Here is a 60948-nt window from a genome sequence, read left to right on the forward strand (position 1 = left end):
TTTGTATAACTAAAAAAGTGTGAACTAAATAATTTTTAAAAAATCGAATAAAAAATTAGTTTGAGAAAAAAAAAACGTTGTCGTATGTTCAAATTAAAATGTTACAAACTTTTTATTAGTTATTATGCTGTGATACTACAATTTAAAAGCTTTGTTTTCGTATTAACAAAATAGTAACTATTTCTTTTACCTGTTTTGAACTTGAAATTCAGTTATTTTCTTTATATTAACAAAAACTACTTAATGTCTTTGCTTCTTTAATAAAAGAAGTAAACACCTAATGATTTTAGTTGATATGACATGAGAAAGTTTAACTTGACAGATGTTTCAAGCTTATTTTGAGTGAACAGATGTTTTTGTAAACAACTTGAAGGAAACAGATGCTTCATGTAAAGAGCATGTAGCTAAGATTTTTTTAAGCTTCGCAGTAAAAAAAAAAATTTAAATAGCTGTTCCTTCTATTAATAAAATATTTTTTGATGTTACTAATATTATAACAAGCAATTAAAATATTGCTATAAATTAGGTCTCAGTCTACCGAAACTTGTGGTCTGATGATCGAATTGGCATGATCAACCCTTTTGTTAAATTTGAGCTTGTCTCACGGCAAACGGAAGTCCGGACTTGTTCTGCAGACTTTCGCCGATTTTGTTGATTGTACTAAAACGAGCGTACCAGATGTCTTGCCTAGTGGACAATGTTTTAAACGTTGCACGGCAAAGACAATGCTGACGTCACTAATCATTGCCAGCAAATGGTTGCTTTATGCGAAAGCATGATAAACCGTTTGTAGATTGACGACTACAAGTTTTTCGGTTGTGACTGACTGATGAGTCCTAATAAGGACGAAACCGGTCTCAGTCTACCGAAACTTGTGGTCTGATGATCGAATTGGCATGATCAACCCTTTTGTTAAATTTGAGCTTGTCTCACGGCAAACGGGAGTCCGGACCAGAGTTGGTAAAATGCTAATAGTTACTATGGTAATTCAGCAATGAAGCGTATAAACTTTGGTTTGTTTTAAGTTAGTAATTTCACGCTCGAGTAAACAAAGCAGAGCTTTTTAACATGTCTGGTCCGGACTTGTTCTGCAAACTTTCGCCGATTTCGTTGATTGCTATAAATTAGGTTTAACCCTAGAACATTACAAAAAACATTTGTAATACTGTAAGTAAATAATTTTTAATATTGTTTTAAATTTTAAACATTTTTAAACTGTATATAAAGTTTACCAACTCACTTTTGTGATTAAGTAAAACATTTGTTTAATTTTATTTATTTTTTTTTTTTTCTAAAATTCATATAACTTAATGAATACAAAATTTAAAACATTTTTAACTCCAATGAAAGACACTGTTTTGGTAAACAAAACGTTAGAGCAGAAAAAAAAGACACAATCAATTATTTAAAATCCCTAAATAATTTATATATTCTTATACTTCCTAGCGTTTAATTATTGCTGGTTTAAAAATTTTAAATATTATTCTTTGTAGAACTTAACTTCATATAACTAAATTAATATTTTTTTGTATATTAAACTTTTCTTTCTTAATTATTTACCTGGTAATTGTTATTGTGTAAAAGATTTTGTAATCTAAATGAACGATTTTAGTTTTACAACGATTAAATTGTTAAAAAGTGTGTGTATTTAATTATAAAAACTCTAACGAATTAGAGTTAATTTTGTGGTTATTATAAACATATATCGAAAAAACATATTATATTTTGTTTTTATATAAAAATAACTTTAGTTTTATTTTAACTATCACGTAGTTTTGTAAAGCTTTTTTAAGCTTAAAAATATTGGATAGGATATGACAAAAATGGTTTCTACATCAAAGCTTAAACTTCTTCATCTATTTCTAATTTTGTTTTTATAATAATTTTTGTTTTTCGATCACAATTACACCGCAAATGAGGTTTTATTAAACTAAAATTTTTTAATATACTTATTGAAATTAGAATATAGCTTACATAATAAAATCTTTATATTTAAACTATTTAGCTAGTCAACTGATAATAGTTTTAACATAAAGATAATAAAGTTTATAGATTACACGTTATTAAATAATCTAGTTTATCAGAATCTGCAGTGGACTAAACAGATACATAATTTACTCATTTAACAGAAATTTCAAACTAACTACAAGTTTACAAGATGTTTCTAAATATAACAAAAAAATAACTTTTAACTAATGTAGCTAAAATAACTAAAACTTTAAACTAACATAACCAAAGCTATACATTTATGTAATTAACACAAGTATGTTTACAATGATAAAATTAGAATTTCAAAGAGTTGTGTTGATAGCAATACTGAAAACTGTTATAAGTGAAATTTAAAACAAATTACACACAAGTTAACGGATTCAAAAGGTGTAAATAAATAAAGTTTAAAATAGTTTTAATGGCATGAAATTTTTAGTTTCTCGATTTTTAAAACCAATTGTAGGTTTTCAAAGCAATCATTTAAAGAGAAGAAATAAAAGTTCATCGAAACATATATGTATATCATATTACCTAAGTGTAACCTATTTAGTTATATTTAATTAAAATAAAAGGTTGGTTAAAAAATTTTAAGTACAATAGTTATTTGATGTCATTTTATTTGCAACAAAGTTAACGTAATAAAAAGATTAAGCTTTTTTGTGAATATTTTATTTATTAATATATTTGTTAAAATAGGATTTTATTCAAATTCTCAAAGAGTTTAGAAAGAATTAAAGTTATATAAAGAAGAATATAACTTAGTTTTAGTATTCGTAGACGTGATTTGAAAAAAGAAACAACATACAAACAAGAATTTTTAATAGTTTGAAATATTTTACATTTAATTAAACCAAGTTAAAGTATTTCATAGGTCTTAATTTTATAAAACTGAGGAAATGTGTTTAACTTAAAGTTTCTCATACTTTTTATATAATCTTTAAATACTTTTAGTTTTCAAAACAAATCATTACAATTATGTTAGTTTTTCAGTATTTTTTCTTAACTAAATAAGCTAAAATTAAAACTTAATATCTTTTAAAGGAATGCAAATTTAAATATGGGTGTTAGAAAGCTTGTATAAATTATTCATAAGTCTGCTTTACACTTTTTTTCTTTTGTAGTATTTTTATCAAATCCCTTTAAACAACTTTTCTTAATACAAACCTTTGTTTTCGAATTTTAAGACTTTTAAAGTTATCTAAATTCTTTAATTAAACATTAGACACAAAAGCTATTAAATTATATCAAATACTTACTATTTATACATTTAGTTAGAATGAAAAAAAGTGTCAAATTTTTGTATGTGCTCTTAAGATTATTAGTTATATCAAGTAATAAATTTTGTTGTTAGTTTTTAATTATATGCAAACAAAACAAGTGCTTAAATTTATATTGTTTGACGTTTTTAAATTTTAAATATTATATGTACAGAAATGTTTTTAAATGTTGATATGTTTCGAAAACTTTAACTAGGATTTTTTAAACTGATATTATTCGACTGTGTGAAATTCGAAGGATGATATTTATAGTGATGTTTATAGTTGTTGATACTTTTCGAAAACATTAAGTGAAAAAACATTTTTTAATACAAAAAATATTTACATTATACAAAAAAATCTTCTCTTTAAATAACGTTTTATGTTGTGAATAAAAAAAAACAGCAGAATGACTTAAGTTGTACAAAAGTTCAAAATAAATAAGTATCTAGCAATAAAATTTTACAAATGTAATTGAAAATGAGAAACTTAGAAAATATTATTTCAAATATTTATTAATACAAAACCACATCGTGCGGAAGTTTATATAATTGGTTTAGAAAATTTATTAAAACAAAAACTTAAAACAAAATCGTTATATTTGTTTATGTAAACGTCGACTCTTTCAATATTTTTCTTATTTTTTAGCCTAATTTTAAGCTTTTTTTATACTAAATTTTACAAATAAGTTAAAACTAGTCTTAGTTTATAAAACAAATTTTTTAGTACATGATCTTTTTCATATTTTATTTTAACATTAAGTCATAACCTATAGTGTAAATTAAGTAAAATAATTCTAAAAGTCTTGTATGTATTTTTAAGGCAAATAGATGTATTTTGTTATGCTACTTAGTTTAAAACATATCTTTTCCATTACAAAAAGTACCACTATATGGTTTTTAACAAAAATAGATAGATTTATAAAATTAATATCATAAGTTTTATTGCTAAAATAGGTTGTACTTTTTTCATAAGTTATATTTTAAAATGAAATTTAATTTATAACTTGGTTATATAAATGTACTAAAAAATAAAGCTATAAAATATAGCTAAAGCAAAACTATATTGTTCATACTTACTAAAAATTAAAGTATGGCGGTTATTGTTATAGAAAAAAAAGGTTGCAAAACAGACCATTGATTATTTAAATAAGTTTAGCTAAGTTATAAATTTTTAATTCGCTTTTTTTAATCGCTTAGAACGTGGTGGTTTGTTTTTAGAAACACTAAAGTTTATACTTTAAACTTAATATCTCTAAGCTATGAAGCATTATTATTTTAACACTTAGTTTTTATTTTTTACTTGTTTAAAGTGTAATTTTTTAGAAGAGAGTATTTGTATATGTTATAACTACATTGTTTAAATAATATTTTTTTGAAATTTTTAAAATTCCAAATCTTTCTCAACAATTATGAATTAGTTTTATACATATGTAATAACATATTAGAATATCATAGTACAATAATACTTTTATCATTAGTTGTATATTTAATCTTTGAAAGTAATGCTTAAAAAAATTATTTTCTTATTTATAGAATTTTATTTATATGTTTTAACCGTGTTGAAACAATGTTTTCTCGTTAAATACAGTTTTAATAAAGCTTATTAAAGCTTTTAAAAATATTTCTTTAAGTTGACAAGAGAAATTCTCAATTAGTTTAAACAATAGTTTGTATAAATAATGTTTTATCAGAGAAAACTATTGCTTATACGATTCTTATTTACTACAAGAAGGGTTTTAGAATATTTTTATATTTTGAAAACAAAATTCTTTAAAAGTTTTACTAAAGTAAACAAACTTCATAAAAAGTTTAACATGAATACCTTTAAATATTTTAATTAATATTAGGAATACTTCGTATCTGCATGTTGTTTTTTAGTTTTAGTTGTTCTAACCCCATTTACAATAACCCACCATGTTAATTTAAAATATTCAAATTAATAAATTGTAGCTAAACCTGTAAAAAAAGATAGTTTTGGCTAAATTTTTATTCAGTAAGGTTTTACTAATAAAGTAAAAAAAATTGATTTAAAGAAAGTTTTTCCTCAGAGAGATAAAATTAATTATTGATTAATTTAGTTATTATTGTGTCTTAAAATTCTTACTAAGCATTATTTATACATAAATGCCATTTAATTTCATTTGTATTTTACATAAGTTCTGAACGTAGTTCTGAATTATGTTTTCAAGTTTTACTTCTTCATATAAAAAAAAGATTAGCATAAAAGTTTTTGAAGATATTTTGTATTTAAACATGAGAAAGTTCAACTTGACTGATGTTTTAAATTGATTTTTTCGAAAACAGATGCTTTATATCATCAAAATTTTCGCATAGTCAAGTGTGTCGCCTAGGCTGCAAGAAAAATTAACTTTAAGATTTAAAAATATTTTACAGATAAAGTATTTCATTTTATTTTAGTTTTATAGTATGCAGGTCTTAATTTCATTACAAATTATTGCAACTAATTAGTTTATGTTTTATATAGCTAAAAAAATACGTATAGATACTTTAAGTAAACATTTTTAGGCAGCTAATCAAAATTTGTTCAATGTATAGAAAATGTTTGTTTTATTAAATTTGTAATTTAAGTAAAAGTACTTCTTCACTCGAATTTACTCGAATTTTATAGAATTTTAACTTAAAAATTTTAACACTTTAATATTGTTGTCTTTTATTTTCTACTTTTGAAAAAAACTATTGTTTCAATTGACAACAATTAATTGTTAAAAAGAAAAATATTGAAAGAGTCGACGTTTTCATGAACAAATATGACGATTTTGTTTTAAGTTTTTATTTGAACTAAATTTTAAACCAATTGAATATAAACGTCCGCACGATAACTTTTTTTATTAATAAATATTTGAAATGATATTTTATGAGTTTTTATTTTTCAATTACTTTTATAAAATTTCATTGCTAGATACTTATTTATTTTGAACTTTTGTACAACTTAAGTCATTCTGCTGTTTTTTATTCAAAATATAAAACGTTACTTAAAGAGAAGATTTTTTTGTTTTAGTGCAGATATATTTTGTATAAAAACATGTTTTTTTTCACTTAAAGTTTTCGAAAAGTATCAACAACTATAAACATCACTATAAATATCATCTTTCAAATTTCACACAGTCGAATTTTATCAATTCATAAAAATCCTAATTAATGTTTTCGAAACATATCAACATTTGAAAAAATTCTGAACATATAATCTTTTAAATTTAAAACCGTTGAACGATATTAATTTAAGCATTTGTTTTGTTTGGATATAACTAAAAACTAACAGCAAAACTTATTACATAATATAACCAATAATCACTTCTTAAGAGCACATTTAAAGATTTTTTTTTTTTTGTCATTCTATTTAAATGTATAAACAGTAAGTATTTAACATAATTTAATAGCTTTTGTGTCTAATGTCAAGTTAAAGAATTTAGATAACTTTAAAAGTCTTAAAATTCGGAAAAAAAAAGTTTGTATTAAGAAAAGTTGTTTAAAAGGATTTGATAAAAATGCTACCAAAGAAAAGAGTGTAGAGCAGACTTATGAATAATTTATACAAGCTTTCAAACACCCATATTTAAATTTGCATTCCTTTAAAAGATATTAAGTTTTAATTTTAGTTTATTTAGTTAAGAAAAAATACTAAGAAACTAACATAATTGTAATGATTTGTTTCGAAAACTTAAAGTATTTAAAGTTTATATATAAAGTATGAGAAATTTTAAGCGAAAAAAATTTACTCAATTTTATTAAAATTAATACTTATGAAATACTTTAACTTGGTTTAATTTAAAATATTTCAAACCGTTAAAAATTCTTGTTTGTAAGTTGTTTCTACTTTTAGTTCACGTCTACAAATAACTAACTTATATTCTTCTTTTTATAACTTTAATTCTTTTTAAACTCTCTAAGACTTTGAATAAAATCTTACTTTAACAAATATATTAACAATTAAAATATTTACAAGAAAGCTCAAAATTTTTATTACGTTAACTTTGTTTGTTGCAAATAAAATGACATCAAAGAACTATTGTACTTTAAAATTTTTAACCAACCTTTTATTCTCATTAAATATAATAAAATAGGTTACTCTCAGGTAATATGATATATTTATATATGTTTCGATGAACTTTTATTTATTCTCTTTAAATGATTGCTTTAAAAACCAACAAATGGTTTTAAAAATCGAGGAACCCTTAATTTCATGCCGTTAAAGCAATTTTAAACTTTATTTATTTACACCTATTGAGTCTGTTAATTTGTGTGTAACTTGTTTTGAATTCACTTCTAACAGTTTTTAGTATTACTAGCAATTCAACTTTTTGAAAGTCTTACTTTATCATTGTAACCATACTTGTGTTAATTACATTAATATATAGCTTTGGCTATATTACTTAAAAGTTATTTATTTCAGTTATAGTTAGACCATCTTGTAAACTTTGGTTAGTTTAAAATTTCTGTTAAATGACTAAATTATGTATCTGTTTAGTCCACTGCAGATTCTAATAAACTAGATTATTTAATAACGTGTAATCTATAAACTTTAATATCTTTATGTTAAAACTACTATCATTTAGCTAGCTAAAGCCCCTTTAAGTACAAAGTTTCTTTTCTGTAAGCTTTATTTGAATTTCAACAAGTCAAATTTCATTAAGTACTATAAAAAATATTTTGTTTTATAAAACTTGGCTTGTGGTGTAAGTGAGATTGAAAAACAAAAACTATAATTTAAAAAAAATACAAATAGATGAAGAAGTTTAACCTTTGATGTAGAAACCATTTTTTTAATATCCTATCCAATATTTTGCAGCTTAAAAAAGCTTTACAAAACTACGTGATAGTTAAAATAAAACTAAAGTTATTTTTATTAAAAAAACAAAATATATCATATTTTTTGATATTTGTTTATAATAACCATAAAAATTAACTTTAATTCGTTACACTTTTTATAATTAATACACACACTTTATAACAATTTAATCGTTGTAAAAGTTAAATCTTTAGTTATAATATAAATCTATGAGACAAAAATAATTACCAAGTAAAAAGTTAAGAAAGATAAGTATTAATTTAGTTATATGAAGTTAAGTTCTATAAAGAATAATATTTGAAATTTTCAAACCAGCAATAATTAAACGCTAGGAAATATAAGGAGGTATAAATTACTTAAGGATTTTAAATAATTGATTTTGTCCTTTTTTCTGCTGTAATGTTTTGTATACCAAAACAGTGTCTTTCATTGGGTTAAAATTGTTCTAAATGTTTCTATTCATTAAGTTATAAAAATTTTAGAAAAATAATTTAAATAATTGAAATTAGAAAAATGTTTTACTTTATCACAAAAGTGAGTTGTTAAACTTTATATATAGTTTAAAAATAAGATGTAACGTTATAAGGCGTTAAATCCTGGAGATCCTGATAAGCTAAGCTTATCGGAATGTATACCACAGATGTTCTTGTGCTAAAACTTTATTTCAACTAACGGCGTTTCACTGCTCTCAAATAAATTTAAGAACAGATCTACGGAGTCTATAAAATGTTAACACACATTAGAAAAAAAGCAGAAAAAAGCATGTATAATTATGTATAGTGTTTATCTAGGTAGTAACTATAAATGGACTTTATGGTTTAAAAACAAAGTTTGGGATAAAAGCATAAAATTATAAAATTGTCTACAAAAAAAACAAGTTTAATAAAAGTAGGCACTAACCTCAAAAAGCTCTAAGAATAGGCAAGTGTATAAACTGTTTTTAAGCTGTATAAATTATTGAACAATTTGTTAAAATTATTATGACGTAACATTTCTGCACAACTAAATTTAATTTTCATTTTTAAAACTTGCCTATTCTTAGAGCTTTTTGAGGTTAGTGCCTACTTTTATTAAACTTGGTTTTTTTTTGTAGACAATTTTATAATTTTATGCTTTTATCCCAAACTTTGTTTTTAAACCATAAAGTCCATTTATAGTTACTACTTAGATAAACACTATACATTATTATACATGCTTTTTTCTGCTTTTTTTCTAATGTGTGTTAACATTTTATAGACTCCGTAGATCTGTTCTTAAATTTATTTGAGAGCAGTGAAACGCCGTTAGTTGAAATAAAGTTTTAACACAAGAACATCTGTAGTTTAAAAATATGTTTAGTTTTTAAACAATATTAAAAACTATTTACATACAGTATTAAAAATGTTTTTTTTTTTTTGTTTTAGGGTTAAACCAAATTTATAGCAGTATTTTAATTGCTTGTTATAATATTAATAACATCAAAAATTATTTTTTGTTAGTAGAAGGACCAGCATTTCAAATTATTTATTTTACTGTGAAGCGTAAAATAATCTTTGCTCAACTTCTTTTCACATAAAGCATCTGTTTCTTTTAAATTTTTTACAAAAAACATCTGTTCACTCAAAATAAACTTAAAACATCTGTCAAGTTAAACTTTCTCATGTCAATTCACCTAAAATCATTAGGTGTTATTTCTTTTATTAAAGATGCAAAAACATTAAGTATTTTTTAATGATATAAATAAAATAACTAAATGTCAAATTTAAACAGGTATAAATATAAATAATTATTATTTTGTTAATACTAAAACAAAGGTTTGAAGTTCAAGTATAACAACATAATAAATACTAAAAAATTTGAAATAGTTATATCTATACTTGCGACAATATTTAATGTTTTTCTCAAACTAATGTTTTACTTGATTCTACAAAATCATTAAGTTCAATTTTTTTAAACTACAAAAACTAAACTAAATTGAAAATTTGTTTTTGGGTTTTTTGAGTAAAATGTAACTAAGGTTGTTTCTTAAAACTAATATATGCTTAATTTAACTATCATTTTGTGTTATTAACGTTGTTTACATAGTTTAAAATTAATTATAAATAGCAAATGCCTTATTTACATTTTATTTAAGATAAAAAAAAAACAATAACATACCGCTAGTGTATTTTTTACTAAAACTATATGTCATATAAGTTTATTACGATAAGTTATTTTTCTTAAAGGTAGTTCACTTTTTTTAACTTTAGTAGTAATTGTTGTTGAGACTTGACACCTTTTTCTATTTGCAATTAATTTTAAGTTAATAAAAAAAAATTTAATTTTATTTGTATTTAAAGTTTTGATTAAATAAGTATATGTTATGTCTTCCTTATCAGATATATGAAAAGTTAAGTCATTATATAATAACAAACTGAACAAATTTAGTTTAGTAAGAAAAAGTTTTTTTATAACTTATAATAAGAAAGATTTTTTTTTAATTTTTATTAAAGAATGTTTTGCTTATTTACATGTTTAGCAGTTATATTGAAATATACTTTTAAACAAAAACCATGTAAACTCTTCTTGTGGTGAAAAAAAGATAAACTAAAAAGTTTCTTTGAGTTATTACTATACGAATCACTTTTTATAGTTGTCATAGAATCGTTCTAAGATCATGTCAAACTACAATTTTAAAGCTTTATAAGCTTTTTGCAAACTATAATTGATAAGAAAAAATTATATTTAAATTAGTTTACACTGTTAAGTAAAACTTGATAAATACTTCAAAAATATAATTAACTATTTTTCTCTCTAAAAATCAGATGTCTTCAAATATTATTGTGTTGAAGTGTGAGACAAAAACTAAACTTTAATATTGTTTTACACAAAAAATAAGTTCATATATTTTTATTTCAGTTCTTAAAACAATATTATCATGATTTTCAAACAAAAATTCACTGTTCAAAAAATATAATTGTAAAGTTTACTAATAAAAAGTTTTATATGATCTGATTTTTAGAAAACAAATAAGGACACCTCTCTTTAGAGAGAATAAATATAAAATAAATAAATAGAAAGAAATAAAGATCTTCTCAACTACTAGAGGAGAAATAGTGAATTCATTCTCTCAAGGCTTTATTTTACAAACTAAGTTTCGGTCGAAAAACTTAATATAAATTTTAATAAATAAAAATTTTTGTTAGTAAAACAGAAATCATTGCAATCGAGAAAGTGAAAAGTACACGAACAATACATTATGTCGCTTAATTTGTTTTTAAAATTACTGAAGTTTTTTTTTTAATTTTTTTTTGCATTACTTACAGTCTTATCTGCTGTTTTTTTTTAGGTATTTTTCGTTTCTACAATAAATTTGTATAAATAGATAGAGTTTTATATGATAATAGTTGACTAAAACTAGTAGCATGTAATGTGAGTTGTAGAAACACATTACCATTCTTATTCTATTTGAATAAGAATTTAAACAACTGAAGATCTCGTTTTTAAACGAGTGAAACATTACAGTTCTTAATAAAAAAGTAACTGATTAATTTTTTTTTTTTAATTACATTAATAATAAAGTAAAACATCAAACTTAAAAAATTGAACCTTCGAACTTAGTTAAAATATAATCTTCCAACAATTATTTTTTAATTTACCTGTAAGTGTGTTTTATATTTAGCCTTTAGTACCAATAATTTTTTGTATAATACAACAATATTAAAAACTTTAAAACAAACGTAATTTAAATTAAATGATAGTTGTACACCTAAAACAATTGTAGCAAAATATTTTTTTAAATAACTTTTGCTATTTAAATGTGACTAGATTTTTATAACAAGTGTACTAAACTTTTATTAGTTATTTTTTAACTATCTTTATTCTAAAAATAAAAAAGCGTTTTATTCAGCTTTAAAATTACTACGATTACAACGAAAAAGTAAGACTTGAGTAATTTAAGCTAGACGTGTTTGAATAATAAAAAATAGTTTTTGTTTTAACTTTGTGTTTGAGCTTTTTTATCAACTTTATTTTATTTAAACGTCCGCTTGATGTGTTTTAATCATTTAAAGCGTATTTATTAAGTTTTAATACCAGGTAGCTTTGTAAACTCTATTTTATTGATTACTTACTTTTTTATTTTGAACTATTTTACAACGTTGTATATTTTTATGTATTTTTCTTTATTAGAATAGCTGTTTAATACATTGTGATATTTCTAAAATATCAAGAACGCTTTTACTTTAAACTCACTATTATTGCACGAAGTAGTTTAAAATGCTTTGTCAGCAAGTAGAATAGTATTATTGCTTGCTGACGAAGCAAATAGAACTACTCCAAGCAATAATATTAAGTGTAAAATAAAAGCATTATGAGTTTATTTTTAAGTATAAAATAGATTATATATATAACAATTAAGACAAAGACAAAAAACATTACACATAATAAATTAATTTTTAAAAGGTTCCATTATAACTCCGGTCGTTTTACTTATACAAATCATTATTGAAGTTTTTGAATCATTGGTTTTGATTAATACTTGCTTTTATAGAGAACATATAAAATGATAAGACGAGAAATTATAAAATGTTACTATTACGATATCATTTAATTTTCAAAATTAGTGAAGAATTACAAATAGTGTGTTTTTATTGCTTTCTAAAAAGTTACAAAAAAAAGTATTTTCAAAATGTTAAAAACTAACTTTAAAAAATTGCAATAGACAAACTAGACAGAAAAACATTTATTTTCGACAAAAGAAATAGTAACAACTTCAAAGTACTTTTTCAACTAGTTTAAGACTTTATATAATGTGGTATTAGTTATAATTAAAAGTAATAGTTTACCTGAAAATAACAATGATAAACAAGTAAACTAATATAACTTTTGTTTTACAGAAGTGTATGCTTTTTTTCATCCAATTCAATATTTTCCAAGCTTAAAAGCAGCTTATTTCAGACAAAGTTTTAATTTAACAAAATGAATTAAAGTTGTTTTGAAATGTAAAGACAATAATAATGTATACTTTAAGTTATGATTATTAAAAACCATTAAACTAAATCAAATTTTGTTTTATTACTAAAAATATTTTAATCAATATTTCTAATTACATAGATAATCACTAGAATATTCTAAATTAGTTATTAATATTGAAAATTCAAAATTAAAAATAAGAATTGTTAACTACAGTAAACAATTAAATAGGACTATTTCAGATTGCAAAGTTGAATTAAATCGAGTTTGGTAGAATTATGTTTTGTAAGTAAAATCAATTGTTGTTTTTAAAATAGCTATTATACTTTAAAACTTAAATAGTATTTTTGTTAAATTTATATTTTTTAATTGGATAAGTTATTAAAGTTATACAACATAAATTCTAGATAAAATTAGCGTTGTGTTATTGTTTTTACTTTATCTACAAAAGTCTAATTATAAAAATTTTATACATATTGAAAATAAATTGAAAATAGATTGTTTAATTGTGCAAAAAAGTTATTCAAAGTAAGTGACTTCATAGACAAATATTTATTTAAAACTATCTAAGATAAAACTAGTTGCTTGATATGTTTTTGACTTATAAAATACTTTCTTATAATAACTATAAAACAATGTAAAATATTTTGTAAAACGTCTGTAAAGTTTTAAACTAAAATATTCAAACCCGAAGGCAATATACGTAATTCTCATTCAACCTTGTTTATGTTAAACATCTGTTTAGTTAGAACCAATTAAAACAACTGTCAATTAAAACTTTTTAATTTTTTAATACAAAAGTTGTTTAACTTTTTATGTTTTATATTTTTTAATTTGTATAAAGTAGCAAAATCAGAGTTAAGTAACCTATAAATTAAATTAAACATTAATTTTAGAACTGATTTAAAATATAATATGTTTTCAAGTGTGTTTATGTAGAAATCAATCTGGAGAATAAGAATTTGATAACATGATAACAACTCAAATAACCAATAGCATTTAAAAAGATAGATATAATAAAATAAATTATATCTTTAAATTGTTTAAAGTAGGTTAATAAACAGAAATTGAAAACAAAACTAGCTAAAAAGAATATTTTTATTCATTTTTTTTTTTATAAAAAAAAATTGTAGTCGATGTTTTTAATTATCTAAAAATTCATATAGTTATTGTAAATGAGTTTGACAGTATTTGTTTTTAGTTTAAAACAAATAAAACATTTATTGTTTATTGTATTTTATTGACTTCGGGTTATTTAAAACTACAACAGCCATTATGATAAAAAATTTGTTAAGTTTAGTTAAAAAGTTTAAAATGATTTATGTTAAAATTCTTACTAACAACAGTTTTCTTTCAGTAACATTATATGTAATAATTTCTTGCAATGATTAAAAATATATAAATAGTCTAAAACCCTCCTTGTGATGAAAACAAAGCAAAAAATCGAACGCTTTCTCTAAGAAAACAAATTACCGTTTCTACAAGTTAAGAAAGTTTTCCTTATCCATTCCTAGCGATTATTTTAAAGCTTTAGTAAGCTTTCACAAAACTGTTATAGTTTGAATAAGTTTTTCAAAATTACTTTTAAAAGTTTAATGAACCTTGATAAAAGTAGAACTTTTTTTTGAATTAAATATTCAACTAATTAGATGCTAAATTATCATATTTTCACTAAAGTTTTTGTAGTTGGAGAGAAAGACTTAAACTTATAAAAGTTATTAGAAAAACTAACGTTAATAAAAATAAGTTGTTATTTATAAAAAAATCATCTATATACAACTTGAGTTTATAAAAATTAACACAATAAGTCCAGAAATAAATTAAAAATAAGATTCAATGTTCAAGTAGTATTAGTGCATAGTTAAGTACAACTAAGCTTTATAAAAAAGATTTTATATAACTGCATGCATCGCAATACTAGCAAGTGTAAACATTTAATGAATAATTCATAACTTTTCTAAACTTATTCTGAATAATTAATGATGCATTTGCTATTTTTTTTACATCATATACCCAGTTATTTTACTTTTTGCTTTTTAGTTACTGTGAACTTTTGAATTATGTTTAATAATAGTAAACTTTAACTATGGTATAAGTTACAAATTACATTTTATTTTAAAATATAATTTAATTAAGAATTTTTATCAATTCAAAAGTTACTTTTAGTTTGTTAATCCTTTAAAACTTACTTAAAATTTAATTTTTTAAATAAAAAATTTACTTTACCAATCTATCAATGTATTTTACACTTAGTTACTAGTGTTCAACATTTTTAGCGATAATAAATGTTATAAACTCCAAACAAAAATATAACTTTTATTTGTCTAAACGATGTATATAACAAAAGTTAGAGTTTTTAGATCTAAAGCATATAAAGGCAAGTGTAATGAAAAATATTGATTAGAACAAATATTTCATAAAAAGAGCTGATTAAATTTCTTGTACTCTTTAATAAAAAAAAGCTTAACTTTAAGCTTTAAAAATACTATAATGAGAAAGTGGACATGTTTAAATTATAAAATAGAATTTTAATGTTTAATTTTCATATAAGATTATAATTTCAAACTTATTTCATAAAACATCCGCATGATGTGTTTTTATACTCATTTTTTTTAATTTTTAGTGATATTTTTACTTACTTTTATTATTAAATATTGTCGTAAACTTATTTTTCATGACTATTATTTATTCATATCGTATTACATAAACCATTATTACATTATCCATTTATATCGTGTACAGTGTTAATATTTTTTTTAGTTTATTTCTTTAATGAAAATAATAAAGTTGCCTGCAAAAAGTATAGGAGTGAAAATTATTTTAATTTTACATTAGAATCTTTTTTTACTTAAAGTTTATAAAAAAATATAATTTGAAAAACATGTAATTAAAATGATTCGTTTTTGAAGTTCATAAAACAAAACAATTTAAAATTATTATGTTAAATTTTTTGTTTATTTTAAGAGAAATTACTACTATCAAAGTGTTTTATTTATTAAAGGCAGTATTCAATTATTAGATATATGAGCTATAACCAGAGAAGCTTATAAATTTATATACTTTTAATATAAACTTTAGTTCTACCTATGTGTTAAACTTATAAGTCAACTATGGTCGTAGGATTTTTTTTAATGTGAAATGGAAAATTTCTTAAAAAGGATTTTTTAACACCCTATCTAAGAAAAAAATATCAAGAAGACTTATAAACAATTTATACAAGCTGAAGAAAAAAAAATAACTGCTGTGTTTAAACAAAAATCTAGCTTTATTGTTATTTTATTTTAACAACTAAAATATGTTGAGAAGCTAAAATAAAGTGTAAATACTAGTTTAAAGAATTTAAACTTTTTAAACATTGAAAGATTTATAAGCTTCATAAATAGTGTAACAACTTTTTAGTTTAAAAAGTGCCATAAATTTAATTAATATAGTTACTAGAATCAAATAAACTTCAAGTTACTTTAAGCCTACTGAAGTATATAAAAATATTTCAAATTAATTTCGTTTAGTTTTTTGTTAAGTATATATTTTTACTCTTTGTAGAAGAGCTAAAAAAGTAAATTTTATTTTACTTTAAACAATTTTAATACTTTTAAATCTCTTTTTTGTTGCAAAACCACGGTTGACGTTATAAAATATGTTAACGACAAAGTCATGTAAGAGGGTAACAATAACAGGTTTAAGGTTTAAAGAAGGTTTAAGCAAAACGCTTCTGTTTCAATTATTTATTACTTATGAGTCACTTTTCATCTTTTAAATTTTACTATTTTTTAGTAGTATATGAACCACGACAAGTATAGGTGTCGTTTGACCAAACCCTTTTAACCTTATTGTTTTAATTGGTATAACTCAAAAAGGAAAACTATAATTAATACTTTATTGAGTTATTTAGTTTTAAAAATATAGAGTTTAAAATGTTAATAGAAGTTTTCGCTTTAGTACTACATGAATAAGAATAAATAAAATGTTCAATTAATCACAACTAATAAGTATTGAGTAATAGAAAGATGACAAAAACTTAAACAAAATATAGTAAAGTTATACAAAATTATACTCACTTAATGAGACAAAACATGTTAATTATTATGTATTTTAATTTTTTGTAACTTACAGTAAATATTTTTAAAATTTACTTATTAAATAACTGTCACAATGTATAGACTAAAAGTTAGCTTTTCTTTTAAGTGTATAACTTATCAATTTGTATAATTTGAAAACATTTTAAGTATGTAAAAAGAAAAGGAAACAAAATATATGAGTTTATGTTATATCATAAAACAAAACTTTATTTAGTGTGTTAGAACAAATAAAAATAACTTTAAAAGTTCACGATTTTATAAACTATTTAATAATCTTATTTTATATATACATATTATATACTCTTTTATGCCTATTTTATAATAAAAATATACTTTTAAACGAGATCATATTGCAACCTAATTAATTCTCTTATTCATTTTTAGCATAGTTAAAAATCTTTAAAATAGCGTTAAGTTTTTTTGCACATACTTAATCGGAAACCGTTAAACTAAAAAACTTGTATTGTATGTAGGGTTTTTTTAAATTTTTTAAACTTTCTAATTAATTACAGAAACCATGACATATTTATTTAAAAGTTAAGCATTTAAAATGTATTACACTTTAAGGTTTAAAGTTTTACTATTGGAGGTTTTGATGTATATACATACATTTTGTGGTCTTTAAAAAAAATTTGTTAAGTTTTTATTTTAATAACACTTTATAACAAAAGACATAATTTAGACTTTGACATTCGTAATTAAAGCTAGCATAGCATGGATTATAAGGCTTTTAAATAAGCTAATACAGTTAATTAATGCTATTGTCTAAATTGATTTTTAAAGCGATCTATAAAATTACTATTTTGAGACTAACTAGTATAAAAAAAACTTTGAATGCATCTCCCAAAAAAAAAATTTAATTTGCCACGTTTAATAGATAAACACTTTTTAATTCTAAATTTTAATAATTATTAATTTAATTATTTTTTACCTTTGATTAAAGTTTTTTTCATATAAGATTTTCGTGCTTAAAACCATAAGATACAAAAGAAAGTCAATTGTTTAAGATGTTATTTTCTACTTTGTAAACATTAATTTTGCAGTTAGTACAAAAACACTGAATTATTAAATAGTATTGATTTTTTTATCCTAAAATATAGTTTAGATTAAAATAAAAGCTTGTTACGAAATATTTTTTAAACATTTGTAACTTTTGAACTTCTCGTTTTACTTTAAAGATTATTTTAAGATTCACTTTATGTTTTAATAATTTATACTAAAATTATTACTACTTTTATTCACGACCTGTACGCTTTGCTTTTTTGTATATTATTTTTGTTTTTAGATGTATTGAAGCTTAAATTAACTTACTTTTACTTCAAATGTTATATTAAAGGTTTTTAAGCTATGTAATTGATATATAAGTTATGGAAACTTAATAACTTTGTTTTGTAAAAAATAAATTAATGATTGTGTACAAAAAATTACAAAGTATTTCTAAAATTTTACTTAAGCATTTTTTTTAGTTTTAGTATTCTTAAAAGGTGTTCCTATATTTTATATTTTTAGTATTTTTTTGTATTGCTTAGTCGTTCTAAAATTTCAAAACAAAGTATATAAAATTGAATTACTATGAGTAAGTAGTAGTTCAATTTAACTTTTTGTAGTTGCAATTTGTTTTGTGTTCAACTTATGACTAATAATAGTAGAATAACTTTTTATCTTTAATTAAAAATAATTAAACGACAAAAAATATATATTGCTGAGTTTTTCAAATATATTCTTAACTATGTGTAAAACAACTTTTTGTTGTTAAACTTTTGTGTAAAAAAAAATATTTAAAATTAAAAATATGTATATTAAAGAAATAAAAAAATAGTACCTAAACTACAATATAAAGCAAAAACATTTCTCATGTAAGCTATTTTTAGTATATATGTATCTAGTGGCTTCACAATACTAAATTTGTATCGTTGTTTTTTATCAGAAAAGTATTTAAAACAAGTTAAGATTTAAAAGCTAGCTTTTTTAAAAAATGTTTTTTATTTTTTAATGCTTTATAATAAGCTAAATAAACTACTTTTAGTTAATTTTTTTCATTTGAAAACTAAAAAATTTTTATAATTGTATAAAAACTTGGTATTATTTTTAAACTTTTATAATTTTTTAAACTTTTAAAATGTTTTTTGCATATAAACAAAACAAAAGGTATGCTTAGCAGTATTGTATGAAGTTTAAATTTCAATTTAAATTAAATGCTTACTTAAAGCTTTTAGATTTAAGGGGTATGGGTAATTACCTAGCTTATTTTTATATGATTATAATTGAAAATCTAAATTAAAAATCAAAATAACGAAGTCTGTTGTCAAATGAATTAAAATTTCAGCTTAAAAAAACTAGCAATAAATTATTCATTAATAATGCTTTGTACAGTTTTATTTTTTTAACATTAGTTAGTAGAATTAACAACAGGTTTTTCGTATCAAGTAACCTTAATTTAACAAGTTAGAGGTATAATTGCAGTGCGATTGATATAATTAATTCTAGTTTAATTTTTATACAACAAATTTCTATTTTTAATCGGTGATTACTACTTCTTTTATCCTGACTGGTTTCAATTTTATAACAATTTAGGTTTGCATTTTTATTTAAAAATTTAAATATTGATATATTATATTTAACTACTTTTAACTAAATAATCAATTTAATTACAAATCACTAACTTTAAAAGTTTTTTTTTCTCTTGTTTCTTGGGTAGGTGTCAGTACTACACAAATGTGCAATTTTGCAAAAAGGAGTCACTTATGCACAAAGACACTTTGCACAAGTTTAAAAAAACATCTTAATCATTTTTTCAACTTTTAATTGATAACACTTTTACCACTAACTCTTGCTTTTGGTCGGTAAGCAAACTTCGGACGACCCAAGCAAAAGTGTCTCATCGTGTAAAACTGTCACCAGAAAAAAAGGTACCCGTCTCGACACATACACACTCTAGCGTATTCAGAGAAGCTCTAATGTGCACAACATATAGAAACTCTAAAAAAATCTAATAAACTTAATCACATAAAACCTATATTGCTTACTAAGAAGTTTTAGAATTTAAAGTTTTAAAATTTTTGTGGCTGATTTCTTAGTATTAGTGACATTTAATTAGCTAATAACGTACATAGCTTAAAAACATTTAAATTAGTACAGTGATAAAAGTAAAACATTTTTGTGACTAAAACTAAAACACATAGATTATTAAAATGTCACTAAAACTGCAATATGGTAAGATTTTAAAACTTGAAATTTGCCTCAAAAGCTCCAACTGTCTGTTGACTGTATTTACTAAAAAACTACTGAAAAAACTCTGAAGAGCACAGAAGAACTTTAACGTACACAGAGTGATATTTAAAGTAGAATTAATAAAATGTATTTTAACTGCATTGAGCAAAAAACCTTGCCAGCAGTCTTCAAAAGAGTTGCAACAACGTTGGTCGAGTTTTTCAAAGTCATTAAGCTTAGTTTGATGGCTGAATAAGTGTGAACAGTTTAATTTAATGTTTGTTGTGTGCTATAATGACGTCATAATGCAATAGAACCGTAGAATGTAGCCGTCAGATATGCGATGAAAAAATCAGCTTTAGTTTTAGATGAAAAGCGATGAAAAACTGAAATGAAATATTATTTAGTAAACAATACTTGTTGTGAAAACAATTTTGATATTTTAAAATTTAGTATTGTGAGACCATGTTCAAACACTTTGGAATTAATAAAACTAAAAGTTATTTTAATACTTATAAATAAACCTAATTTTTTAAAAAGATATAATTTTTTGGTGATTGTTATATTTAAAATTTTACTTGCATTTATTTTTTAGCATGTTTTTCAACTAGCATTCAAATAATTAAAAAAACATTTATGCTAGTAAGTAATTGTGATGTATAAATTATTTTAATAATACCACATGTTTGCATTCAAATTTACATTTTTAAATTAAATTTCTTTTTTTTTTTGAACTAAGGTTAATATTCAGTAAGCTTGGATTGTTGCTTAAAAAAAATGCTGCTGACAACTAAATTGAACTCACGTTGAAATTTAAAGGTAGTCACTGTAAAACGAACTACAATTATAAATAAAATAAAGTATTTAAGTTTACTGAATGAATAAAATTAATTAAATAATAAAATTACTAAATAATTATTTTTGTCGCATTTTTGATAGTCAAATGCGATGACAAAACTCAGCTTTAGCTGAAATTTACTAGTGTGAGAAAATTTTCAAATACTTTAAAGTTAATAAGACTAGAAGCGATTCTTATACATTTAAATAAACCAGATTTATGCAAAAAGTAAGAATTTGATTACAATTTAGCCTTATTTAGGTAAAGCAATTTTGTTTAAATTTTAGTTTTACTTATGTTGATTACGCTTGAATGTAGTTTATTGATTAATTATTATGTTTTTTAAATATATATTGGTTAAAGAAACTCTCAAGTGCACAGAGGAACTTTAGCGTACACAGAGTGGTATTTAAAGTAGAAATAATAAAATGTATTTTAACTGCATTTAGCAAAAGTCCTTGCCAGCAGTTTTCAAAAGAGCAGGAACAACATTGTTCGAGTTCAAAAAAGTTGTTAGCTTAGTTTGATGGCTGAATAAGTATGAACAGTTTAACTTAACATTTGCTGTGTGTTATAATGACGTCATAATACAGTAGAAATATACAACGTCGCAGTCAAAATTGCGACGAAAAAATCTGCTATATGAACATTTAGTAAACAATGCTTGCTTTGGAAATAATTTTGATATTTTAAAATTTAGTATTGTGAAATAATGTTCGAATACTTTAGAATTAATAAAACTAGAAGCTATTCTAATACAATTTTTATGTAAAAATAAATAGTTTTACAATACCTTGGCCTTATCTAATTGAAACCATATTGTGATAGCTAAATTTTCAATTTTACTTATATTTATTTTATAGCATGTTTTCCAACTAACAATTAATATATAAAGCAAGTTCAAAAATAAAAAATAAAACAATTATGCTAGTAAGTAATTGTGATGTATAAATTCTTTTAATAGTACCACATGTCTACATTTTTAAACTAAGGTTAATATTCAGTAAGTTTGGCTTGTTGCTTAAGAAAAAGGCTGCTAACCACTAAGTTGAACTCACGTTGAAATTTAAAGGTAGTTACTGTAAAACGAACTACAATTTAGAAATAAAACAAAGTATTAAAGTTTACCGAATGAATAAAAATAATTAAATAATAAAACTACTAAATAAATTATTTTTTTGTCGTATTTTGGATAGTCAAAATTCGATGAAAAAACTCAGCTTTGGCTGAAAATTAACTAGTATGAGAAATATTTCAAATACTTTAAAGTGAATAAGACTAGAAGCCATTCTTATACATTTAAATAAACCAGATTTATGCAAAAAGTAAGAATTTAATTACAATATAGCCTTATTTAGGTAAAAGCAATTTTGTTTAAACTTTAGTTTTACTTATGTTGATTACGCTTGAAAGTAGTTAATTAATTAATTGATGTGTTTTTAAAATATATATTGGTTAAAGAAACTCTCAAGTGCACAGAGGAACTTTAGCGTACACAGAGTGGTATTTAAAGTAGAAATAATAAAATGTATTTTAACTGCATTTAGCAAAAGTCCTTGCCAGCAGTTTTCAAAAGAGCAGGAACAACATTGTTCGAGTTCATGAAAGTCGTTAAGCTTAGTTTGATGGCTGGATAAGTATGAACAGTTTAACTTAACATTTGCTGTGTGACGTCATAATACAATAGAACTATAGAACGTCGCAGTCAAAATTGCGACAACAATATCTGCTATTTTTTATGTGAGATTTTCATCCTGAAAACCATAAGTTACAACATAAATTTAATTGTGTTAAAAGTTAATTTTGTGCATTGTAAACAATAGTTTTGTGAAAAGTGCAAAAACACTGAATTATTAAACAGTATTGATTTTTTTTTTCTAAAATGTTTTTTAGCCTCACATAAAAGCTTTGAATGAAACATTTTATCGTATAAACAGCCTTAATCTAAATATTTGTACCTTTTGAACTTGTCGTTCAACTTTTTAGTTTTACTCTGTATTCTAATAATTTTTACTAAAACTACATTTATCCATGAGTCGGATATATTTTGTATATTTTTTGTTTTTTGATTGATAAAAGTTTAAATTTTAATTTTAACGATTTAATTACATACTAACTAATGATAGTAGAATCATTTCTGATCACTACTTAAACAAATTCAACGACAAATAAAAATTAAATATGTAGCTGAGTAATACATGTTTTTTGTTTGTTAAAATGTTTTTTTACTATGTGTAAACCATTTTTTGCAGATAAACTAGAGTGAAGTTACTTTTTTTTAATAAAACTATTTTAAAAAGACAATAACAATACTTGAACTACATTATAAAGTAAAATCATGTTTTTTCTGTAAGCTAAGCATTAGTATGAATATATCTAGTGGTTTTGAAAAACTAAACTTATCTTCTTGTTTTTGATTAGAAAAATATTTAAAACAAGTTAAAATTTAAAAGCTAGTATATTTTACGTAGACTTAAAAATTTTTAATGCTCTATCATAAGCTAGTTAAACTACTTTTAGTAAAAGTTTATCTTTTGAAAACATAAACTATTTGGTTATTGTATAAAAATATAATTTAATTTAAATATATTATACTAAGTTTTTTTGCATATAAATAAAACAAAATATTTTTTAAGCAGTGTTTTATTAAATTTTAATTTTAATTTTGATTAAATGATTACTACAAGCTGTTAAATTTAAAAGAGGTTTTTTTTACTATCGAGCTATTTTTTATACAATTATAGTTAAAAACGGAAATTACAAATCAAATTAACGAAATTTATTGTGAAAAGAATTAAAATTTCAGATAGAAAATAAAATACAGTTAACAAATTAGCGCTTTACTATTCAATAGTTACGATTTGTACACTTTTATTATTTTAAATATTTAGTAAGTTAACAAACAACAACAATTTATTAGTTTTCTATCAATTAGCTTTAATTTAACAAGTTGTACCTGTAAGCATGGTTGCAGTTCTTTTCTTAAAATTTTTGTTAGTTTAGTTTGTATCTAAACATTCGTACTTCTTTTATCCTGGTTGTTTATATACTGTTGAATTAAGTTTGCATTTCTATTTTAAAATTTTAGTTTAAAGTATTTTAAATTCAATTACTTTTAACTGAATACTTAATATGTTTACAAATCATTAAGTTAAATTTTTTTTTCTTCTCTTATTTTTTGATTTAGTGTCAGAAACACACGAATGTTCACTTTTGCTTAAAGGGGTTTATTTTGCAGAAACTTTACAACAGTTTAAAATATTTTATTTTTTAATCATTATTTTAACTTTTTAATACTTATTTCACTAACACAGATAAATTAAATTGTCAGTTTAAAAAATTAGCAATAAATTGTTCACTAATAATGCTTTTTAAAGTTTTATTTCTTATAATATTTACTAGGTTAATAGAAATAACAGCACGCTTTTCGTATTAAGTAGCATTAATTTAACAATTTGAAAGTATAATTGCAGTGCGACTAATAAAATTATTTCTAGTGTAATTTATACATTTTTTTTTTAATTGTTGATTCGTACTTCTTTTATCCTGACTGGTTTCAATTTTAGAACAATTTAGGCTTGCATTTTTATTTTCAAAACTTAAATATTAATATTTTATATTTAACTACTTTTAACTGAATAATCAATTTATTTACAAATCACTAACTTTAAAAGTTTCTTTTTCTATTGTTTTTTGGGTAGGTGACAGTACTACACAAAGGTACACTTTTGCAAAAGGAGTCACTTATGCACAAAAACACTTTGCACGAGTTTAAAAAATTTTCTTTATCATTATTTTAATTTTTTAATACTTTTTTTTTTGATAACACTGTTACCACTAATTGCTTTTGGTCGATAGGCAAACTTCGGACAACTCGAGTAAAAGTGTCTCATCGTTTAAAATTGTCATCAGACAAAAGTTACTCATCAGACAAAAGATACATACACACTCTAACGTGTACAGAGAAACTCTATTGTGCACATCATATAGAAACTCTAATAAACTCTAATAAACTAACTCACATAAAAGCTTTAATGCTTACATAGAAGTTTTAGAACTAAAATTTTTTAAATTTTTGTGGCTGATTTCCTAGTATTAGTGACATTTAGTAAGCTAATATTGTATTTAGCTTAAAAACATTTAAATTAGTACTGTGATAAAAGTAAAACATTTTTGTGACTAAAACTAAAACACATAGATTATTAAAATGTCACTAAAACTGCAATATGGTAAGATTTTAAAACTTGAAATTTGCCTCAAAAGCTCCAACTGTCTGTTGACTGTATTTACTAAAAAACTACTGAAAAAACTCTGAAGAGCACAGAAGAACTTTAACGTACACAGAGTGATATTTAAAGTAGAATTAATAAAATGTATTTTAACTGCATTGAGCAAAAAAACCTTGCCAGCAGTTTTCAAAAGAGTTGGAACAACGTTGGTCGAGTTTTTCAAAGTCGTTAAGCTTAGTTTGATGGCTGAATAAGTATGAACAGTTTAATTTAATGTTTGTTGTGTGCTATAATGACGTCATAGTACAATACAGCTATAGAACGTCGCAGTCAGATATGCGATGAAAAAATCAGCTTAAGCTTTAGATGAAATGCGATAAAAACTGTAATGAAACATTATTTAGTAAACAGTACTTGTTGTGGAAACAATTTTGATATTTTAAAATTTAGTATTGTGAGACAATATTCAAATGCTTTGGAATTAATAAGACTAGAAGCCATTCTTATACATTTAAATAAACCTAAATTGTGTAAAAAGAAAGATCTTTATTCAACTTTAGCCTTATCTAGTTTAAACCATTTTGTGATAGATTAATTTTAAATTTTACTTATGTTTATTACTGATTATTTTAGTTAATTGATTAATTAGTACATTAATGTAATACAAATTTTTTGTGCTTCATCTTAGTGTTTTGTTTCAATTGTATTTTTCCTGACGAAAATTGATGAAATATAATGAAAAAGAAATAAATTGAGTTATCTTATGTATTTAGTAAAGTTTGAAAATAAGCCTGATGTTTACGCTGTTAAATTAACTATTTGCTTGAGTTATTTATGACTAAAATTAAGACTTGCTTACCGTAACACTAAAACAATCTATTGTTTTTTTTTTGTTTTATACCACTAAATGTATAAATTTACTTTTCTGAAAGCCTTAAGCACTCAACGTGATTCTGCCTAAATTTTTTAATATAAAAACATCAGATTAATTGAAATTATTTAAAACAAGTAAAATTTTATCATTGTTATTTACAAAAAATCTTCAAATGCTAGTATGTACTTTTTTTGGTATATAAACAAATATAATAAAATAAAAACTGATTGACCTGTAAATTTTGATAATAAAAAACTTAATGGATTTTAAAATTATTATACCAAAAAAATCGACAAGTTTAAGTAACGAACAAAGTTTTTAATTTAAATTTTCACTTGAGATTAGTTTTCAAAATTATTTCATAAAACGTTCAAACGATTGTTTTTGTATTCAAATTTTTAACATTTCAAATGATATTTTTACTAAGCTTTATCGTCAAATGTTGTCCTAAAACTACATTTTATTAATATCGGATTTTTTACATCCCTATACTACAAAAGGTTTAAAAATTAGAGGAGCAACGCAACAGACTAACTAATTAAACTATATTAAATTTAAATTATTTAAATTACATTGTACATTTAAGTGTGAAGCTTTTCGAGTTTGATTAAATTTTTTACAGCCTCTAACAAAACGATTTTGCTTTAGTTTATTAATATTTCTAAGCTACATTTAAGCTTGGTTTAAATAGTACACTAAGTAACCCAAAGGTAGATTTTGTTTAACCGAAGAGTGTTAAATTTATTGTTTGGTTTAATAAAAACCGTATAAGTAAAATATTAGTAATAAACTTTTAAGTTATTAGTTTATTAAAGGTATAAAAAATATTAGTAGAAGTTTTTGTTTTGGTACTACAAATTAAGAATAAATAGAACTTTGTATTAGTAACAATTAATAAGTGATAAATGTTTGTTGAGTTGTTGTATTACAATTAAAAGCTTGATTAAAAATCATAATTTATTTAAATAAGAAAAACCTCTTTAAAAACTTAAGAATGTGACAATATCAAATTTTATATACAAACTTAGTTATTAAGTTATCACTTTTGAGTTTTCAAAAAATTTTAGCTTTTTTATTGGTTAAAAGTTTTTATCACTTAACTATAGTATCAGTTTTGTATACAAAACTATTTAAACTAAACAACAATAATTAAACGCAATATTTAACTACTAAGGTATCATTTAGAGAGTTTAGAGTTTATCCATCTTCCTGATTTTAGTGAAAACTTAATTAAACTTCTACTTTGATAACACTTTATAACAACAGACATAATTTAGATTTTAACATTCGTAATTTAAACTAAAATGACTTTTCAAGGCTTAAAGCTAAGCTGATGCACTTAATAAAACGCAATTACTATCATTTAAAATGGATAAATTTATTTTTGCATCAATCTGTGTTAATACAATTTTAGATTAATTAGTTTAAAAAACTTAAATACCTTTTTCATAAAAAAAACTACAATATGTTACCTTATGAATAATAAATATTTGTAAATTAAAGCAAAATAAGTCAGTTGATTAAAGCTTGCGTTTGTATCTACAAGGTTAAGAGTTTTGGAATATTATTAACTTTGTTTTTATAATAAATGTTCATATTTAAAAACGTAAGTTACAAAGCATAATAAATGTCAAAAAAGTTTTACTTTCTTTTTGTAATTAGTACAAAAACACTGAATTATTAAACAGTATTGATTTTTGCCTCAAAACATTTTGTAGCTTAACATAAAAACTTGCGAAATGTTTTTCATAAAAACAACTTTTATATTAAAACTTTTACCTTAATATTGTACTTTTCGTTCAATTTTTAAGAACTTTTGTTTTAAAATTTTTCTTTTTACATTAATTATTGTATTAAAATTTTATATGTATTAAAACTTTTATCAGTGAATCGTACTATAGATTTTTTTTGTTTTAATGTACTTGGATTTAGATTAATTTCTTACTTTGAATTTCAAAGTGTTATATTAATAACTTTTAAGTAATGTAATTAAAAGATTTAAAAAGTACAAAAACTTAATGTAGAATAAGAAACTAAATCTGAGATAGAAATAAACACTTAATTTATTTTAACTATAAAAGCTTTACTTGACAACTTTAGAGAATTGTGTTTTCCTGTCTTTTTAAATAACTAAAATGTTAGACGTTTAAAAAATATTAAAAACTTATCAAAGTATAACTTTTAGAAAAAAGTATACTTATATAGAATTGATTTCAAAGGATGCTCTCATGTTTATAATTTAAATTATTATATAGTAGTGTTTGGTTGTTGTAATAATTTTTCAAATAAAAGGTATAAAAAACTTCGTTACTACAAGTATTAGTTGTATTTTATTTGATGTAGTTACAAATTTTTATGTTTAGTATTTGATGTATTTTTAAAAATATTGAAATGAAATGCTTTACACTCCTTTCAAAAATTTAAAGACAATATAAAGCTTTTATAGCTATCACTAAGTTTTCATATTTTTTCAAACTTTTACTAAAAGCATGTGTATAATAATTTTGTGCGGTTTTACAAGTGTGAAATAGTTACTTTTTTAAAACCTATTATAAGTTTTTTAAACGAAATAATTAAAAAAACAACAGCAATACTTGAATTAACTTTAAAAGAAAAAATGCTTTATATAAGCTGCACTGTAAGTAAGTCTGTATTTATCTAGTGGTTTTACAGAAATAAATTTATATTGATGGCTTTAGTTGGAAAAGTATATCAAGTTACTAAAGTTTTTAAATTTTTGCACTCATAAAGTAAACTAAATATTTTTTATGGCTTAATGATAAGCTAAAAAAAACGTTGCTTTAAAAGCGATAAATAGTTTTATAAATGCATAAAATACTAATTTACTTTAAATACTAATTATACCTATTTTTTTCAATACTTAAAAACAAACCAAAAATGATGTAATGGAATAATAAATTTCACTGGTATTTCATTTAGTTGAACATCAAATATTATAAAATCAGTTAACCAGAAAACAGGTTGGTCGAAAGCAAGTTTACATTTTTATCATACAGCTATATAAACCAGGTACAGTGTTATTTGACAAGTTAGAGAACTTTATTTACACCAAGTCTGAAATAAAACAGTACCAAAAAAATACTTTAGGGAAGAATTTTCAATAGTGTTTGCAGATACAACCAAAATAGTTGATAACTAGACGCGTTAGAAAGTAAAAGAATAGACAAACTGCAAGCGAGTATAAACAAAAAATAGTTTGCAGCTTTAAAATTAGTTAGTTGAAGTAATGAAATGAATAGATTTTTAAAGTTTTAGAATACAGATTCCAAAATACCTCAATAAGTTAAAGTCAAATTTTTATAACAAATGTTTGTTTTTTTTTAGATTTTATTTATTAATCATAGTTGATAATAAGCTTCACCTTTTAATGGTTCTAGAAGAATTTTAGTTAAATATTAGAAATTTTTCCAAAGTTTCAAAGTTACAGTTTTACAATTTTTATTTTCTTCAGTATTTTTGAGGTTAAAACTCAAAAAAAATATATTTTATCTAATACTTTAAAGCAAAAATTAAAATTTAGAAAAACTACCAGACCTTAATTAATATCAGTTAAACTTTAATGTCACGTCCTACTATGTTTTATTTAATGTATCGAAAATATTTGTTCAAATATTTTATATTTTATGGCTTGCTGGAAACGGTTTGAAAGTACTTTAAGCTAATATATACATAGAAAGTTTTATATACAGTACATATTTAAATTTCAATTATAATTCATGAAACTAAGAATAATGTTTAGTAAATTGACTTATTGTTAAAAAGGCCCCCGAGCCCTTAATTAGACTAAAGTATGAACTTAAAAAATAAATACTGTAAAACAAACCATAATTTAAATAAACGCAATTATTAAAACTTAGTCTGTTATGAATAAAGTTAAAAACATTACTAAGAGTTTTTTTTTTTTGAAATATTTTGTTTCTATTTATGAAAACTATAGTTTAAAAGAGCAAAAAAGCTAAACTGTCTTTTAAGTACAAACATTTTAAACCTGTAGCAATAAGTTAATTGAAAAATTAAGATGATAAAAATTGCCTTACAATATTACGATTGCCTACGTTCATAAACACAAGTTACATGAATAAAAACATATAGAAAAACAATATAAAATACTAATTACTTCTTTTTCTATATGAAAATGTACTTTTTAATTAATATTGAAGTTTTTTTAAATATTTTCTTTTTTTTTAACTGTATTCAATTCTTCAAATATGTAAATCAATTAATACGTTTTAGACTAAATTCAACTTTAAAAAAGAATCTTAAATGTGCACTTAATAAATATTTGTGCAGGTTAAAAAAAATTTATATGTCAGTTATTTATAATAAGTACACACAAAAGTTTAAAAATAACTTCTGATAAGATGTATGTTATTTTTGTGTTGGTTTTAAAAGCAAATCAAATATTTAGACAATTTAGACTAAGTTGATCAAAAAAAATACTTTTTTATTAGGAAAAAATACACTATACTTTAATCAAACCAAACGAACGCAGGTGAAAATAAATGTAAAAATTTATATTTATAATTTATTAAATGTTTTATTAAGTCGATAGTTTTAGATAGACTTGACATTTTGTGTAAAATTTTATTGCATTGTTGTATTGTCTTTCTAGCCATTTAATTCTACTTTCTAAAATATACTTGAAGTCTAAAAATAATACCAAAAACAAGGTGGTAAACATTTCGTAAAAAGTTATATAAATATCATTTTTTTATGTTTATCTACTTCAATGCAAATACTTGGTAATTTATTATATTTCAAGTAAATTAATTATTTTAAGAAAAGTTAATAATTGATAACTTTTAGTTTTCAAGTTCTTTCTTTTTTATATAAGATGTTATTGTTTCTTATTATTTGTCTATGCTATATTGTATTAATTTGTTATACTAAAAATGTTTTTAAAGTAGTTTTTTTAGATGTTAATTTTGTGCTGTGTATTCATCTAAATTTACTTAATACAAATTTACTTTACTTTCAAGTGTGCAACTTTTTTTAAATTAGTATTCCTAATGTTAGAATCATATTTAAATTAGAAATACAATTTTATCTAAACTATTTGTACACATAGAGAATCCTTAATAAGGTATACTTTATTTTAAAACAGTTAAAAGTTGTATTCGAGTCTTTACAAGCTTACCTAATTAAACTAATAAATGCTACATAACATACATACTAAAACAAAATATATTTTTAATAGTTTAGGGGTTTTTTTCTATTTATAATTTGATATTTTACTTTATTGCTGCATAAAAATAGGTTTTAAGTTTATATAACTTTTTAGTTTTCGGAATAAACTAAGTTTATTGCAATATTTATCTAAACTAAGCTTTTTTTTTTAATAATTCGTTTAATTCTATTTGTTATTAGTTTCTAAACCAACGACCATATACATAACCTAACTAAGTAATCAGCCAAACACTTAAAACATTTTCAACTTTAATAGCTACTTTAAAACAAAAACTGTAAAAAACTACTGAATGTGATTCGTTTGTTTAAACTAACTTGTTTTTAAAAATAAACAGATTAGCTTTTAGTTGAAAAGTTTTATTGTTTTAATTTTGTTTACTGTTTTAGAGATTTTAGTTATGTGATAATTGTTATTGAGTAATAAAAAAGAAACAAATTCCATTTAAGGTACAAGTAAATTCATAAAATTTTAAACACAGCAAGTCCCAAAAAAATATACAGTTATGTTTTTAAACGAAAAGATTTATTACAATATTATAAAGATCTGATAAACAAGTTTAGGACATTTCAGACATAATTTTTAATTATCAAAGAAAGGTATAATTATAAAACGTGTGCTTTATTAAACTATGTTTTTTAGTTAAACATGCTTGATAGAAAAGCTGAAGTTTTAATATTTATATTGTTTTTCAATTTGATTTGTCTTTAGGGTTAAAAGTACTATTACAAAATTACAAATATTAAAAAATAAATTTTTTAATTCGATTTTCAAGTACAGAATAAAATATTTATTTGGACTGTTTAAATTGGTTTATAAGTGTAGGTCTGCTTTAGTTTACAGTAAAAGAGTTGATAAATACGTTTTCAGTTGTTTAACTGAAAATAATAATATGATTAAGTATAAAAATTATTTCAAACTAATTTTTGATATTTAAATAAGACCGGGACTCGTTAAGCTGAGAACAAATTAGAGTTACTACTAGTAGTTTTTTGCGGACCCATTTGAAAAGATAGCAACTTTAAAGGTCATTGCAATTTAATCGTATTATATTGTTTTATACATGTTTATGAGTACAAGTGTATGAAAAAATATTTGTAAACTGTTATTATGATAAAAAAAAGTTTTGTTGCTTTTCAGTTTTGAAACAGAAAATTTTATTTTGCGGGCCGAATTTTTCAGACCAACGACATTAAAAATATATAGATCAGAGTTTCCGAAACTTTTTTTTTCAAACGGCTCCCTATAAAGAAATTTAAAAAGCAAAATCTACAGCCCCCTCCAACTAGGTTTCTCAAAAAACTATCATTAAAAACGCCTAAGAACTTTTTTTTGCTCTTTACCATCGACTCCAGAATATCTAGTGTAATATCTAGTTCGAATTGTGGCCCCTTTACTCCCCAAGGGATCCATTTGAGAAACCTAAATGTAGATAATAGTAACTAACAGTTGCAGTATAATTTGACTTACTTGTTTGTTTACTATTTGTTATTAATATTTTGGTGTAAAAAAAATTTTATGTTGAATTAACCTTTTTATGAACTTTTTTTTTTTAAATACAGATAAAAAATTTTTAATATCAATAAATTTTGAACTTTTATTGTTAATTTTATTGATAATGCTAAAAATATTAAACAAACTAAGGTAGTTAAATTTTTTAAACTTAAAAATTCAACGTTATTTTTTTATTTTAATATTCCTAACATAGCATGTTATAATTATTACTTTAAAAAACAAAGACACGTTCTAATCAAAACAAAATTGAAAGAAATAAAACGAATATTCAAGAAAGAAATTAATTGTAACAAAAAAGAAGGATTTTTCTTGTAGAAAACAATAATTAAATTGAAACACCAACATAAATAAAATCAAACTATTAAAAAAACAATTTACTGTATTTTAAACAACAACAAATTGTTTTTTTAATAACAACAAATAATTAAAATAATAAAACAATTTATTTCCGAAACAAGTAACTATAAGTAAGTAAAAATAAATATTGTGCACCAATTAAGTTAAGTAATTTTAATAAATCGAATAATCTTTTATAACTCACAGTACAATTTATATAAAATATATTTTTGCATTTCAAATATTTAATAAAAAGTTTGCAAAAATAATTTATATGAAATATGCAATATGTTTTACTCAATTTACTAATAACTTATTAAATATTATATAATAAAAAATTATCATTTAAAAAATTTTATTTTAAAGCATTTACTTTTTTTTCATTTTAATTTGTAAGACATCTTATAAAACTAATGCAGATTTTTGACACATTAACTTTAATTAAACAAAAAATAAAAACAAAAAATTTTTGGCAACTCACAGTAATAGTAGTAAGATTTGTGTAAAATAATTCAAAATAATATTTTATTTTGAAATGCTTATAAGGTCTTTTCAGTAAAAAATATCCTTAAAAACAATTTATTAAGTACAATAAATTTTTTCAAATAAAATTTAAATTAAAAGCAATTTTAAAATACATTTTTCCATACAAAAGAACTTTTAATAATAATATAATAAAATAATTCTACCTCTTAGCAGTATAATGTAATTTAGTTTGGAAATATTGCAACTTTATTGAATTTACTACCTCTTTGTTGTCAAAATACTTAAAAAATTGGAGAAATAAAAGTTGTTTTAAACTTTGTTTAATTTTAAAGTTGTTAAAATTATTATTTACAAAATTATTCTTAACAATAATCAAGGTGGATTCAACTTTTAATGCTCATAAAAGTACAATTGATAATTGTTAAGGTGGATTCAACAATGTCATAAATTTAGAGGCAGAACGTTCTATGAAGTCACAATAAATGCATTATGATGTCATAACAGTCTCACATTTAACTTTATGACGTCACAATCAAACACTGACGGCTTTTTCGATCCAAGCGACAATTTTTCCGTTGTAGCCAGGAAGTACTTCGTTGTCTGAGAATATCTGAAAAATTTATTTATATTTATATTAATACTATTATTATTATTTTATATAATAAACTCAACATTATGACAATTACAGAGTTGCCACTTTTTAAGGCAAAAATCCTGATTTACGTTATACAAGCCTGAGTTTATAAAGAACAGAAAATTTAAAGAAATTACTGTTAATCAGGCTTAAATGTCTAAAAATACCAATATGATTAAGAAAAGAAGCTAATAAAAACACAAATTGAAAGAAAAAAGTCTAAAAGCCAATAAAAACCTAGCTTGAATTTAAAAAACTCTCATCAAAGCTTGAGTCAACTAGATGAGCTTGAGTGTTAGCAGCTTTAAAAACATCTGAACATAATTTGTTAAAAATTTTATAAGATTGAAAATCAAACTATGTAGTAATCTTTAAACTAAAAATTCTACATAAAAATTCAAAGTAAATAGTTTACAAATTATTTCATAAAACATTTATATACTTTTGTACGCGGTTTAATACCTGTTTATACGTAGCTTAAGTCAGCCTATGGGTAAATCATTTTAAATACTTTTGTAAAATATATTTAATAAATTTAAAAACTGAAAGCAACACTTGGAAAAAAAATACTATTGACACTGTGAAATAAATTTAACTAAAACAAACAAGATTTTTTAATATTTGAAATTTCACAATGTCTGTAATTTCATTTTTATAACAGCAATAACTTTTTATTAAACTTTTTTGATTGACTTAATTTTACACTATCTACTGAGCCTTTTTATTTTAACTTTCTAAACTTTATTTATGTTGAAGGTACTAAAATTAAAACATTGTTTGCAATTTTAGCAGCAAAATAAAAAATAATCTCAAAAATTAATATTACACTTTTTTATAAAAAGTTACATTTAAAGTTTAAAATAAAATACACGTAATGTAAATCAAAACTGATTTAATCTGAAAATAATCCACATTTTCAACCTCAAGTTAAGCTTTAGGTTTCAAAAAAAACTAAATTAGTCTGAGTTTTTAATAGTTTACAAACTATCCTATAATTTAAATGAAAAAAACAATTAAAAATTGGAAACATAATTTTTTGGTATACAATAGTGTGAACACTTTTTACAGGATAAAAAGATTCACAAAACAATATTAACTAGAATATTCATTAAATTAAACAACCATTTTTAAACAAACATATTTTCCAAATTTTAACGGTGTTTTGTTCGTAAATAATTAGTTTGCTATCATTCTTAGAAGCTTTTAAAATTTTTCAGTTTAAATTTTAAATATACTTGTTTGAAAACAATTAAATTTCAATTAAGTTGTTCGACACTGCCTTGATTTGTTTTTTAATTTGTGTCTAGTTTAATCAAAATCAACACCTAATAATTAACTTAACTTTGGTAATAAACTAAATAAAGTTCATTGTGTTTTAACTTAAATGATTAAAAATACATTTTAAGTTTTTTTTTACAGAGTAAACTTGAAAATTTCGCAGACAAATGACTAGCTCTTTTAAAATAATAAAATATTCATGAAATTTTGACAGAGTTTTTGTTTACAAATAAATAATTAATTTCACTGTTTGAAGCAAAATAAGTAAATTGTTCTTTAAATAATATCTGGTAATCCTTTACCTTTTATTAGATGTTTTATTCAGTTTAAAGTGCCTTGAAAAAATAATTAAACATTCTTTTGAAAGTATGTTTATTTTTTGTATATTTTTTTAATTTTTTTGTTTTTTTATAAAATATTCTTATTTGAATGTTTAAAAAAAAAATTCAAAAAGGTTGATAACAGAAAATATTAACGAAAATAGAATAAGCTTTTTGTAATATATTTTAGTAAAAAAATAACTTATAAAAAACAACAAACTTAAAAGATTAAACACTCTTTTGAAAATATGTTAATTTTTTGTTAGTTTTTAAATTTTCTAATTTTTTTACAAAGTATTCTTATTTGAATGTTTGAAAACAAAAAGGGTAATAATAGAAAACACTAATGAAAATGGAAGGATCTTTTTGTAATATATTTAACTTATAAATTAATTTATACAAAACAACTAACTTCTTGTTTAACAGTTCCCAATTCAGGATCCAAACTTTTGAAGACGAAATTGAAATTTTTCCAACTATTTTTGTCGGATTTCGTTATTTGAATTAACTCTTTGAAATCTTTCAAAGTTACTTCACCTACACTGTTAATTGAAAAAAAATATTTTATAGTTATGAAAATTTACAATAGCAATAAAAATGATAAATCGGTTGTAGTTAAATCGGTCCATTGGTTTAGTATAAAAAATTACAATAAATAAAAACTATGCTAATAAAATAATTTAATTTTATGAATACAAAAATAAAATAAATAATGTTTCATTTAAAATAAAATTACCGTTTTTCAAACTATTTACTTAGGTATGTACAATTTTTCTAAATAGAAGGAAACTAAACGTAAAATATTATTTTATTAAAATATTTTAAGATATAAAAAATTTACCTTTTATTAATACTTGTCATGGCCGGTTTCATGTCTGAATCAATAAAATAAATTATTCTTGTTTGGAATTCTGTAAAAAAATTATTAAATGTTATTATAATATGTCTGAATCGATAAAATAAATTATTCTTGTTTGGAATTCTGAAAAAAAAAAATAATAAATATTATTATAATATGTCTGAATCGATAAAATAAATTATTCTTGTTTGGAATTCTGTAAAAAAATTATTAAATATTATTATAATATGTCTGAATCCATAAAATAAATTATTCTTGTTTGGAATTCTGTAAAAAAATTATTAAATATTATCTTAATATGTCTGAATCGATAAAATAAATTATTCTTGTTTGGAATTCTGTAAAAAAATTATTAAATATTATTATAATATGTCTGAATCGATAAAATAAATTATTCTTGTTTGAAATTCTGTGAAAATAATTAATATTAAACTAAATATAATCAATTTATATGATTTTGTTATTTGTTTTCCGTTCTGAAAAACGAGATAAATACAAAAAAAAATATTATAAATTTAAATTAGCTAATTTATTTACAAAACACTTAAAAAATAAATCTTAACAGAAAACAAACAGTTTGTTCTTAATTATCAAAGTTAATTGAACCAACTATTTTTGGGCTGACTGCTATTTACTGGATGTCTTCTGAAAACATTAGGAGATTTATTCTTAGATGGATTTAATTGGCTGTATCTGTAATAATAGTTTGTTTTATTAATACACTTTTTATTAAACTATCCAAAAGTATAAATTTAAGCGTTTGTTAACAAAAAATTCTAGCGAAACAAGTTCACTGGAATATATGATAATAATAATAACAAATTAAACAGTAATCTTCCTTTATTGTACTAACACATGTTTATGTGTGTTAACGGAAGCTAAAGTAAGTATATACATGTGTCCATTAAAATAAAAATAATTTCTAAATTTTAATGGTTAGTAATAGATAAAATACTAAAATAGACTTAATATTTACAAATATTGTATACTTTCAAACAGTCGGATTTAACTTTAAGTTTTTTATCTATTATTAACCATTAACCTACAAAAATCTTTAGCAATTACTTTTATTTTAATGGACACATGTACATACTTACTTTAGCTTCTATACTTTCCTTACAGTATTTATATTTTACAGAGCTCCGTTGAAGTTTGTTAATCTGTTAACACACAGAAACATGTGTTAGTTAAAAGAAGGACACTGTATAATTTGTTATTATTATACTTTTTATTAACTTTTGTTAATTTTTTTTTGCTGGAATTATTTGGTTGAATCTGTAATAGTCATTTTATAAGTTTAGTAAAAAAAAACTGTTCAATCTATTTTCTTTCTTTTTTATTTTGTCTGATAATAAAACCAAGTAATTACTTTGATAAACTATTTTCAAATTATTAATCAAAATATTCATACTAACAATGAATGCTGTTGAAGTAGTGACCTTATTTAACAAATAAGACAATAAATAGTTCATATTAATAATAATAAATTTTGATACTTTTGCAGTTTTAGTGAAATAAAAATCTTTACTGTATTATTTTTATTGGAAATAAAATTAAAGTTAGTAAGCTAATATAATAATAAAAATGAAACATACTTGTTATTATTATTAGAAGAACCGTTTATAAAATCCCCACTGGAAAAATTCATTTGATCCTGGTTTTTCTGTTTCGTAAACAAATATTTAATTGCACTCACTGACAAAGTTAGTCTTACAAAAATTATATATAACCAAAGTGAAAAAAAACTTAAAACTTGACAAAATTTATTCCAATTTCAAGTTTTAATTTTTTAAATTAAACATTTTTGTAAAAATTAGATAAATACATTACTTTTAAATTGCTATAAGTAATACTTTTTTTGGAATATCTTGTGAATTAAAATATTAAAAATATGAATTTTAAAGCTTTTACACAAGCAATTTTCATTGTTGTTCACAAAATAATATATAACATAAAATACTTAGTAAACATTTTTAAAATATTATGTAAATCCTATCAAAGCAAAATTTGTAAAATTGAATTAAACTTAAATCTTTTTAGCTGAATTCTTAAACTGTTTATCTCTTTTTATTCATTTGTACTTTATTTATTCAAATTTTAACTTTTTTTTTGAAGAATTTTTGGTATGTTATAAAACTGAATTATTAAAGATTTCACATATGCTAATGTTATTGTTGATCAGAAATAAATAAGTAAATAGTAAATAGTATTTATTAAACATTATAGATTTATTAAATAAATCCTACAGAAGCAAAGTTTGGAAAATTGTAAAAAAACTTAATTATTACCAGTTGAATCCTTAGATTGTTTATTTCTTTTTCTTTTAATGCTAGGGACCTGTCATGTTCGTTCTAAAAAAAATAGTAAATAAAAGCTTTGCACAAAACAAAATGAAGTTTTTTTGATAATTTGTCTTTAAAAAACGGAAAGATCTTTTGAGTACAAATTTTAGTACTTTAATGAATTTAAATAGTTCTTAATGAAACTTTTGATTTAAACTTAAACTTATAAAAATCAATCAAATACTTTTAGTTTTACTTTTTAAAAAATGAGAATAGTATCAACTTGTTTTTCTTAGTGTAGTTTAAAAAAAATAAAAAAACCTGCAAAGAAATTTCATTTCTTCTTAAATTTTCAATTTTTTCATCCTTATTCCTCAGTTCTAAATGTAAATTATTATTTTCTTTTTTCAGCTGCTCAACTTGTACTGATAATTCTGCCTGTTAATATTTTTTAATATAAAGATAAAATGATGTTTAAACAGTAATATTACAACTATTAAAAATACTTATATAAAGCTTATTACTTGTTAAAACTAACTACATAAAAGTTTAAAAAGATATTTTTACAAACACAACATTTAATTGAATTCATACTAGTTTAAGAATACAAGTCTTATGAAAAATGTAAATACTAACTACTGAAAATTTAAAACAATAAATAATTTTTAAAATTTATTTTGCAGAAATAACCGACAAGCTATTCACAATCTTTTTGGTAACTTAGTTTAGAACTTAGCTAATTGTTTTGTAAGAACAATATTGATAAAACAGACAATTAGCTCTATAATGTTAAGCTATAAAGCATTGTACTTAACTGAGTTGAGTATTCAAAGCTTCTTGTAACTTTGTACAAAAGCTTGAGTGAAAGTTTTTGTTATAATTTAGTTTGGTAATAGTTAATATATATTATTTTTAATGATACTGTTTACTTTATTTATGTTTTAAGTAAATAAAATAGTTTTGATTTATAACTAATCAAATACAACACATATCCTATGTTTTTTTTTTTGAAAACACAAAACAAAACAAATAAAACAGTATTCTTTTGTTTAATTAGTAATAGATGTAATACGTTTAAGATGTGATTAATTTTAAGTCTTATAAGTGTTAGTGTTGAATTTAATCTACACACTTTTGTTTAAGTTTTCAAACAAAAAATTAAAATAAATTTTGTTAAACTGTAAAGATAAATACTATTGGCACATTTTAAATAAAGTACATGAAATTTTAGTGAAAATTAATAATATTACGTACTAATCATTTTATGTTACTATGTATTTCTTCAAATAACATAAAATACATGATCTAACCTTGTAAGTAAAACTTGAAGATTTTCAATTTTTAGTTTTTCGATTAAGTATTTAAACAATACTTTTAACTAAATTTATAAAGCTGTTCAAAAAATTACTATCATAAATAAATAGCCACTAAAAATTTACAATACTTGTATAATACAACAAAGAAAAAACTTAATGTTTGTTTTACTTTTAAAAATTCTTTGATCTTTTATTTAACGTTATTTACAAAAAGCAAATACTAATATTTTGTTTGATTTTGAATTTTTAATAATAAGGCGAATAAAAATACAAGTTTATCGTAATACATAAAAGTATTGAGTAGTATTTTACAATACTTTGTAGGTAAAGTAATTGAATTTTTTTTAATATCTAAAACATATAAGTACATGTAATTATGACTTCAAACAAGCGTTTATTATATTTTTCAAAAAAAAAAGTAACTTAACATAACTATTTTTTCTACATAAAAAAATGTATATTACTACGTAAAAAACGACAATACATCATAATCTATTATCAAATACACTTAAACAGCATTTTTTCAAGTACTCTTAGAAACCAATATAGCGAAAGTTAATTGAAAATACAACAAGTATTCTCTTTTTATATCACAAATATATCATCTATCTAATCAACATTATAATACAAGTAACATATTTATATTAGAATCTTTTTATTTCTAAAATATTTACTATTAAACATAAAAACATGATTGCTAACAAACTTAGCTCATATTAGCGTCACTTGATTAGTAAAAAACTAAAGTTAAATAATTTATGTTATGACTTAATAGTAAAATATTATGTAATGTTAATGTATAAGTATATAAAACGATTATTGAAAATTACTCTTTCATCGAAAATTGAAAACAAGAACATTAGCTCAACATGTTTTATTATTTATTGAAGTTAAAGTCAAAAAATTAAATTAAATTAATAAAATAAATAATTATAATATTTCATTGAATTATTAATATTATTATAAGTTAACCTGGTAAACTTCTTATGAAGTTGTTTTAGTTCTTAAAGGAGTTAGTTACATTAAATAAAATAACTATTATTAATGTTTTATATAACAAAAATACATGCAGTTTATGAGTTTTAGATTTTTTTTATTTATCAAAAAACATATCTAATACCTACACAACAATTAATGAAAAATCTTTTTTAAGAAACAAAAACAACGTTTTACAAATTTGAAACCCCTATTTTACAGAAGTCAGAAAAAGTTACAGTTAACTTTTAAGTTTGCAAAAACTTTAAACTAAAAAAAAATTCTTTTTATAAAAAAATACAAGATGAATTTCACAAAACTAACTATATCATAAAGTTTACTAAAAATATTAATGCTGAAAAATATACATTTTTATACATTTTTTTTTAATCTATTGTTAACTTTTACACCAAGGCTTAATTGAATCTTTGATAATTTTTATTCTATTTAAATAGTTATGATGACATTACTAAGGCTAGGTTTTAAATTTGATTGAAATTGTCATGTATTTATGTCAATCAAACATTATTTAGATGTATTTGTGCAAATACTTTATATAAACAGCTTAAAAAATATGTTAATAACTTAAATACACTTAGTTTACATAGCTAGAACAACAAACTGTTTTGTATTTATAATGTATTATTTTAAATCAATTTTATATTCTTTTAATAAAAAAAGTATTTATTGTTCTTTATATAAAGTTATTAATGTAATTCTTATACTTCAAAGTTTATCATTATATAATAAAGGCTAGGTTTTAAATTTGATTGAAAATGCCATTTATTCATGTCAATCAAATACTATGTAAATATATTTGTACGAATATTCATTACAAACATACAGCTTAAAAAATTGTAAATACTAAGATATATTTATATTCTTATACAAACAACTTAAAATCTGTATTAATAAGATACATATAGTTTATTTAAGATAGCTAAATCAACATACTACTAAATTTATTTCTACATTTTTTTTCTTAAATATTTAATAACTTATAACTAAAATTAACTTTACAGATTGAAAAAACATTAAAAGTTATTTAAAACAAAGTTGAAACATATTTTAACATATTGAAAATATAATAATCTCAGAAGTAGAAAAGATTAACTACAAATACTTTTTGAATAAAGACTAAGTCACTAGCATATTGAAAAATATAAAATTCCGTGTACTAATAAATAGAACTAAAAGAATTCATCATTTGTAATACAACTTGAAAGAAGTATTTTGAACAGTCTTATCTACATAATAACTTGGATAAAAATTTCTTTACAAATACATAATACTTTTATTCGAACAGTCCTCAATTGACTTTATTTTAATATTTTCCTAATAATGTGTTTGAAATAAACATAATAGTACAATAATAACTACTTACTTAATTTTAAAATGTTTTAGGTTGTATTTTTATTAAACTTTTAGGTCATGACATTTTGTTATTTTTATGAATGTTTTATTTATAATCTTTGTTAAGATACTTATTCTGCACTTGATTAAGAAATTTGAAAATTATCTATTAGTTTGTTTATATATTACCAAGGTATAATTTAATTTCATGCTAAAATAAATTCAAATACAATTTTAAATTCTACAAGCTTTATTTTTGAAGGATATTTTATTACAAAACTTTATTATTTGATAAGTATGTTATAAAACTAACACTGAACGTTTTTATTTAGTAATATAAATACTTATCAAATTGTGAAATCATAAATTTATAATTCTCTGTTCTACTTAAAAATACATTTCAAGTCTTAACAAACACATATTATATATTGAGCAGGGAATTTTATGTTGAATTTTGTATTATAATAAAATTTTAGCAAATATAAAACACACACTTACTTTTTCAGTTTCCAGTTTATCTGTGAACAGGTCTTGCTTTAAACATTTTTGTTTCAATGTTATTAATTCAGCTTCTTTCGTTGTGAATTTTGTATTTGTTGAAGAAATGTGTTTTCTATGTTCACTTCTAATATCACATAATTCTTTCTGTTTATTTTAAATTAAATGTTATTATATTTAATTGTTAATTTTGTTTTTGTTGAAGAAATGTGTTTTCTGTGTTCACTTCTAATATCACATAATTCTTTCTGTTTATTTTAAATTAAATGTTATTATATTTAATTGTTAATTTTGTTATTGTTGAAGAAATGTGTTTTCTGTGTTCACTTCTAATATCACATAATTCTTTCTGTTTATTTTAAATAAAAACATTTATATTTAATTGTTGATTTTATTTTTGTTGATAAAATGTATTATCTGTGTTCACTTCTAATATCACATAATTCTTTCTGTTTATTTTAAATGAATGTTGTTGCATTTAGATGATTTTTATATTTCATAACATTTTATTCCGTTTACAAAAAATAATACTAATTATACTAAGGTTAAATTTTGTTTTTTTTTTCTGGTTACTTTAAAGAAATTAATTACATTCATTAGCCAACTTTTTATTTTGAAATAAATTTTTGGGTTATTTTAAATAAACTCATTACATTTATTTTTTTTTTTTTTTTACTTTTAGAAAACCTATCTAATTCACATTTGATAAAACTTATCATACTTTTATAAAACAAAGTTCTAAACAATTATAGTTATTTTTACAATAGATTCAATATAAATTAAAGAATGATACAATAATTCGTTATTGTATTACATAAACAAGTGAATAAAAAACAAATATGAATAAATGTTAATTAAATATTAATTCGATAGCTCTAGCATTTTTATCAATTAATAAATTTAAAACATAAACTTAGCTACATTATAAGTATCTGTGTAACATAAAAAAATAACATAATTTAATGTAAGTTGCTACAAACTACATAAAATTACAAATCTAACATAAAACGTATCATGTAAATATAGTATGACTAAAATACAGGTAATGACATAATTACAGTTTTTTAGTAGAAGCTTTACTATTTTGATTACTTATCACAATAACATGACAATTATAATTGTTATTAACATGTTTATTTATTGTAAATCATGTTTTAAAAACTTTTTTTTAATTACTTTTTAATAATACAAAAAGTAAATTATTCATGCTGTTAGAAGACCAGTTGTTTCTTAAAAAATATTATGTGCATATGGGGGTCAGACATTTTTTTACAAAAATTAATATTGGGTCTTATTTGAAAGATTAGAGCGTAAACTATAAAATAAGACGCTTTTTATAGAAGAAAAAAAAACTTAGTTATTTTTTAAAATATAACAAGTTTTGAAAAAGTAATACCGGGCAACTGTATAGAATTAAAAACTTTCAAGGCCAGTTTTATCGTAATTTTGAAAAACTCATTTAAAATATACATCTTTTATTTAAAGCATTGTAAATCATTTTTTTTAAGAAATGTTCTTTTTGGTATTAGAAACAACTTTTAGGATGCAGTTTTTGACAAACAATCAAAAAAAACTATAATGATATTTTTTTTAAATCGGTTATACTTTGTATACTTATAAAAATTAAAAAATATATACAAAAATTAAATTAAAAAATATGTTTCCTTCAAGTTGTCAACAATTAATTTAAGGTTGTTCTGAGAAAGTTTTAAAATAACTTCTAAAAAATAAATCAGGAGATACATTTTGAGTGAATTAGTCTATTTTCACCTTTTAGCTTGCACCTCCCATAAAGAACCTATAGAACTCAACTTTGATCGCTTATATCTCAAAAGTTAATTTGTTTTTTTAAGTATACAGTAACTGGTAGCTTATTATTTAATTGAAAAGTAAAACTAAAATTTAAAAAAAAGTATTTTACCCCTATGCCTTCCATTGCTTTAGTGATAAGACCTTTTTAAATGTGTTTATTCAACCTTATATTATTTTAAAACAAATTCAGCTTAAGTTTTACAACAAATCGATGACAAACTTTGTAAAAATAAGTAAAACACTTTTATTTTAAATCATAACAAAAAGAAGAAAACAAAGATGTTAATACAAACTGATTAAACTACTTTATAACATGAAATAGATACTTTTCCATTTTGTAGTATCGTTATAATTATGTATTTTAGTATAATATTTATAGTATAATTAACTTTATGTAGTAATTTTGTCTCTAAAATCAAACAGTACTAGTTAAAATGACAATAATAACCTGAAGTTTTTCAATCATTTGATTGGCTTGTTCCAGTCTTGTTTTTAAAACAATATTCTCTTCAGATTTGATAAACTCTTTAATTTCTGATGGATTTTGTTCTATGTCGTTCAAAAGCTGCAAATTAAAAATATTCAAACAAATATTACTAATTGCAATTACATACTTTAAAATTAAAATATTGAAATATGTTGTATTGTATGTTTTATTGTATGTGAAAATGACAACTTTCAAAAATTATTCAAATAGAAACATAAGAATATTACTAACTTATTTAAAATTAATCAACCACAAAACAACACATCTGCAAAACCTGTACTTTAGAAAAAAATAGAGATAGCCAAAGCTAAGAAAAAAGTCAACTTAAATAAGAGGTACGAACTATTTACAAACTGTCCACATTTTCAAAAGCTCTGCTTTAAAACTATAACTTAAACTGGCACACGTTAACTAGTAAATTAAATTATTTGTAATTGTAAAGAGTTTTTATCGCCCCTAGAAGTTTTTTTTCATTTACATCAAAATAAGATACAAAATTAAAACTTTTAATTATATAATCTTTATCCAATAAGGCTATTTTACAAAAAAAATCTAAATTTGTAGCTTAAATATACTAATTCAAATTGTACACTAGTTTAAACTACAATATAGTTACGTCATAAATCTAAGTTAGAAATTTTGATCTTTAAATTTCAACAGTCTGTTTATATCATTACGAATTGCAAATGTTGTGTTTATCATTCTATTTCTGTTTTTGACAACTAACTTCAATGTGAGTCATGTTTTACTATTAAAACGTTTATAACATTATTTTTTTTAGTCTACATTACCAACAAAATTCTTAAAAGCGTAACATAAACTAAAAAAAATTTTACTCAAGTTTAGTATGTTTAAGACTTATTTGTGTTGTTAAACCATTAGTTTTTATTTTTGTTTTACTTCCATTTATTTTGTTCAAAAATTTTTTCAGACCTATTTACAACAACTGAGGATCTCCTTTATGCCAGTATAGGAGTGAAACATTGTTTTGTTAGTAATAAACTGTTAAAATAAATATTGGATAAAAATCTCCTTAAAGACATTTAAGTCGAGAACTTTAAATTGTTTAATTTAAAACAAGTTACATTATTAAACAATTAATATTGTAAATAAATATCAATCTAACAACAAACTTACAAAAAACGACTCATAAACATTTATAACATTAATTTTAATTCAGAAAAATAATTTAAAATATATAATTGATTAAATTTTTTTTTAAGTGTCCTTAAATGTTAAACATTTTAAATAATAAGAATTTAAATAACTAAATATAACACAAAAGTCTTGATTCTAAACTAAACATTATTACCAACTAATTTACAAGATATAAAAAAATCTATTCACTTAAGTTCATAATTGTAAATTCTCTTTACTATGAAAATAGTTGTCAGTTACTATTAAAGAACGTCTATCACTCTTTAAAAACTATTTCTGCATTATGTACTACAACAACATTGTGTATAAACTTTATTGTATAAGCTGTGAAACTAAACTGATTTTATCTTAAGTTTTATATAAACAAATAATGCAAATCATAAATGACTTTTTGTACTATTTTTTTTACAAATCTTTATACTGTTTTTGTATGGTATTAACTTATGAAAAAAATACAAACTAGCTAGTTGTAAATTTCTATTGATTTTTTAACAAAGTTGTTATACACTAACAAGTTGTAAAACAGTATTGATTGAAATCTTTGTATTGATTTTATAATGAATAATGAACTAGTTTAAATATTTAAACTAGATAGTTAATCTTAACTTTTTACATATTTTATGTTTAAACTATAGTTTATCAAATGCATTTTATATATAATATCATAATTAAAACACATTCAAACAACAATCATTTATGAATAAAACAAACTTAAGCAAGTGTATTACACAGTTTGAGACAAAAGCATAGTTATTATTTATGTTACACCCTAAGTATTTTACATGTATATTTATTCAGTATCAAATAAACAACATATTCGAATTCAATACATACTTTATTTTCAAAGCATTATCTTAGTTTTTGAATTTAGATAAGAATAATTTTTTAATTTTCCTAGATATTTTCTAATCAAACTTACAAAATTTTGAAGTTTTTCAGTTATTCTTTTTATTTCTGTAACCTCGTCAGTAATTCGTAATCCTTAAAAATAAATAAATAATTTAAACTTATATCTTAAGTGAAACCATAAATTATTTTTATACCACAAATATGCTATTTCATTGATCAGATTAGAATACTTTAAGTTCAAGGTAATAGGTAGGAGTTGTTAGAATGAAACCTATTTTATTTATTTTGAACCTTGATTCTTTATTTTCTTTACATTTTTAAATATTAAAAAAAAAACATAAAATATTATAAAAATATATAATGCCAAAACTTATTAGTTTATTTATATATTTTAAACTATAAAACTATCGAACTTAAAAACTGAAGAAAAAATTGTACTCATAAAGTTTACTTGAATTGATTAATAATATTTAGTTTACTTTTCTTTAAGTTTTTAAACTGACTTTTACTACGAACAAATATAAAAAAATTTACAACAAAGTTATTGAAGTGAAACCATCAAGTACTTATGTAATGTATGGAATGTATTTATGTTGTGTGATGTTGGGAAAATATTTATTGAATTTAGTTCAAAATCATCATGTGACTAATGTAGTGTAGAAAATTTTGTTCATAATGAGTTCACATTTAGGTATAGATTTTATATTTTAAAGATCATTAAACTTAAACTTATCAGAAAACAAAATGTAAAATAAGTATATAGGTATAATATTAGAATAACAAATAAGTTTAAAATAAAAAACTTAGAAAATCTGGAAACCATTAAAGTAAATTTAATTGTGAAATTGTTTAAGTAAAAATTTTAAATAAGTAAATTGTAAATTTATTAGTTAATCGACTGGCATAAAGAAGATAATTTAAAGTATCAACTATAATACAATTGTAAAAACTTATATTTAATGTAGTACAAACATGTAAGTTCACCTCGTAATATGAAATTTGAAATATTTTTAAATTAAAATTAGATAGTTATTTAGTAAAAATAAGCAAAAAAAAACATGTAGGAAAATGTGTTACAACATGTTAACACTGAAATTACAAGATATTTGTGTTTACTTTTAAACTAAATTTTAATTAAAATTAGTAAAAGCAAACATTCTAAACATGGGAAAGTTATAAGGTAAAAAAAATAATGTTTTTTAAAACAATTGGTTAAATTTCAACTGAAAAAATATATTTTGAAAACTTGTTGAAATTATAAAAATATAATAAAATTTTCAGAATTTAACTTGAAACGATTATTTGTTGAATCGTGTTGGCATAATTGTTAGTTAAAAGTATCAAAATAAAAATAATAATATATTATATATTAATATTTTACAAACCTCCATCCATGCTACTGCTGCTAGATAATCTGCGAATCCGACTTTTTATTCTGTGATAATATCAATAGTAATATAAATAGATAAATTACAATAATTTAATGATTAGTAAATAGTTATATCAATAGTAATATAAATAGATAAATTACAATAATTTAATGATTAGTAAATAGTTATATCAATAGTAATATAAATAGATAAATTACAATAATTTAATGATTAGTAAATAGTTATATCAATAGTAATATAAATAGATAAATTACAATAATTTAATGATTAGTAAATAGTTATATCAATAGTAATATAAATAGATAAATTACAATAATTTAATGATTAGTAAATAGTTATATCAATAGTAATATAAATAGATAAATTACAATAATTTAATGATTAGTAAATAGTTATATCAATAGTAATATAAATAGATAAATTACAATAATTTAATGATTAGTAAACAGTTATATCAATAGTAATATAAATAGATAAATTACAATAATTTAATGATTAGTAAATAGTTATATCAATAGTAATATAAATAGATAAATTACAATAATTTAATGATTAGTAAATAGTTATATCAATAGTAATATAAATAGATAAATTACAATAATTTAATGATTAGTAAATAGTTATATCAATAGTAATATAAATAGATAAATTACAATAATTTAATGATTAGTAAATAGTTATATCAATAGTAATATAAATAGATAAATTACAATAATTTAATGATTAGTAAATAGTTATATCAATAGTAATATAAATAGATAAATTACAATAATTTAATGATTAGTAAATAGTTATATCAATAGTAATATAAATAGATAAATTACAATAATTAATTATGTAATAACAATATTATACAGAAAATAGATACATGGTAAAATGAAAAAAAATAATAATTTTTCAAGTATTCATCAAAGTTGAACTATATTGTTTATCTGTTTATATAAGTTAAATTCAAACTTATATACACAGATAAACAGTGTTAGTAAGACTGAAGTACTTGAAAGATTGTTATTTAATTCCAAAGAACTTTTTTTATTTAGAAACCTTTTGTTAACATTTTTAACAAGTAAACTTTTAAGTATTAAAACATAAGCATTGAAAATTTTTTGAAAGTTACATTCTAAATGTTTTATATTGCCAATTTACAATCTATACTTGATGTATATGAACTATAGTAGTTTTTAATTTAATTAAAAATCATACACTTAATATTTGTATTTAATCTAAAACTAAACTCTGAAAATAATAACTTTAGCTCAACTTTAAAATTCAACACAGACCTAAGGTTTCAAACTAATTTATAAAAATAATGCTTGTTTTAAAAATGATCATAACTTAAGGCATTTAACTCGATTAAGTATTAAAGTGTACATTTATCATATTCAAATTTAATTAGTGTTGTACCATTTCATATCATCAAGTACAATAAACTGTGTTAGTATTTCAAGCTTATATATTTATTTAATATAATAATGGTTATTCAATTATACATTTTTACAACTTATGCTTATTTAAATGCAACCAAATAAAATAATTAAGATTTAAATAACAAAGTTTGAAATAAGTGTTTTTTTATTATAAAACAGTGGTGGTCTTGTTAAAGTAAGACAAAAAAACTCTTACTTGCTTATACTTGTTACTACTTACTTTAACTAATTTTATACTCACCATGCAAATACATGTACACAAAATCTCAGTTTTACTCCGGGTTGCCACTCATTTTTTCAAATTATTTTCCAGGTTTTCCAAATTTCTTCCAGGTTTTTAAAAGTACACGTTTTTGGGTCTATTTTTAGTTTAAAGTTAATTTCTTTAAAAGAAACTGTGTTAAATAGAATAAAAGCATTAAAAAGATACTGTAAAGTTACTTTAAATGTGTTTTTTAATAAAAAAAATTTTGATGATGACAAAAAATATTAACTATATGATAGATTTTTTGTGTAAAATCAAAATTTTACAACTTAAAATGTTAAAGTTATCAAAAATTCTAAGTTTTTCCAGGTTATTTTTAAAATTTCTCAAATTCCAGGTTTTTCCAGGTTTCCAGGTATAGTGGCAACCCTGTAACTTTGTTAACTTTATTGCAATTTAAAACAGCGTATGCTTTATTTATTGAGGAAGCAAGATTGTGTTGCCGGTTACTTTTTTTCCATAGATGTCATAAAGTACAAGTAATGCCAAAAGCAGAATTTATCATTTACTTTTAAATTTGGTAATTCATTTTGGTTAAATATTAGGCTCAAAAATTTTTAAACTCATGCTGTTTTTTTGTTACTTTTTTTGGTATTATTAATCAAGATAACTATAAAGCAACTGTAACAAGTTCTTCTGGTAGAAAAATAAACACATGCTTTTAAAGTTGCAAGATGTTACAGCAAGTGATTGAAGCATTTTATGTATTTATCCAAACATACCTGCAGTTAGGCTTAGAAGGTGTACTATTCACAGAATAACTATAACTAAAAAAATAATTAAATAAATACAATAAATATTAAAAAGTTGAATAAAGACCCAGTACCTAAATGTACGACAAAATTAAACAATAATATATTTATACAAACCATGTGTAAAAACATTATGTTGTTATTTTATTTTTGAAATTCATTTATCAACAGTTTATTAAATTAAGCAAACAATAAAAAACAAATATAATCAAAATAAAGCCACTAATTTATATAGTAGGAATTTTTGGCCGGAAATAACTAATTTAAATAAATTACAACTAAATTAACAGCAAATAAAAGTTATACATACCTAAATATACAACAAAAATAAAATCACTAAACAGATATAAAAAAAAACAATAATCAAATAATAGTCAAATTAAACGTGTTAATTGATATATTATGAGTATTTGGCTCAAAATAACTAAATTAAGGGCATAGGGGGGAGGGGTCAATCGACTTTTTTATTATTTAGTTTTATTTATACAAGTTTTAACTAAGCTACAAGTTGCTTTTTACAGATCTTTAAAACTCAAAAAAAAAAATAGAGATATAGCCGGTCAAAGTTGGAGGCAACATTGTAGAGCAAATTTTAATAACTATGACGTAACTTTAAAAATAAAAGTTTAAAAAATACAATTCAATCTATATTTCTAACTGTGCCGTTATATGTACAATTTATTTATCAAAATAAAGGATGTTATATTCGAACTTCTAAGAAATTCCTGTTTTTTTGCCTAAATTTTCAATAATCAAGTTTTTCCAGATTATTTTATGTTTTTAGGTAGAATGGCCAACCTGCTGAGTTAGCCTGAGACTTTCAGAACTTTTAATCTAGGGTGAGTAGTCCTGAGTAGTCTAAGTGGCCTGAGATTGTGACAGTCCGGTTATTAAATATTTATAAACTAAATACTTATGTAGTGGTTGCAGAAAAGTGAAAAGAATAATGATATTTGAGCTGTAATGCTATAAAATATATAAATCTAGATGACAAAGTTAAAAAAACCTACAAATACAACATAGTTAAGTCATAATTTAGTTTAAATGTACACACATTGATGTTTTGAAAATGTTTGGTAAACACAATGTAGTTTGGTACTTTCCCTCTAACTAAACAAAATATGTGGCTAGTTGTAAGAAAGAAAACAAACAACTGAATTTCATATTATAATATGTTGTCAAAAAGTACGCACTACCCGTGATAAGTACGCACTTTTTGGTCGGGTTCAATTTGCGTACTTAAGCGGTATTACTGTATTTAAACCAAGAAACTAATATGTATTCTTAGAAAAATTAAACAAAAAAATATTAAAATCAAACCTGCTACTCGATTTAGTAGGAGTGTTTGGAACAGAACTTCCCACAGAAGTTCTCTCTCCGTCCTGGGAAGATCTGCAAGATCTGGAGTAACACCTCTGATCCTGAGAATGCTGGTTGTATCTGGTATCCTGGGAACTCCTTACATCCTGGGAGCTTCTTGATTCGTAAGATGGTGTTCGTTGGTAAGGAGGCCTCTTTGAAACTGAAGTCGGTTTGAAATGGGCTGCTAAGGCCAGTATCACTTGCATTATTGATTTGGTGTCTCCACTTAATACCCCTGTTGAGAAGATAGAAATAATATTAGTTTTAGAAAGATTTTATTGATATGTTAATAGGATTTGTTTTAGATGGGCAGCTAAGACTAAGGTTGGTAATTTTATGTCTCCAAATGAATGATAAAAATCAAGATTAAAAATTTACATAAACGACTAACATTCACATAAATCTAATATTCAGATTTAAAGTTACATTTTATAAAACTCCCTTTATACCCCTCTCCTTAAAAGACTAATATTCACATAATATAAGATATTTCAAAATATTAACAATTTACAGAATGTATGATATACATATACTTATGCCAATTTGATGCAGTAATTAAGGCCATAGGGAAGTGGGGTATTTTTTTTTAATTAACTTTGGCTTTTATATGAAAGCATACAAATAGTACAAACTACAAGCCAGTTTTTATAGAATTCAAAATATCATTTAACTTATGAGATATTTTATATTTTGCAAAAAGTTTCTGATACAAATGTATGGACCGCAATTTTTTTGAAGTCAATTTTCTTGGAAATTTTATAATTTACTAAAAATCTATCTCCTCCTTCATTTTTCAAGCAATTTTCTTCAAATTTTTATGAAATGTTCTTTATATTAAACGAAAAAAACATTACTTGTAAATTTTTTTTATTTAAAAAAATTAAAAATTTTATCACAAAAAATAAAAATAAAGTCTTTTATTTTCAAAAAAAAATATTTTTATAAAAATAGTTTTTATCTCCCAAGTAACATTTTTTTGTTATTGTATAAAGATTGTACTCTGAAAGTGTCAAGAAGATTGCTCAAAAAATGTAGAAGGAGATAGATTTTAAATAAAATGGTCTTTTTTTGCTGCTTTAGTTTTCCCTTCCCATAAGGAACCTATTATGCGGCCCAAATTTGACTAGTCACATCTCAAAAAATAATTTGAATTTAAAAATAAAATAAAAAGCATCTTAAAAACATGGCTTACCCACCCCCTATGGCCTTAATATTCTTTAACAGATTTTGATCATAAATTAAAAGCTAACGAAATTTATCTTTGAACTTTTTTATCTTAAAATACAAAAATATATATAGAATATAAAATAATAATAATATTACTTACATAAAATAATAAAATAATACTACTTTAATACTACTCAACATAAAATAATACTACTTACTAAAAAACAGCTTTATTTATCTAAGCTTTGAAATGTATGTAAAAAACACTTATACCTTCAACTTATACCTACATTTTGTTCCCCCTTCCCATAAAATGTGTATATTCATAAAAGATTTAATAATGTAAAAAGATATTAAAAGTTTACAGAATATACAATATATTTATACCAGCTTGAAGCAGTTATTCATATTTTGACCAACTTATAGAAAACTTAACAGGTTTTAAATACAAACTACAAACTAATAAGAAAAAAACATCAAACTTATTTTTTTGATCTCTAACTACTATATTAAAATTAAGTTAAGTTTTAAACAATTGTATGTATCAACAAACAATAATATTATTAACTTTATTAAAAAAAAAATTTTACTTATTAAGTTATAACATTTTTGTTAAAAAAAAACATTTATACCTTCAACTTCAATATGCTGAACTCGTATACCCTTCTTGTTCATGAAATCAAAAACTTTCTGGACGTTCTTAACCGCGTTGTCACGGCAACCTTTGGTGTCCAGGCAGCCAATTTTGTGGCCACTGACAATCTCAACGATGTGGACTAACATGTACCCATCTCTCAGGTCCTCACTGAGACTTTTTATTTTCAAATTTTTCTTCCTCAGCTGAGAGTTGACCCAAGCCGTGTAAGCAGATACTTGTTCCTGTGAAAAAAATTACTTGTTCCTGTGAAGTAAATTACTTGTTCCTGTGAAGTAAAGAAAAAATAGTTATTATTTGCATAATTACATTTTAATTATTTAACTTATATTAGTTTTTTTAACATGTTCTATGTTATTCTTAAAGTTATCAGTAATGTGCAAAAATTTATTAGCCTTGTATGTTTTTTAATTTATGTAACTTATAAAATTTATTTATAATGTTTTTTTATGTTTTATTTATTTGAAACTTTTTATTTTGTAAAACATTTTGCTTTTATAACATGGAAGGACAACAATTGTGCTACTTTCTTTACAATATGTACAATTAATTAACTTTCATATTTGTGTTACAATAAGTTCATTTTTTATAAATATGTTAATAATGTGAGTTTTTTAGCTTTATTCATCAAACATTAAATTTAAAAAACAAGCTTTTTCAGCTATGAAGTTCTGTTCAGTTTTGTTTATTTCCAAATATTATATGTTCTAGCAACAGCATCAAACTCTTAACTTTTCTATCAACAAGTTAAAACAAGATAAAAGTTTTCAATTGTTTTTTAGTGATGAGAAAAATATTTATTTATTACATTTATTAAAAATTTAGTTTGTTGGTTGTATATAGATAACATTTAATATGAGTGACGTTGAATGCTGAATGCTTTTTACTATTTTTGTTTTTAACTAAAAAGTTTCAGTATAACAGTAACCTCTAAAAATGTAATGTGACTATTTATATAAAACTATCCTCAGTTTAAAGTTTTTTTCACATTAACTCTTCTACTTGTACTTCAAAAAACCCCAATATATACTAAATAAGACCCTGAAAATGCAACCTTAAATGTTTTAGCTAAAATTTGTTTGGCAGCTGTCACAAAAACAAACTTTGCAGAATTTGAGACGATTTGAAGAAAAAACCACTGAGGCATTTCTTGAATTTTAGAAAAAAAAGATAAAAATTCTTGAAAACGTACAAAAAATTATAAAAAATTTAATAAGTTAAGCTCCTCCTTGATATTTTTTCAAACTGTCTCAAACTCTGCAGAATTTGTTTTTTGTAACAAATTTTAGCTAAATCATTGCCATAAGTAAAACAATATTAAGCCAAAAACTCTAAGGTTGCATTTTTTGGGTTCCATACAGTTAAAATTTTTCAGAAAATCTATATTCACTTCTAGGAACTTTGCCTACCTGAATTTTTTTATCAACTAAAATTTTGCTCAAGGTGTATTTGTGATGTTTCCTGTATATACAAGTTTTTCTAGCTAAAAACTCAAAGGTTGGAATTATAAAAGCACCCTAGTATACACTTTTTAAGAAAAAACTGAGGGTTCAAAATGTAATTTTATATTTTGACTGTACATGCTTCCGTTTTTCACACTGATGTTGAAGAATAAGATTGTTACACTTTATATAATATTAAACTTTAACTAATTTTTAAGACAAAGTCAGTTTTGTAAAAAAACCAGTATATACTTATAGACTACAATTAATTTTTGTCTATTTTCGAAATTTAAAAATCTACTAAAAACTTATCACCACCCATTCAAACTTTGAATAAGGTTTCTTCATTTTTTAAACTTTTTTATTAAACAATTGATCATAACAATGTAAAATATTCTTAAGTTAGAAATTAAAAACTTTATGACTTTGTCAATTACAAGGCCGCAGGGGATGAAAACAACTTGATTATACTTTTTTACAACTTGGTGATGTATTTCATTTTTTGATAAAAGCAATCAGTTGCTTTTTATAAATTTTGAAGCCCAACATAAGTTTTTTAATTTAACAATTCAACTAAAGTTTATTACAAAAAGAGAAAATGAAACAGCAAATTAAAATATTTTTTATATGCTTATAACCTCCTTAATTTTTTAAGTAATTGCTTTCAAAATTTTTCATATTGACCATGAGAAAGTAATAAGCAAATGTATTATAGGAATTTTCATATTATTATTTTTTAAAACTTAAGTCAGCTTAATTTTATAATCTTTTCCTTTTAAATTTTGGATAATGATGTCAATGAAAAGTTTACCCCATTTTGTAAATGAAAAATTATAAATTACCAACACTATCTCAAAAATCTATTGAGAATTAAGTACTTTATCAAAAACAACTTAACTAGAATTTAAAGCTTAAAAGTTAATTACAAAGTTTAGATTTTGTTAAAAATGAGCCTACTAAAATCTTGAAAGAATATTTAATCAAAACAAACGTCCCTATGAATCAAAAACTAAAATGAGATTATTTTTAATTAATTTTCACACTTATGAGATTTTTGGTTTTTAATGTTATAATGTTTTCTACAAATCAAAAAAATTTTCAAAAAGTTAAATTAAGTTTTAAATGTTTATACAAAGTATTTATTCATTCAATGGACCTTCATTGAAAAGCCAACAATATTTTTGGAAAGAAATGTTTTTTTGGTGACTTTAACACAATTTGCTATATTTTACTTAATATATAGAAAATAAATAGTAAAAATAGGTATACAAATTATAATTGTTGCAAATAACACAGTAAATAGGTATATAAAATAAAATTTAAAAAGTTCTTTAAGGTAAGATAAACTATATTGAAATCTATTAACACTAAAAAAGTTTTAAAAAACTTATTTAGTTATAAAAATAAAATTATATGCACTGTACTTTTATTAATGTTTTATGTTAAATTAACTATAATACTTTATAGATAAAAAATGACAATTTATATAAAACCTGAATAAGCTTCATACTATTTCTTTTACAAAGCAAGTGTTCACTAAAGCTGAGTGTTCACTAATATGCTGCTTATGCAACCAATTTGACTAAAAAAACAAGTTTGCTTGAGTTAAAAAAAAAATTAGTGTAACAAAATATTAGATCAAACATTCAATTTAAACAACACTTTTTTTAAGTTTCAAAAAATCTTTGATTTGTAACAAAAAAATATAAACTATGATCTTACACTATATAAAATTTTAATAAAGTTTAATATTCCTAGCAAACAGTTTTAATTTACTTTTTAATAATACTTAGTTAACAATGTTTAAATAAAGAGTTTAAATTCAGAAATGGGTACTGTTTAAGACATGCTATACGTATCAAATTTCCATAACTTAACTCTTAAATATGACTCAAACAATAATTTTAAGAAGGTAATGGATAATTTTTTATTTAATTATAAATTATTCTACCTAGAAACTTTTTACATTAAAAATCTAATGTAGCATACAAACTTTATAGCAAGATTTATTACAATTGACTTGAATGAAAAGTTATTTTACAAATGCTTTTAATCATGCAAGTAAGTATAAACAACTGGCATTAAGCTGTTTCTAAGTCTTTTTAAAATATAATATTGCATCCGCTTACAAACTTGCACATTAAACATTTTACTTGGATGCAAAAGGCCAGGCTTCTAAAATGGATTATTTTTTGGCCCAAAGCAAAATACAGCATTGAGCACATTTAACTTTATAACCTTTAAATTTCTATAAAAGATGTATATCATCTTTTTTTCATCATTCTCAACCAATTCATAAACAATCTGATTGTCAGAAAACTCTGTCATACTGTTTTTCTGAACATATAGATATAACAGTTAAGAATACTGCTACATTGTACTATTATCTTTTTAATAAAGTTAATTTAAATCAAAAATTAGTTATTTACAAGTTATTTAAAGCTGTCTAAGTACTGAAGTAAAAATTTATGACACCATATTAGAGTTTTTATTTTGTTGTGACCATGCTTAACTTTATTTTTTTGTCAAAAATAGTTGCGCTTTTTTTTATTGTTTATTTTTCTTATGTAATAAGTATTCTTGTAAGTTTTAAAAATAAAGTAAAGCATATGTATTAATAATATTATAAATTTTTTTAAACTTTGTTTTTATAAGTTTTGAAAATAAATAAATGTTAATTTTTTTAACAAAAAATAAAAGGTTAAGCTTATAATATTTAAAGGGAAAATAGGTTTATTATTTATTGTAATGAGTGAATGCTGAAGATATTCCGTTGAAATTTTAACAGAAATAGTTTATCTTATATTAAGTAAAAAACTAAATAACTAAACTCACATTGAAGTCCATCTAAAAGAAATAAAACTTGTAATTTTTTTATTTAATTGATAGCAGTTAGCATTAGCAGCATAGTAGCTTGTTTACAAAGCATTGTTTGTAATCTTGAATTGTTCGCTATTCAACTTTGTGTTGTACTTGAATTGTAACAGTCCCTGAAACTACTGTTGTTTTAATAATATGCTTAGTAAAAATTGCAGTCGAAATCAGATATCTTAAACATAACTTTATTTACTTTGATGAATAAGATTTTTTCATCTTTTTTTTGTATTATTAATTTACAAAGTAACAATTACACAACTAAACTAACTAAGATTAAATTTATTGGTCAATAAAAATTGGTTCTAATTTACTAAATTTATAAAGTATTGCTAACAACCGTAAATAAACTTTTTTGTTTCTTTTGCTAACACAAATTGCTAGTAAAAAAAAATCCATGTTTTTATTAAAGATTTTGTTAGTACTAGACTAGTAATTTGATTTGTATGTTGCACTTGTACAATCGAAACCCATTCGTCAACAACTGAATAAAGTAAAAAAACAACAGAAATCGTAAAAAAAATAGAGTAACATTTTGAGATTTAATCTTAGCTAAGAAAATTAGCAATTAACAGATTAAAAAAAAAAAACTAATAGTCTTCGCTTAAAAAGACACAAAAAAAAACATTGAACGTTTATATAGATTAATTTGTGTTTATTTATTTTTGTCTGTACAAATATTTTATAACAACATAGAAGTAACAATGTCTAAAAGAAGTTTTATTTAAAAAGTTGGATGAGTAAACTAGTTATGTAATTACAGCACAATATTGTAAGTTCAAATTGAACTGAAGTATTGTATATATTTTTGAATAGATCTATTGTTTTATGTAACAGAAAGTGTCATAGAAAAATCCCTTAATAAAGATAAATATATATTGTGTTTAGGTAATATTGTGTATCTACCCAACTAAGAACAATAGTTTTTTTTAGTAAATTTTTTACCAAGCTTTTATATAAATGTTGGCAGCTATGTTATTATAAGTTAATTTTACATTATTACTAGTTGTAAAGTAAATGGCTAGTTTAAATTTAAATTATAATATGTTATTTCTCAGTACTTTTTTCACAAGTAAAATGAATGTTTTTTTTAAATTTACATACTTTCTTTTTTGTATTTTGCCAAAAGTTGAATGACAATAAGTAAACAGCACACAAATGATAAAAACACAAAACAAAATATTCAGAAGAAAAAAAAAGCTTAGTATTTTAAAAGCAGTAGATAACAATGTAAAATCGTAATAAAAAATTGATAAATTAAATTTATATCACAGATGTTCTTGTGCTAAAACTTTATTTCAACTAACGGCGTTTCACTGCTCTAAATTAAATTTAAGAACAGATCTACGGAGTCTATAAAATGTTAACACACATTAGAAAAAAAGCAGAAAAAAGCATGTATAATTATGTATAGTGTTTATCTAGGTAGTAACTATAAATGGACTTTATGGTTTAAAAACAAAGTTTGGGATAAAAGCATAAAATTATAAAATTATCTACAAAAAAAAAACAAATTTAATAAAAGTAGGCACTAACCTCAAAAAGCTCTAAGAATAGGCAGGTTTTAAAAATGAAAATTAAATTGAGTTGTGCAGAAATGTTACGTCAAATTGACATACGATTTAGAAATGACGTAACATTTCTGCACAACTCAATTTAATTTTCATTTTTAAAACCTGCCTATTCTTAGAGCTTTTTGAGGTTAGTGCCTACTTTTATTAAATTTGTTTTTTTTTTTTGTAGATAATTTTATAATTTTATGCTTTTATCCCAAACTTTGTTTTTAAACCATAAAGTCCATTTATAGTTACTACCTAGATAAACACTATACATAATTATACATGCTTTTTTCTGCTTTTTTTCTAATGTGTGTTAACATTTTATAGACTCCGTAGATCTGTTCTTAAATTTAATTTAGAGCAGTGAAACGCCGTTAGTTGAAATAAAGTTTTAGCACAAGAACATCTGTGATATACATTCCGATAAGCTTAGCTTATCAGGATCTCCAGGATTTAACGCCTTATAACGTTACA

The 60948-nt window shown here is 22.1% G+C and overlaps 1 protein-coding gene across 2 annotated transcripts; it reads right to left on the bottom strand.

Annotated features, from left to right (window-relative positions):
* Positions 1-33979: 33979 nt before the first annotated feature.
* Positions 33980-59013, bottom strand: LOC145840574 (uncharacterized). Of its 2 annotated transcripts, XM_082947878.1 has the most exons (15): positions 58877-59013; positions 54577-54823; positions 52736-53012; positions 51386-51430; positions 48966-49015; positions 47651-47712; positions 45535-45651; positions 43275-43421; positions 39454-39570; positions 39139-39201; positions 38446-38513; positions 37461-37543; positions 36833-36902; positions 36404-36533; positions 33980-34369 (listed from the first exon to the last, which is right to left on the bottom strand). In XM_082947878.1, the coding sequence occupies exons 1-15, from the start codon at positions 58886-58888 to the stop codon at positions 34292-34294; spliced, it is 1566 nt and encodes a 521-aa protein (XP_082804004.1). In that variant the 5' UTR covers positions 58889-59013; the 3' UTR covers positions 33980-34291. The 2 variants fall into 2 exon arrangements, with proteins under 2 accessions (XP_082804004.1, XP_082804005.1); XM_082947879.1 differs by lacking the exon at positions 51386-51430.
* Between the last annotated feature and the right edge of the window lie 1935 nt (positions 59014-60948).

This window comes from Thalia democratica, chromosome 7 (assembly GCF_965202585.1).
Source record: "Thalia democratica chromosome 7, ktThaDemo2.hap1.1, whole genome shotgun sequence".
In the NCBI taxonomy this organism is placed as follows: Eukaryota; Metazoa; Chordata; class Thaliacea; order Salpida; family Salpidae; genus Thalia; species Thalia democratica.

Excerpts from the sequence above, each read along its gene's own strand:
- LOC145840574 (XM_082947878.1), bottom strand. Across the intron at positions 43,422-45,534 it reads AAATGATTGAAAAACTTCAG|AAAGAATTATGTGATATTAG; the intron begins GTTATTATTGTC and ends TAAAATAAACAG. Across the intron at positions 39,571-43,274 it reads ATAAACTGGAAACTGAAAAA|GCAGAATTATCAGTACAAGT; the intron begins GTAAGTGTGTGT and ends AAATATTAACAG.